Source organism: Stenella coeruleoalba, assembly GCF_951394435.1.
Source record: "Stenella coeruleoalba genome assembly, chromosome: 2".
Lineage (NCBI taxonomy): Eukaryota > Metazoa > Chordata > Mammalia > Artiodactyla > Delphinidae > Stenella > Stenella coeruleoalba.
This window is the reverse complement of record NC_137147.1, coordinates 127,589,887-127,659,592: the sequence shown is the minus strand read 5'-3', so window position 1 is coordinate 127,659,592 and position 69,706 is coordinate 127,589,887. Positions and strand designations below refer to the sequence as shown.

General features: G+C 54.9%; 2 long non-coding RNA genes across 3 annotated transcripts; both read left to right on the top strand.

Annotated features, from left to right (window-relative positions):
* The first annotated feature begins 27,164 nt into the window (after positions 1-27,164).
* On the top strand, positions 27,165-28,642 carry LOC307182753. Its single transcript, XR_013827249.1, has 3 exons — positions 27,165-27,273; positions 28,192-28,333; positions 28,511-28,642. It is a non-coding gene; the product is annotated as an uncharacterized lncRNA (long non-coding RNA).
* Positions 28,643-29,218: 576 nt separating this feature from the next.
* LOC307180100 lies at positions 29,219-52,463 on the top strand. Of its 2 annotated transcripts, XR_013825680.1 has the most exons (5): positions 29,219-29,302; positions 30,520-30,980; positions 39,000-39,137; positions 49,045-49,198; positions 51,612-52,463. It is a non-coding gene; the product is annotated as an uncharacterized lncRNA (long non-coding RNA). The 2 variants fall into 2 exon arrangements; XR_013825681.1 differs by lacking the exons at positions 39,000-39,137; positions 49,045-49,198; positions 51,612-52,463 and having other exon boundaries at positions 30,520-30,610; positions 30,700-33,003.
* The last annotated feature ends 17,243 nt before the right edge of the window (positions 52,464-69,706 follow it).

Here is a 69,706-nt window from a genome sequence, read left to right as displayed (position 1 = left end):
ACATGCATGCAAACACCACTCAGGGCTCCAGACTTGGAGGGGCTCCTCTCTGAGGGTCGACTGTGGCTGCCTCTAAGCTGCGTCGTCTGTGAATATCAGGTCACTGCTGAAAGACCGTTGAGGGACTGTGAGGGGGCATGCTCTCCTGCTGGTCTTCAGAGGCGGAGTGTGTGGTGGTGTAGGCCCAGTGAGCTTGCAGCTTGGAAAGGTGTGCTTTGGCTGGGATCACGCTTTGTGCATGAGGCTTTGGGGCTTAGCTCTGGAAGCCAAAATGAGCAAGCTTCCCTGGTTGGGGCCTGGAGCATCAGGTCAGGACTGTGGCCCTCTCTGAAGTTTGGTTTGGCTCTTTGAAGTTCTTGAGTGCCCGGTGTGGCTGGAGTAGTGAGTGGGTATGGACTGGGGTTGGGCTTTGGCTGAAGGGGCTGATGGATTAGGCCTAGGTAGGGCCCATGTCAGCTCCTGTATTGCAGCTCCTGGCACAGGTATTGGCACAAAGTGGGCCATCGTGGAGTGGGGTTAGCACCGAGTGGTGCATTTAAGCCTGCGTGGTGGCTGTTTCGTGGAGAGGAAGGTAAGGCATCATGAGGACATGTCCTGTGTTATGTCGTGGGATGAGCTGTCATTATTGGGGTGCAGGCGCCGGCCACGGCTTCCCAAGGATGTGTCCTGTCCGTGGTGGGTTGGCATCAGCTGCCTATGAAGGGGATGGGTTTGGCAGTTCAAGAGGATGGGGTGAGGTAGGTAACCTGTGTAGAGTTGTGATCCCATTGCTGGAGGAATGACGCCCAAAGGGTGTCTTGCAGGACATAGAGAAGATAGACATGCTGAGGCGTCTGTGCCGCTCTCCTTGAGGATAGGTGAGTTATGCAAATATGCCCTTTGGCCACATTGTTCCCTTGTTAGTGAATATGCAAAGAGAAAAGTTTTTCTCCCACAGGGCATGATGCGGCCGGCCCGTGAGGCACGCAGAACTTTCGAAGAGCCAGAGATTTATCTGGAACAGTGTGTTGGCGGAATAGCGACACGGGCACTGTTGCGATGCCGCGTGCGCTGCTGCAGACCGGCACTGTGCCCTTTGAAGCTTCCAGGTCCCCTTGGGTGGCAGAGGTCTTCCATTGACAATCTGTCTGTGGTTCTCGGGGACAGTGCCTTTGATCTGTGTGAGGTTCTCGGTAGTGTCGCTGTGGCAGTGGAGAAGTGCCAGGATCTGTGGGGTAGGGTCAGTGTCATCAAAGCAGACATGCTTGCGGTCTGTCATCCCTGGTGTACAGGGTCCCCCTCTTTGCATGATGTCTGTGGCTTCCAATAGGTTCGAGTTGCCCCGTGGGCAGGAGGAGGCCATGGAGGACGAGGCTGGCAAGAATTTGTGCGTTTCCTCGGGGTTCAGGGCAGCCAACACTGCTGGCTGGGTGCTGGCGAAACATGGCAGGGATGGTAGCCTAGTTTCGGCTGTGGGGTCTGAACTTGGGTCATGGTTGCTGAAGCCCACCACTTCCTGTGGTGGGCATTCCTATGGGTCCACAGAAAGTGATTTGGCCTAGTTGGCGAGAATTGCCACATAGGCCGAATTTCATTAGCCTCTTGAGTGGTGCCGGGCGGCATGTTGCCTGTAGCCTGCCGCAGGTCAGGGTCGGCCCGACCAGCGGAGGTTGTCTTGCCTCCGGGAGTGCTCAAAGAGGCCCAAAGGGCACATCAGACGTGCTACTAGCTGGCAGGATCTCCGGGTCCACGTATGTTACACCCACGGCCGGGAGGCAAGTCTGGTTAGGTCTTTGTGCTTTGGTCAGAAGGCTTGGCTGTGGGAGAGCGGGAATCCGTGGCCTATTTCAACAGCCCCTGGGTTTCAGAGTTTGCATTCGGCCTCTTGAAGCTTGAAGGGGTCTTTCTCCATTTAGGGAGGGCGGTGTCCAGTGCCAGTGCACTGCGTATCAACTGTGGCTTTTACGGTTCGGTGTCTCTGTGGAGGTCCTCAGGGACCCTCGGAGACCAAGATGCGGATTCAGAGGAACACAAAGAGCCCAGAAGCTCGTCCTCGTGAGCTGTTACAGTCACATACACGCATAGGTGTGAACACACACATAGACCCTCTGAAATATCGGCCAACGTACGTGCCTAACTTTCTGCAGTCGTGTTGTCAGACAAACATTGAGTTCTCAGTAAGGATAGAGGTCCTTGGGAAGCAGGGTCCTGGCTCAAGCCCAGGTAAACATTCGCACGAATCACACTCTCTGTGGGCCCCAGTCCAATTCTGAAGCCTGCGTGATTTATGTCCACTTCTCAGGTGCGGTTTCTGGGCAAGGGTGGCCGACAGTAAAGGCAAGAAGACTTTCGCATTGTCTGATGACTGGAGGTGCTAAGGAGAACTGGAAAAGTGAGGTGGGGACAGGTTTCTAAGCGTGGTCCCGGATGACTCAGGAAGGTAGGCGTTCACTCAGCCTAAGATGTGCCATTGGATATTAGGTTTTCCTCAGACGGGCCCAGTGGCTTCAAGAGTAGTTTTTCTGTTGCTCTTGCAGAGTGGCCTGAGGGCTGCAGATTCCCCAGGGTTTTGGAGTACTACGAGGTCATGGCTCCTCTGCAGACCCGCATGGCATGCCTGGTTGTGTTCTGCAGCGTCCCAGCACGTGCTTGGATCGATGATGACAACCTTGTATGCATTCCTTGGAAAATCTGAACAAAATGAGTGAGAACCCTCTACCGTCTCCTCATCGAGTCTCATGTCCAGCAAGTTTCCTCTCTCGGGCGTAGGGGACAGTGAGGAGCGAGGTATGTAAATTGGGTAGAGTTGTGATCCCATTGCCAGTGGAATAACGCCCAAAGGGTGTGTGGCAGGACTTAGAGAAGATAGACATGCTTAGGCCCCGCGTCCCCTGCTGACATGCATGCAAACACCACTCAGGGCTCCAGACTTGGAGGGGCTCCTCTCTGAGGGTCGACTGTGTCTGCCCATGAGCTGGGTCGTCTATGAATATCAGGTCAGTGGTGAAAGACCGTTGAAGGAATGCGAGGGGGCAGGCTCTCCTGCTGGTCTTAAGAGTCGGAGTGTGTGGTGGTGTAGGCCCAGTGAGCTTGCAGCTTGGAATGGTGTGTTTTGGCCGGGATCACGCTTTGTGCACGCCGCTTCGGGGTTTAGCTCTGGAAGCCAAAACGAGCAAGCTTCCCCGGTTGGGGCCTGGAGCATGAGGCCAGGCCTGTGGCCCTCACTGTCGTTTGCTTTGGCGCTTTGACGTTCTTGAGTTCCCGGTGTGGCTGGATCAGTGAGTGGATCTGGACTGGGGTTGGGCCTTGGTGGAAGGGGACTGATGGATTAGGCCTAGTTAGGGCCCATGTCAGCTCCTGTACTACAGCTCCCGGCACAGGTGTTGGCACAAAGCGGGCCATCGTGGAGTGGGGTTAGTACCGAGTGCTGCATTTAAGCCTGCGTGGTGGCTGTTTCCTGGAGAGGAAGGTAAGGCATCATGAGGACATGTCCTGTGTTATGTCGTGGGATGGGCTGTCATTATTGGGGTGCAGGCGCTGGCCACGGCTTCCCAAGATTGTGTCCTGTCCGTGATGGGTTGGCATCAGTTGCCTATGAAGGGGATGGGTTTGGCAGTTCAAGAGGATGGGGTGAGGTAGGTAACCTGCGTAGAGTTGTGATCCCATTGCTGGAGGAATGATGCCCAGAGGGTGTCTTGCAGGACGTAGAGCAGATAGACATGCTGAGGCGTCTGTGCCGCTCTCCTTGAGGATAGGTGAGTTGTGTGAACATGCCATTTGGCCAGTATGTTGCCTTGTTTGGGAATGTGCAAAGCGAAAAGATTTTCTCCCACAGGGCATGATGCGTCCGGCCCGTGAGGCACGCGGGACTTTCGAAGAGCCAGAGATTTATCTGGAACAGTGTGTTGGCGGAATAGCGACACGGGCACTGTTGCGATGCCGCGTGCGCTGCTGCAGACCGGCACTGTGCCCTTTGAAGCTTCCAGGTCCCCTTGGGTGGCAGAGGTCTTCCATTGACAATCTGTCTGTGGTTCTCGGGGACAGTGCCTTTGATCTGTGTGAGGTTCTCGGTAGTGTCGCTGTGGCAGTGGAGAAGTGCCAGGATCTGTGGGGTAGGGTCAGTGTCATCAAAGCAGACATGCTTGCGGTCTGTCATCCCTGGTGTACAGGGTCCCCCTCTTTGCATGATGTCTGTGGCTTCCAATAGGTTCGAGTTGCCCCGTGGGCAGGAGGAGGCCATGGAGGACGAGGCTGGCAAGAATTTGTGCGTTTCCTCGGGGTTCAGGGCAGCCAACACTGCTGGCTGGGTGCTGGCGAAACATGGCAGGGATGGTAGCCTAGTTTCGGCTGTGGGGTCTGAACTTGGGTCATGGTTGCTGAAGCCCACCACTTCCTGTGGTGGGCATTCCTATGGGTCCACAGAAAGTGATTTGGCCTAGTTGGCGAGAATTGCCACATAGGCCGAATTTCATTAGCCTCTTGAGTGGTGCCGGGCGGCATGTTGCCTGTAGCCTGCCGCAGGTCAGGGTCGGCCCGACCAGCGGAGGTTGTCTTGCCTCCGGGAGTGCTCAAAGAGGCCCAAAGGGCACATCAGACGTGCTACTAGCTGGCAGGATCTCCGGGTCCACGTATGTTATACCCACGGCCGGGAGGCAAGTCTGGTTAGGTCTTTGTGCTTTGGTCAGAAGGCTTGGCTGTGGGAGAGCGGGAATCCGTGGCCTATTTCAACAGCCCCTGGGTTTCAGAGTTTGCATTCGGCCTCTTGAAGCTTGAAGGGGTCTTTCTCCATTTAGGGAGGGCGGTGTCCAGTGCCAGTGCACTGCGTATCAACTGTGGCTTTTACGGTTCGGTGTCTCTGTGGAGGTCCTCAGGGACCCTCGGAGACCAAGATGCGGATTCAGAGGAACACAAAGAGCCCAGAAGCTCGTCCTCGTGAGCTGTTACAGTCACATACACGCATAGGTGTGAACACACACATAGACCCTCTGAAATACCGGCCAACGTACGTGCCTAACTTTCTGCAGTCGTGTTGTCAGACAAACATTGAGTTCTCAGTAAGGATAGAGGTCCTTGGGAAGCAGGGTCCTGGCTCAAGCCCAGGTAAACATTCGCACGAATCACACTCTCTGTGGGCCCCAGTCCAATTCTGAAGCCTGCGTGATTTATGTCCACTTCTCAGGTGCGGTTTCTGGGCAAGGGTGGCCGACAGTAAAGGCAAGAAGACTTTCGCATTGTCTGATGACTGGAGGTGCTAAGGAGAACTGGAAAAGTGAGGTGGGGACAGGTTTCTAAGCGTGGTCCCGGATGACTCAGGAAGGTAGGCGTTCACTCAGCCTAAGATGTGCCATTGGATATTAGGTTTTCCTCAGACGGGCCCAGTGGCTTCAAGAGTAGTTTTTCTGTTGCTCTTGCAGAGTGGCCTGAGGGCTGCAGATTCCCCAGGGTTTTGGAGTACTACGAGGTCATGGCTCCTCTGCAGACCCGCATGGCATGCCTGGTTGTGTTCTGCAGCGTCCCAGCACGTGCTTGGATCGATGATGACAACCTTGTATGCATTCCTTGGAAAATCTGAACAAAATGAGTGAGAACCCTCTACCGTCTCCTCATCGAGTCTCATGTCCAGCAAGTTTCCTCTCTCGGGCGTAGGGGACAGTGAGGAGCGAGGTATGTAAATTGGGTAGAGTTGTGATCCCATTGCCAGTGGAATAACGCCCAAAGGGTGTGTGGCAGGACTTAGAGAAGATAGACATGCTTAGGCCCCGCGTCCCCTGCTGACATGCATGCAAACACCACTCAGGGCTCCAGACTTGGAGGGGCTCCTCTCTGAGGGTCGACTGTGTCTGCCCATGAGCTGGGTCGTCTATGAATATCAGGTCAGTGGTGAAAGACCGTTGAAGGAATGCGAGGGGGCAGGCTCTCCTGCTGGTCTTAAGAGTCGGAGTGTGTGGTGGTGTAGGCCCAGTGAGCTTGCAGCTTGGAATGGTGTGTTTTGGCCGGGATCACGCTTTGTGCACGCCGCTTCGGGGTTTAGCTCTGGAAGCCAAAACGAGCAAGCTTCCCCGGTTGGGGCCTGGAGCATGAGGCCAGGCCTGTGGCCCTCACTGTCGTTTGCTTTGGCGCTTTGACGTTCTTGAGTTCCCGGTGTGGCTGGATCAGTGAGTGGATCTGGACTGGGGTTGGGCCTTGGTGGAAGGGGACTGATGGATTAGGCCTAGTTAGGGCCCATGTCAGCTCCTGTACTACAGCTCCCGGCACAGGTGTTGGCACAAAGCGGGCCATCGTGGAGTGGGGTTAGTACCGAGTGCTGCATTTAAGCCTGCGTGGTGGCTGTTTCCTGGAGAGGAAGGTAAGGCATCATGAGGACATGTCCTGTGTTATGTCGTGGGATGGGCTGTCATTATTGGGGTGCAGGCGCTGGCCACGGCTTCCCAAGGATGTGTCCTGTCCGTGATGGGTTGGCATCAGTTGCCTATGAAGGGGATGGGTTTGGCAGTTCAAGAGGATGGGGTGAGGTAGGTAACCTGCGTAGAGTTGTGATCCCATTGCTGGAGGAATGATGCCCAGAGGGTGTCTTGCAGGACGTAGAGCAGATAGACATGCTGAGGCGTCTGTGCCGCTCTCCTTGAGGATAGGTGAGTTGTGTGAACATGCCATTTGGCCAGTATGTTGCCTTGTTTGGGAATGTGCAAAGCGAAAAGATTTTCTCCCACAGGGCATGATGCGTCCGGCCCGTGAGGCACGCGGGACTTTCGAAGAGCCAGAGATTTATCTGGAGCAGTGTGTTGGCGGAACAGCGACGCGGGCACTGTTGCGATGCCGGGTGCGCTGCCGCAGACAGGCACTGTGCCCTTTGAAGCTTCCAGGTCCCCTTGGGTGGCAGAGGTCTTCCGTTGGCAATCTGTCTGTGGTTCGTGGGGACAGTGCCTTTGATCTCTGTGAGGTTCTCAGTAGTGTCGCTGTGGCAGTGGAGAAGTGCTAGGATCCGTGAGGTAGGGTCAGTGTCATCAAAGCAGACATGCTTGCGATCTGTAATCCCTGGTGTACAGTGTACCCCTGTTTGCACCATGTCTGTGGCTTCCAGTAGGGTCGAGTTGCCCCGTGGGCCGGAGGAAGGCACGGAGGAAGAATCTGTCCAGGGTTTGTGCATTTCCTCGGGGTTCAGGGCCGCCAACACTACTGGCTGGGTGCTGGCGAAACATGGCAGGGATGGTAGCCTAGCTTCGGCTGTGGGGTCCGAACCGGGGTCATGGTTGCTGAAGCCCACCACTTCCTGGGGTGGGCATTCCCATGGGTCCACGGAAATTGATTTGGCCTAGTTGGCGAGAATTCGCACATTGGCCGAATTTCGTTAGTCCCTTGAGTGGTGCCGGCCCGCATCTTGCCAGTAGCGTGCTGCAGGTCAGGGTCGTCCCGACCAGCGGAGGTTCTCTTGCCTCCAGGAGTGCTCAAAGAGGCCCAAAGTGCACATCAGATGTGCTACTAGCTGGCAGGGACTCTGGGTCCACGTATATGTCATACCCACGGCCGGGAGGCAAGACTGGTTAGGTCTTTGTGCTTTGGTCAGAAGGCTTGGCTGTGGGAGAGCGGGAATCCGTGGCCTATTTCAAAAGCCCCTGGGATTCAGAGTTTGCATTCGGCCTCTTGAAGCTTGAAGGGGTCTTTCTCCATTTAGGGAGGGCGGTGTCCAGTGCCAGTGCGCTGTGTATCAACTGTGGCTTTTACGGTTCGGTGTCTCTGTGGAGGTCCTCAGGGACCCACGGAGACCAAGATGCGGATTCAGAGGAACACAAAGAAGCCCAGAAGCGCGTCCTCGTGAGCAGTTACAGTCATATACACGCACAGGTGTGAACACACACATAGACCCTCTGACATACCGGCCAACGTACATGCCTAACTTTCTGCAGTCGTGTTGTCAGACAAACATTGAGTTCTCAGTAAGGGTAGAGGTCCTTGGGAAGCAGGGTCCGGGCTCAAGCCCAGGTAAACATTCGCATGAATCACGTTCTCTGAGGACCCAGGTCCAATTCTGAAGCCTGTGTGATTTATGTCCACTTCTCAGGTGCGGTTTCTGGGCAAGGGTGGCCGACAGTAAAGCAAGAAGTCTTTCGCGTTGTGTGATGACTGGAGGTGCTAAGGAGAACTGGAAAAGTGAGGTGGGGACGGGTTTCTAAGCGTGGTCCCGGATGACTCAGGAAGGTAGGTGTTCACCCACCCTAAGATGTGCCACTGGATATTAGGTTTTCCTCAGACGGGCCCAGTGGCTTCAAGAGTAGATTGACTGTTGCTCTTGCAGAGTGGCCTGAGGGCTGTGGATTCCCCAGGGTTTTGGAGTACTACGAGGTCGTGGCTCCTCTGCAGACCCGCATGCATGCCCGGATGTGTTCTGCTGCGTCCCAGCACGTGCTTGGATCGATGATGACAACCTTGTATGCATTCCTTGGAAAATCTGAACAAAATGAGTGAGAACACTCTACCGTCTCCTCATCGAGTCTGAGGTCCAGCACGTTTCCTCTCTCGGGTGTACGGACAGTGAGGAGCGAGGTAGGTAACCTGCGTAGATTTGTGATCCCATTGCCGGAGGAATGACGCCCAAAGGGTGTCTTGCAGGACGTAGAGAAGATAGACATGCTGAGGCGTCTGTGCCGCTCTCCTTGAGGATAGGTGAGTTATGCGAACATGCCCTTTGGCCACTTTGTTCCCTTGTTTGGGAATGTGCAAAGCGAAAAGTTTTTCTCCCACAGGGCATGATGCGTCCGGTCCGTGAGGCACGCAGGACTTTCGAAGAGCCAGAGATTTATCTGGAGCGGTGTGTTGGCGGAACAGCGACGCGGGCACTGTTGCGATGCCGGGTGCGCTGCCGCAGACAGGCACTGTGCCCTTTGAAGCTTCCAGGTCCCCTTGGGTGGCAGAGGTCTTCCGTTGGCAATCTGTCTGTGGTTCTCGAGGGCAGTGCCTTTGATCTCTGTGAGGTTCTCGGTAGTGTCGCTGTGGCAGTGGAGAAGTGCCAGGATCCGTGGGGTAGGGTCAGTGTCATCAAAGCGGACATGCTTGCGATCTGTCATCGCAGGTGTACAGTGTCCCCCTGTTTGCACGATGTCTGTGGCTTCCAATAGGGTCGAGTTGCCCCGTGGGCAGGAGGAGGCCACGGAGGACGAGGCTGGCAAGGATTTGTGCGTTTCCTCAGGGTTCAGGGCCGCCAACGCTACTGGGTGGGTGCTTGTGAAACGTGGCAGGGATGGTAGCCTAGTTTCGGCTGTGGGGTCTGAACTTGGGTCATGGTTGCTGAAGCCCATCACTTCCTGTGGTGGGCATTCCTATGGGCCCACAGAAAGTGATTTGGCCTAGTTGGCGAGGATAGGCACATAGGCCAAATTTCGTTACCCCTCGAGTGGTGCCGGGCTGCACGTTGCCTGTAGCCTGCCGCAGGTCAGGGTCGGCCCGACCAGCGGAGGTTGTCTTGTCTCCGGGAGTGCTGGACGTGGCCCCAAGCGCACATCAGATGTGCTACTAGCTGGCAGGTTCTCCGGGTCCACGTATATGTCACACCCACGGCCGGGAGGCAAGTCTGGTTAGGTCTTTGTGCTTTGGTCAGAAGGCTTGGCTGTGGGAGAGCGGGAATCCGTGTCCTATTTCAACAGCCCCTGGGTTTCAGAGTTTGCATTCGGCCTCTTGAAGCTTGAAGGGGTCTTTCTCCATTTAGGGAGGGCGGTGTCCAGTGCCAGTGCACTCCGTATCAACTGCGGCTTTTACGATTCGGTGTCTCTGTGGAGGTCCTCAGGGACCCACGGAGACCAAGATGCGGATTCAGAGGAACACAAAGAGCCCAGAAGCTCGTCCTCGTGAGCTGTTACAGTCACCTACACGCATAGGTGTGAACAGACACATAGACCCTCTGAAATACCGGCCAACGTACGTGCCTAACTTTCTGCAGTCGTGTTGTCAGACAAACATTGAGTTCTCAGTAAGGATAGAGGTCCTTGGGAAGCAGGGTCCTGGCTCAAGCCCAGGTAAACATTCGCACGAATCACACTCTCTGTGGGCCCCAGTCCAATTCTGAAGCCTGCGTGATTTATGTCCACTTCTCAGGTGCGGTTTCTGGGCAAGGGTGGCCGACAGTAAAGGCAAGAAGACTTTCGCATTGTCTGATGACTGGAGGCGCTAAGGAGAACTGGAAAAGTGAGGTGGGGACAGGTTTCTAAGCATGGTCCCGGATGACTCAGGAAGGTAGGCATTCACTCAGCCTAAGATGTGCCATTGGATATTAGGTTTTCCTCAGACGGGTCCAGTGGCTTCAAGAGTAGTTTGTCTGTTGCTCTTGCAGAGTGGCCTGAGGGCTGCAGATTCCCCAGGGTTTTGGAGTACTACGAGGTCATGGCTCCTCTGCAGACCCGCATGGCATGCCTGGTTGTGTTCTGCTGCGTCCCAGCACGTGCTTGGATCGATGATGACACCCTTGTATGCATTCCTTGGAAAATCTGAACAAAATGAGTGAGAACCCTCTACCGTCTCCTCATCGAGTCTCATGTCCAGCAAGTTTCCTCTCTCGGGCGTAGGGGACAGTGAGGAGCGAGGTATGTAAATTGGGTAGAGTTGTGATCCCATTGCCAGTGGAATAACGCCCAAAGGGTGTGTGGCAGGACTTAGAGAAGATAGACATGCTTAGGCCCCGCGTCCCCTGCTGACATGCATGCAAACACCACTCAGGGCTCCAGACTTGGAGGGGCTCCTCTCTGAGGGTCGACTGTGTCTGCCCATGAGCTGGGTCGTCTATGAATATCAGGTCAGTGGTGAAAGACCGTTGAAGGAATGCGAGGGGGCAGGCTCTCCTGCTGGTCTTAAGAGTCGGAGTGTGTCCTGGTGTAGGCCCAGTGAGCTTGCAGCTTGGAATGGTGTGTTTTGGCCGGGATCACGCTTTGTGCACGCCGCTTCGGGGTTTAGCTCTGGAAGCCAAAACGAGCAAGCTTCCCCGGTTGGGGCCTGGAGCATGAGGCCAGGCCTGTGGCCCTCACTGTCGTTTGCTTTGGCGCTTTGACGTTCTTGAGTTCCCGGTGTGGCTGGATCAGTGAGTGGATCTGGACTGGGGTTGGGCCTTGGTGGAAGGGGACTGATGGATTAGGCCTAGTTAGGGCCCATGTCAGCTCCTGTACTACAGCTCCCGGCACAGGTGTTGGCACAAAGCGGGCCATCGTGGAGTGGGGTTAGTACCGAGTGCTGCATTTAAGCCTGCGTGGTGGCTGTTTCCTGGAGAGGAAGGTAAGGCATCATGAGGACATGTCCTGTGTTATGTCGTGGGATGGGCTGTCATTATTGGGGTGCAGGCGCTGGCCACGGCTTCCCAAGGATGTGTCCTGTCCGTGATGGGTTGGCATCAGTTGCCTATGAAGGGGATGGGTTTGGCAGTTCAAGAGGATGGGGTGAGGTAGGTAACCTGCGTAGAGTTGTGATCCCATTGCTGGAGGAATGATGCCCAGAGGGTGTCTTGCAGGACGTAGAGCAGATAGACATGCTGAGGCGTCTGTGCCGCTCTCCTTGAGGATAGGTGAGTTGTGTGAACATGCCATTTGGCCAGTATGTTGCCTTGTTTGGGAATGTGCAAAGCGAAAAGATTTTCTCCCACAGGGCATGATGCGTCCGGCCCGTGAGGCACGCGGGACTTTCGAAGAGCCAGAGATTTATCTGGAGCAGTGTGTTGGCGGAACAGCGACGCGGGCACTGTTGCGATGCCGGGTGCGCTGCCGCAGACAGGCACTGTGCCCTTTGAAGCTTCCAGGTCCCCTTGGGTGGCAGAGGTCTTCCGTTGGCAATCTGTCTGTGGTTCGTGGGGACAGTGCCTTTGATCTCTGTGAGGTTCTCAGTAGTGTCGCTGTGGCAGTGGAGAAGTGCTAGGATCCGTGAGGTAGGGTCAGTGTCATCAAAGCAGACATGCTTGCGATCTGTAATCCCTGGTGTACAGTGTACCCCTGTTTGCACCATGTCTGTGGCTTCCAGTAGGGTCGAGTTGCCCCGTGGGCCGGAGGAAGGCACGGAGGAAGAATCTGTCCAGGGTTTGTGCATTTCCTCGGGGTTCAGGGCCGCCAACACTACTGGCTGGGTGCTGGCGAAACATGGCAGGGATGGTAGCCTAGCTTCGGCTGTGGGGTCCGAACCGGGGTCATGGTTGCTGAAGCCCACCACTTCCTGGGGTGGGCATTCCCATGGGTCCACGGAAATTGATTTGGCCTAGTTGGCGAGAATTCGCACATTGGCCGAATTTCGTTAGTCCCTTGAGTGGTGCCGGCCCGCATCTTGCCAGTAGCGTGCTGCAGGTCAGGGTCGTCCCGACCAGCGGAGGTTCTCTTGCCTCCAGGAGTGCTCAAAGAGGCCCAAAGTGCACATCAGATGTGCTACTAGCTGGCAGGGACTCTGGGTCCACGTATATGTCATACCCACGGCCGGGAGGCAAGACTGGTTAGGTCTTTGTGCTTTGGTCAGAAGGCTTGGCTGTGGGAGAGCGGGAATCCGTGGCCTATTTCAAAAGCCCCTGGGATTCAGAGTTTGCATTCGGCCTCTTGAAGCTTGAAGGGGTCTTTCTCCATTTAGGGAGGGCGGTGTCCAGTGCCAGTGCGCTGTGTATCAACTGTGGCTTTTACGGTTCGGTGTCTCTGTGGAGGTCCTCAGGGACACACGGAGACCAAGATGTGGATTCAGAGGAACACAAAGAAGCCCAGAAGCTCGTCCTCGTGAGCTGTTACAGTCACATACACGCATAGGTGTGAACACACACTTAAACCCTCTGAAATACCGGCCAACGTACGTGCCTAACTTTCTGCAGTCGTGTTGTCAGACAAACATTGAGTTCTCAGTGAGGGTAGAGGTCCTTGGGAAGCAGGGTCCGGGCTCGAGCCCAGGTAAACATTCGCACGAATCACACTCTCTGTGGGCCCCAGTCCAATTCTGAAGCCTGCGTGATTTATGTCCACTTCTCAGGTGCGGTTTCTGGGCAAGGGTGGCCGACAGTAAATGCAAGAAGACTTTCGCATTGTCTGATGACTGGCGGTGCTAAGGAGAACTGGAAAAGTGAGGTGGGGACAGGTTTCTAAGCGTGGTCCCGGATGACTCAGGAAGGTAGGCGTTCACTCAGCCTAAGATGTGCCATTGGATATTAGGTTTTCCTCAGACGGGCCCAGTGGCTTCAAGAGTAGTTTGACTGTTGCTCTTGCAGAGTGGCCTGAGGGCTGCGGATTCCCCAGGGTTTTGGAGTACTACGAGGTCATGGCTCCTCTGCAGACCCGCATGGCATTCCTGGTTGTTTTCTGCAGCGTCCCAGCACGTGCTTGGATCGATGATGACACCATGTATGCATTCCTTGGAAAATCTGAACAAAATGAGTGAGAACAGTCTATCGTCTCCTCATCGAGTCTGATGTCCAGCACATTTCCTCTCTCGGGCGTAGGGGACAGTGAGGAGCGAGGTAGGTAACTTGGGTAGAGTTGTGATCCCATTGCCAGTGGAATAACGCCCAAAGGGTGTGTGGCAGGACTTAGAGAAGATAGACATGTTTAGGCCCCGCGTCCCCTGCTGAGATGCATGCAAACACCACTCAGGGCTCCAGACATGGAGGGGCTCCTCTCTGAGGGTCGACTGTGTCTGCCCATGAGCTGGGTCGTCTATGAATATCAGGTCAGTGCTGAAAGACCGTTGAGGGAATGCGAGGGGGCAGGCTCTCCTGCTGGTCTTAAGAGTCGGAGTGTGTGGTGGTTGTAGGCCCAGTGAGCTTGCAGCTTGGAAAGGTGTGCTTTGGCCAGGATCACGCTTTGTGCATGAGGCTTTGGGGTTTAGCTCTGGAAGCCAAAACGAGCAAGCTTCCCTGGTTGGGGCCTGGAGAATCAGGTCAGGCCTGTGGCCCTCTCTGTCATTTGGTTTGGGGCTTTGAAGTTCTTGAGTTCCGCGTGCGGCTGGAGTTGTGAGTGGGTGTGGACTGGGGTTGAGCTTTGGCGGAAGGGGACTGATGGATTAGGCCTAGGTAAGGCCCGTGTCAGCTCCTCTACTGCAGCTCCCAGCACAGGTGTTGGCACTAAGAGGGCCATCGCGGAGTGGGGTTAGCAACGAGTGCTGCATTTAAGCCAGCGTGGTGGCTGTTTCCTCGAGTGGAAGGTAAGGCATCGTGAGAACATGTCCTTTGTGATATCGTGGGATGGGCTTTCACTATTGGGTTTCATGAGCAGGCCACGGCTTCCCAAGGATGTGTCCTGTCCGTGATGGGTTGGCATCAGTTGCCTATGAAGGGGATGGGTTTGGCAGTTCAAGAGGATGGGGTGAGGTAGGTAACCTGCGTAGAGTTGTGATCCCATTGCTGGAGGAATGATGCCCAGAGGGTGTCATGCAGGACGTAGAGCAGATAGACATGCTGAGGCGTCTGTGCCGCTCTCCTTGAGGATAGGTGAGTTGTGTGAACATGCCATTTGGCCAGTATGTTGCCTTGTTTGGGAATGTGCAAAGCGAAAAGATTTTCTCCCACAGGGCATGATGCGTCCGGCCCGTGAGGCACGCGGGCCTTTCGAAGAGCCAGAGATTTATCTGGAGCAGTGTGTTGGCGTCACATCGACGCGGGCACTGTTGCGATGCCAGGTGCACTGCCGCAGACAGGCACTGTGCCCTTTGAAGCTTCCAGGTCCCCTTGGGTGGCAGAGGTCTTCCGTTGGCAATTTGTCTGTGGTTCGCGGGGACAGTGCCTTTGATCTCTGTGAGGTTCTCGGTAGTGTCACTGTGGCAGTGGAGAAGTGCTAGGATCCGTGAGGTAGGGTCAGTGTCATCAAAGCAGACATGCTTGCGGTCTGTAATCCCTGGTGTACAGTGTCCCCCTGTTTGCACGATGTCTGTGGCTTCCACTAGGGTCGAGTTGCCCCGTGGGCAGGAGGAGGGCACTGAGGAAGAATCTGTCCAGGGTTTGTGCGTTTCCTCGGGGTTCAGGGCAGCCAACACTGCTGGGTGGGTGCTGACGAAACATGGCAGGGATGGTAGCCTAGCTTCGGCTGTGGGGTCCGAACCGTGGTCATGGTTGCTGAAGCCCACCATTTCCTGTGGTGGGCAGTCCCATGGTCTCACGGAAAGTGATTTCGCCTAGTTGGCGAGAATTGGCACATAGGCCGAATTTCGTTAGTCCCTTGAGTGGTGCCGGCCTGCATCTTGCCAGTAGCGTGCTGCAGGTCAGGTACGGCCCGATCAGCGGAGGTTCTCTTGCCTCCGGGAGTGCTGGAAGTGGCCCGAAGCGCACATCAGATGTGCTACTAGCTGGCAGGTTCTCCGGGTCCACGTATATGTCACACCCACGGCCGGGAGGCAAGTCTGGTTAGGTCTTTGTGCTTTGGTCAGAAGGCTTGGCTGTGGGAGAGCAGGAATCCATGGCCTATTTCAAAAGCTCCTGGGTTTCAGAATTTGCCTTCCCCCTCTTGAAGCTTGAAGGGGTCTTTCTCCGTTCAGGGAGTGCGGTGTCCAAAGCCAGTGTGCTGTGTATCAACTGTGGCTTTTACGGTTCGTTGTCTCTGTAGAGGGCCTCAGGGCCACACGGACACCAAGATGCAGATTCAGAGGAACACAAAGAAGCCCAGAAGTGCGTCCTCATGAGCAGTTACAGTCACACACATGCACACGCGTGAACACACACATAGACCCTCTCATATACCGGCCAACGTACGTGCGTAACTTTCTGCAGTCGTGCTGTCAGACAAACATTGAGTTCTCGGTAAGGGTAGAGGTCCTTGGGAAGCAGGGTCCAGGCTCAGGCCCAGATAATCATTCACATGTATCACGTTCTCTGTTGTCCCTGGTCCAATTCTGAAGCCTGCGTGATTTATGTCCACTTCTGAGGTGCAGTTGCTGGGCAAGGGTGGCCGTATGGAAAGGCAAGAAGGCTTCCGCGTTGTGTGATGACGGGAGGTGCTGAGAACTGGAAAAGTGAGGTGGGGGCGGGTTGCTAAGCATGGTCCCGGATGACTCAGGAAGGTAGGCGTTCACCCACCCTAAGATATGCCACTGGATATTAGATTTTCCTCAGACGGGCCCAGTGGCTTCATGAGTAGATTGACTGTTGCTCTTGCAGAGTGGCCTGAGGGCTGTGGATTCCCCAGGGTTCTGGAGTACTACGAAGTTATGACTCCTGTGCAGACTTGCATGGCATTCCTGGTTGTGTTCTGCATCGTCTCAGCAGTGCTTGGATCGATGATGACACCCTTGTATGCATTCCTTGGAAAATCTGAACAAAATGAGTGAGACACTCTACCTTCTCCTCATCGAATCTGAGGTCCACAACATTTCCTCTCTCAGGTGTATGGGACAGTGAGGAGAGAAGTAGGTAACCTGTGTAGAGTTGTGATCCCATTGCCAGAGGAATGACCGCCAAAGGGTGTCTTGCAGGATGTAGAGAACATAGACATGCTGAGGGCCAGCGTCCCCTGTTGACATGCATGCAAACACCACTCAGGGCTCCAGACTTGGAGGGGCTCCTCTCTGAGGGTCGACTGTGGCTGCCTCTAAGCTGCGTCGTCTGTGAATATCAGGTCACTGCTGAAAGACCGTTGAGGGACTGTGAGGGGGCATGCTCTCCTGCTGGTCTTCAGAGGCGGAGTGTGTGGTGGTGTAGGCCCAGTGAGCTTGCAGCTTGGAAAGGTGTGCTTTGGCTGGGATCACGCTTTGTGCATGAGGCTTTGGGGCTTAGCTCTGGAAGCCAAAATGAGCAAGCTTCCCTGGTTGGGGCCTGGAGCATCAGGTCAGGACTGTGGCCCTCTCTGAAGTTTGGTTTGGCTCTTTGAAGTTCTTGAGTGCCCGGTGTGGCTGGAGTAGTGAGTGGGTATGGACTGGGGTTGGGCTTTGGCTGAAGGGGCTGATGGATTAGGCCTAGGTAGGGCCCATGTCAGCTCCTGTATTGCAGCTCCTGGCACAGGTATTGGCACAAAGTGGGCCATCGTGGAGTGGGGTTAGCACCGAGTGGTGCATTTAAGCCTGCGTGGTGGCTGTTTCGTGGAGAGGAAGGTAAGGCATCATGAGGACATGTCCTGTGTTATGTCGTGGGATGAGCTGTCATTATTGGGGTGCAGGCGCCGGCCACGGCTTCCCAAGGATGTGTCCTGTCCGTGGTGGGTTGGCATCAGCTGCCTATGAAGGGGATGGGTTTGGCAGTTCAAGAGGATGGGGTGAGGTAGGTAACCTGTGTAGAGTTGTGATCCCATTGCTGGAGGAATGACGCCCAAAGGGTGTCTTGCAGGACATAGAGAAGATAGACATGCTGAGGCGTCTGTGCCGCTCTCCTTGAGGATAGGTGAGTTATGCAAATATGCCCTTTGGCCACATTGTTCCCTTGTTAGTGAATATGCAAAGAGAAAAGTTTTTCTCCCACAGGGCATGATGCGGCCGGCCCGTGAGGCACGCAGAACTTTCGAAGAGCCAGAGATTTATCTGGAGCAGTGTGTTGGCGGAATAGCGACACGGGCACTGTTGCGATGCCGCGTGCGCTGCTGCAGACAGGCACTGTGCCCTTTGAAGCTTCCAGGTCCCCTTGGGTGGCAGAGGTCTTCCATTGACAATCTGTCTGTGGTTCTCGGGGACAGTGCCTTTGATCTGTGTGAGGTTCTCGGTAGTGTCGCTGTGGCAGTGGAGAAGTGCCAGGATCTGTGGGGTAGGGTCAGTGTCATCAAAGCAGACATGCTTGCGGTCTGTCATCCCTGGTGTACAGGGTCCCCCTCTTTGCATGATGTCTGTGGCTTCCAATAGGTTCGAGTTGCCCCGTGGGCAGGAGGAGGCCACGGAGGACGAGGCTGGCAAGAATTTGTGCGTTTCCTCGGGGTTCAGGGCAGCCAACACTGCTGGCTGGGTGCTGGCGAAACATGGCAGGGATGGTAGCCTAGTTTCGGCTGTGGGGTCTGAACTTGGGTCATGGTTGCTGAAGCCCACCACTTCCTGTGGTGGGCATTCCTATGGGTCCACAGAAAGTGATTTGGCCTAGTTGGCGAGAATTGCCACATAGGCCGAATTTCATTAGCCTCTTGAGTGGTGCCGGGCGGCATGTTGCCTGTAGCCTGCCGCAGGTCAGGGTCGGCCCGACCAGCGGAGGTTGTCTTGCCTCCGGGAGTGCTCAAAGAGGCCCAAAGGGCACATCAGACGTGCTACTAGCTGGCAGGATCTCCGGGTCCACGTATGTTACACCCACGGCCGGGAGGCAAGTCTGGTTAGGTCTTTGTGCTTTGGTCAGAAGGCTTGGCTGTGGGAGAGCGGGAATCCGTGGCCTATTTCAACAGCCCCTGGGTTTCAGAGTTTGCATTCGGCCTCTTGAAGCTTGAAGGGGTCTTTCTCCATTTAGGGAGGGCGGTGTCCAGTGCCAGTGCACTGCGTATCAACTGTGGCTTTTACGGTTCGGTGTCTCTGTGGAGGTCCTCAGGGACCCTCGGAGACCAAGATGCGGATTCAGAGGAACACAAAGAGCCCAGAAGCTCGTCCTCGTGAGCTGTTACAGTCACATACACGCATAGGTGTGAACACACACATAGACCCTCTGAAATACCGGCCAACGTACGTGCCTAACTTTCTGCAGTCGTGTTGTCAGACAAACATTGAGTTCTCAGTAAGGATAGAGGTCCTTGGGAAGCAGGGTCCTGGCTCAAGCCCAGGTAAACATTCGCACGAATCACACTCTCTGTGGGCCCCAGTCCAATTCTGAAGCCTGCGTGATTTATGTCCACTTCTCAGGTGCGGTTTCTGGGCAAGGGTGGCCGACAGTAAAGGCAAGAAGACTTTCGCATTGTCTGATGACTGGAGGTGCTAAGGAGAACTGGAAAAGTGAGGTGGGGACAGGTTTCTAAGCGTGGTCCCGGATGACTCAGGAAGGTAGGCGTTCACTCAGCCTAAGATGTGCCATTGGATATTAGGTTTTCCTCAGACGGGCCCAGTGGCTTCAAGAGTAGTTTTTCTGTTGCTCTTGCAGAGTGGCCTGAGGGCTGCAGATTCCCCAGGGTTTTGGAGTACTACGAGGTCATGGCTCCTCTGCAGACCCGCATGGCATGCCTGGTTGTGTTCTGCAGCGTCCCAGCACGTGCTTGGATCGATGATGACAACCTTGTATGCATTCCTTGGAAAATCTGAACAAAATGAGTGAGAACCCTCTACCGTCTCCTCATCGAGTCTCATGTCCAGCAAGTTTCCTCTCTCGGGCGTAGGGGACAGTGAGGAGCGAGGTATGTAAATTGGGTAGAGTTGTGATCCCATTGCCAGTGGAATAACGCCCAAAGGGTGTGTGGCAGGACTTAGAGAAGATAGACATGCTTAGGCCCCGCGTCCCCTGCTGACATGCATGCAAACACCACTCAGGGCTCCAGACTTGGAGGGGCTCCTCTCTGAGGGTCGACTGTGTCTGCCCATGAGCTGGGTCGTCTATGAATATCAGGTCAGTGGTGAAAGACCGTTGAAGGAATGCGAGGGGGCAGGCTCTCCTGCTGGTCTTAAGAGTCGGAGTGTGTCCTGGTGTAGGCCCAGTGAGCTTGCAGCTTGGAATGGTGTGTTTTGGCCGGGATCACGCTTTGTGCACGCCGCTTCGGGGTTTAGCTCTGGAAGCCAAAACGAGCAAGCTTCCCCGGTTGGGGCCTGGAGCATGAGGCCAGGCCTGTGGCCCTCACTGTCGTTTGCTTTGGCGCTTTGACGTTCTTGAGTTCCCGGTGTGGCTGGATCAGTGAGTGGATCTGGACTGGGGTTGGGCCTTGGTGGAAGGGGACTGATGGATTAGGCCTAGTTAGGGCCCATGTCAGCTCCTGTACTACAGCTCCCGGCACAGGTGTTGGCACAAAGCGGGCCATCGTGGAGTGGGGTTAGTACCGAGTGCTGCATTTAAGCCTGCGTGGTGGCTGTTTCCTGGAGAGGAAGGTAAGGCATCATGAGGACATGTCCTGTGTTATGTCGTGGGATGGGCTGTCATTATTGGGGTGCAGGCGCTGGCCACGGCTTCCCAAGGATGTGTCCTGTCCGTGATGGGTTGGCATCAGTTGCCTATGAAGGGGATGGGTTTGGCAGTTCAAGAGGATGGGGTGAGGTAGGTAACCTGCATAGAGTTGTGATCCCATTGCTGGAGGAATGATGCCCAGAGGGTGTCTTGCAGGACGTAGAGCAGATAGACATGCTGAGGCGTCTGTGCCGCTCTCCTTGAGGATAGGTGAGTTGTGTGAACATGCCATTTGGCCAGTATGTTGCCTTGTTTGGGAATGTGCAAAGCGAAAAGATTTTCTCCCACAGGGCATGATGCGTCCGGCCCGTGAGGCACGCGGGACTTTCGAAGAGCCAGAGATTTATCTGGAGCAGTGTGTTGGCGGAACAGCGACGCGGGCACTGTTGCGATGCCGGGTGCGCTGCCGCAGACAGGCACTGTGCCCTTTGAAGCTTCCAGGTCCCCTTGGGTGGCAGAGGTCTTCCGTTGGCAATCTGTCTGTGGTTCGTGGGGACAGTGCCTTTGATCTCTGTGAGGTTCTCGGTAGTGTCGCTGTGGCAGTGGAGAAGTGCTAGGATCCGTGAGGTAGGGTCAGTGTCATCAAAGCAGACATGCTTGCGATCTGTAATCCCTGGTGTACAGTGTACCCCTGTTTGCACCATGTCTGTGGCTTCCAGTAGGGTCGAGTTGCCCCGTGGGCCGGAGGAAGGCACGGAGGAAGAATCTGTCCAGGGTTTGTGCGTTTCCTCGGGGTTCAGGGCCGCCAACACTACTGGCTGGGTGCTGGCGAAACATGGCAGGGATGGTAGCCTAGCTTCGGCTGTGGGGTCCGAACCGGGGTCATGGTTGCTGAAGCCCACCACTTCCTGGGGTGGGCATTCCCATGGGTCCACGGAAATTGATTTGGCCTAGTTGGCGAGAATTCTCACATTGGCCGAATTTCGTTAGTCCCTTGAGTGGTGCCGGCCCGCATCTTGCCAGTAGCGTGCTGCAGGTCAGGGTCGTCCCGACCAGCGGAGGTTCTCTTGCCTCCGGGAGTGCTCAAAGAGGCCCAAAGTGCACATCAGATGTGCTACTAGCTGGCAGGGACTCTGGGTCCACGTATATGTCATACCCACGGCCGGGAGGCAAGACTGGTTAGGTCTTTGTGCTTTGGTCAGAAGGCTTGGCTGTGGGAGAGCGGGAATCCGTGGCCTATTTCAAAAGCCCCTGGGATTCAGAGTTTGCATTCGGCCTCTTGAAGCTTGAAGGGGTCTTTCTCCATTTAGGGAGGGCGGTGTCCAGTGCCAGTGCGCTGTGTATCAACTGTGGCTTTTACGGTTCGGTGTCTCTGTGGAGGTCCTCAGGGACACACGGAGACCAAGATGCGGATTCAGAGGAACACAAAGAAGCCCAGAAGCGCGTCCTCGTGAGCAGTTACAGTCATATACACGCACAGGTGTGAACACACACATAGACCCTCTGACATACCGGCCAACGTACATGCCTAACTTTCTGCAGTCGTGTTGTCAGACAAACATTGAGTTCTCAGTGAGGGTAGAGGTCCTTGGGAAGCAGGGTCCGGGCTCAAGCCCAGGTAAACATTCGCATGAATCACGTTCTCTGAGGACCCAGGTCCAATTCTGAAGCCTGTGTGATTTATGTCCACTTCTCAGGTGCGGTTTCTGGGCAAGGGTGGCCGACAGTAAAGCAAGAAGTCTTTCGCGTTGTGTGATGACTGGAGGTGCTAAGGAGAACTGGAAAAGTGAGGTGGGGACGGGTTTCTAAGCGTGGTCCCGGATGACTCAGGAAGGTAGGCGTTCACCCACCCTAAGATGTGCCACTGGATATTAGGTTTTCCTCAGACGGGCCCAGTGGCTTCAAGAGTAGATTGACTGTTGCTCTTGCAGAGTGGCCTGAGGGCTGTGGATTCCCCAGGGTTTTGGAGTACTACGAGGTCGTGGCTCCTCTGCAGACCCGCATGCATGCCCGGATGTGTTCTGCTGCGTCCCAGCACGTGCTTGGATCGATGATGACAACCTTGTATGCATTCCTTGGAAAATCTGAACAAAATGAGTGAGAACACTCTACCGTCTCCTCATCGAGTCTGAGGTCCAGCACGTTTCCTCTCTCGGGTGTACGGACAGTGAGGAGCGAGGTAGGTAACCTGCGTAGATTTGTGATCCCATTGCCGGAGGAATGACGCCCAAAGGGTGTCTTGCAGGACGTAGAGAAGATAGACATGCTGAGGCGTCTGTGCCGCTCTCCTTGAGGATAGGTGAGTTATGCGAACATGCCCTTTGGCCACTTTGTTCCCTTGTTTGGGAATGTGCAAAGCGAAAAGTTTTTCTCCCACAGGGCATGATGCGTCCGGTCCGTGAGGCACGCAGGACTTTCGAAGAGCCAGAGATTTATCTGGAGCGGTGTGTTGGCGGAACAGCGACGCGGGCACTGTTGCGATGCCGGGTGCGCTGCCGCAGACAGGCACTGTGCCCTTTGAAGCTTCCAGGTCCCCTTGGGTGGCAGAGGTCTTCCGTTGGCAATCTGTCTGTGGTTCTCGAGGGCAGTGCCTTTGATCTCTGTGAGGTTCTCGGTAGTGTCGCTGTGGCAGTGGAGAAGTGCCAGGATCCGTGGGGTAGGGTCAGTGTCATCTAAGCGGACATGCTTGCGATCTGTCATCGCAGGTGTACAGTGTCCCCCTGTTTGCACGATGTCTGTGGCTTCCAATAGGGTTGAGTTGCCCCGTGGGCAGGAGGAGGCCACGGAGGACGAGGCTGGCAAGGATTTGTGCGTTTCCTCAGGGTTCAGGGCCGCCAACGCTACTGGGTGGGTGCTTGTGAAACGTGGCAGGGATGGTAGCCTAGTTTCGGCTGTGGGGTCTGAACTTGGGTCATGGTTGATGAAGCCCATCACTTCCTGTGGTGGGCATTCCTATGGGCCCACAGAAAGTGATTTGGCCTAGTTGGCGAGGATAGGCACATAGGCCAAATTTCGTTACCCCTCGAGTGGTGCCGGGCTGCACGTTGCCTGTAGCCTGCCGCAGGTCAGGGTCGGCCCGACCAGCGGAGGTTGTCTTGTCTCCGGGAGTGCTGGACGTGGCCCCAAGCGCACATCAGATGTGCTACTAGCTGGCAGGTTCTCCGGGTCCACGTATATGTCACACCCACGGCCGGGAGGCAAGTCTGGTTAGGTCTTTGTGCTTTGGTCAGAAGGCTTGGCTGTGGGAGAGCGGGAATCCGTGTCCTATTTCAACAGCCCCTGGGTTTCAGAGTTTGCATTCGGCCTCTTGAAGCTTGAAGGGGTCTTTCTCCATTTAGGGAGGGCGGTGTCCAGTGCCAGTGCACTCCGTATCAACTGCGGCTTTTACGATTCGGTGTCTCTGTGGAGGTCCTCAGGGACCCACGGAGACCAAGATGCGGATTCAGAGGAACACAAAGAGCCCAGAAGCTCGTCCTCGTGAGCTGTTACAGTCACCTACACGCATAGGTGTGAACAGACACATAGACCCTCTGAAATACTGGCCAACGTACGTGCCTAACTTTCTGCAGTCGTGTTGTCAGACAAACATTGAGTTCTCAGTAAGGATAGAGGTCCTTGGGAAGCAGGGTCCTGGCTCAAGCCCAGGTAAACATTCGCACGAATCACACTCTCTGTGGGCCCCAGTCCAATTCTGAAGCCTGCGTGATTTATGTCCACTTCTCAGGTGCGGTTTCTGGGCAAGGGTGGCCGACAGTAAAGGCAAGAAGACTTTCGCATTGTCTGATGACTGGAGGTGCTAAGGAGAACTGGAAAAGTGAGGTGGGGACAGGTTTCTAAGCGTGGTCCCGGATGACTCAGGAAGGTAGGCATTCACTCAGCCTAAGATGTGCCATTGGATATTAGGTTTTCCTCAGACGGGCCCAGTGGCTTCAAGAGTAGTTTGTCTGTTGCTCTTGCAGAGTGGCCTGAGGGCTGTGGATTCCCCAGGGTTTTGGAGTACTACGAGGTCATGGCTCCTCTGCAGACCCGCATGGCATGCCTGGTTGTGTTCTGCAGCGTCCCAGCACGTGCTTGGATCGATGATGACACCCTTGTATGCATTCCTTGGAAAATCTGAACAAAATGAGTGAGAACCCTCTACCGTCTCCTCATCGAGTCTCATGTCCAGCAAGTTTCCTCTCTCGGGCGTAGGGGACAGTGAGGAGCGAGGTATGTAAATTGGGTAGAGTTGTGATCCCATTGCCAGTGGAATAACGCCCAAAGGGTGTGTGGCAGGACTTAGAGAAGATAGACATGCTTAGGCCCCGCGTCCCCTGCTGACATGCATGCAAACACCACTCAGGGCTCCAGACTTGGAGGGGCTCCTCTCTGAGGGTCGACTGTGTCTGCCCATGAGCTGGGTCGTCTATGAATATCAGGTCAGTGGTGAAAGACCGTTGAAGGAATGCGAGGGGGCAGGCTCTCCTGCTGGTCTTAAGAGTCGGAGTGTGTCCTGGTGTAGGCCCAGTGAGCTTGCAGCTTGGAATGGTGTGTTTTGGCCGGGATCTCGCTTTGTGCACGCCGCTTCGGGGTTTAGCTCTGGAAGCCAAAACGAGCAAGCTTCCCCGGTTGGGGCCTGGAGCATGAGGCCAGGCCTGTGGCCCTCACTGTCGTTTGCTTTGGCGCTTTGACGTTCTTGAGTTCCCGGTGTGGCTGGATCAGTGAGTGGATCTGGACTGGGGTTGGGCCTTGGTGGAAGGGGACTGATGGATTAGGCCTAGTTAGGGCCCATGTCAGCTCCTGTACTACAGCTCCCGGCACAGGTGTTGGCACAAAGCGGGCCATCGTGGAGTGGGGTTAGTACCGAGTGCTGCATTTAAGCCTGCGTGGTGGCTGTTTCCTGGAGAGGAAGGTAAGGCATCATGAGGACATGTCCTGTGTTATGTCGTGGGATGGGCTGTCATTATTGGGGTGCAGGCGCTGGCCACGGCTTCCCAAGGATGTGTCCTGTCCGTGATGGGTTGGCATCAGTTGCCTATGAAGGGGATGGGTTTGGCAGTTCAAGAGGATGGGGTGAGGTAGGTAACCTGCGTAGAGTTGTGATCCCATTGCTGGAGGAATGATGCCCAGAGGGTGTCTTGCAGGACGTAGAGCAGATAGACATGCTGAGGCGTCTGTGCCACTCTCCTTGAGGACAGGTGAGTTGTGTGAACATGCCATTTGGCCAGTATGTTGCCTTGTTTGGGAATGTGCAAAGCGAAAAGATTTTCTCCCACAGGGCATGATGCGTCCGGCCCGTGAGGCACGCGGGACTTTCGAAGAGCCAGAGATTTATCAGGAGCAGTGTGTTGGCGGAACAGCGACGCGGGCACTGTTGCGATGCCGGGTGCGCTGCCGCAGACAGGCACTGTGCCCTTTGAAGCTTCCAGGTCCCCTTGGGTGGCAGAGGTCTTCCGTTGGCAATCTGTCTGTGGTTCACGGGGACAGTGCCTTTGATCTCTGTGAGGTTCTCAGTAGTGTCGCTGTGGCAGTGGAGAAGTGCTAGGATCCGTGGGGTAGGGTCAGTGTCATCAAAGCAGACATGCTTGCGATCTGTAATCCCTGGTGTACAGTGTACCCCTGTTTGCACCATGTCTGTGGCTTCCAGTAGGGTCGAGTTGCCCCGTGGGCCGGAGGAAGGCACGGAGGAAGAATCTGTCCAGGGTTTGTGCGTTTCCTCGGGGTTCAGGGCCGCCAACACTACTGGCTGGGTGCTGGCGAAACATGGCAGGGATGGTAGCCTAGCTTCGGCTGTGGGGTCCGAACCGGGGTCATGGTTGCTGAAGCCCACCACTTCCTGGGGTGGGCATTCCCATGGGTCCACGGAAATTGATTTGGCCTAGTAGGCGAGAATTCGCACATTGGCCGAATTTTGTTAGTCCCTTGAGTGGTGCCAGCCCGCATCTTGCCAGTAGCGTGCTGCAGGTCAGGGTCGTCCCGACCAGCGGAGGTTCTCTTGCCTCCAGGAGTGCTCAAAGAGGCCCAAAGTGCACATCAGATGTGCTACTAGCTGGCAGGGTCTCTGGGTCCACGTATATGTCATACCCACGGCCGGGAGGCAAGACTGGTTAGGTCTTTGTGCTTTGGTCAGAAGGCTTGGCTGTGGGAGAGCGGGAATCCGTGGCCTATTTCAAAAGCCCCTGGGATTCAGAGTTTGCATTCGGCCTCTTGAAGCTTGAAGGGGTCTTTCTCCATTTAGGGAGGGCGGTGTCCAGTGCCAGTGCGCTGTGTATCAACTGTGGCTTTTACGGTTCGGTGTCCCTGTGGAGGACCTCAGGGACACACGGAGACCAAGATGCGGATTCAGAGGAACACAAAGAAGCCCAGAAGCGCGTCCTCGTGAGCAGTTACAGTCATATACACGCACAGGTGTGAACACACACATAGACCCTCTGACATACCGGCCAACGTACATGCCTAACTTTCTGCAGTCGTGTTGTCAGACAAACATTGAGTTCTCAGTAAGGGTAGAGGTCCTTGGGAAGCAGGGTCCGGGCTCAAGCCCAGGTAAACATTCGCATGAATCACGTTCTCTGAGGACCCAGGTCCAATTCTGAAGCCTGTGTGATTTATGTCCACTTCTCAGGTGCGGTTTCTGGGCAAGGGTGGCCGACAGTAAAGCAAGAAGTCTTTCGCGTTGTGTGATGACTGGAGGTGCTAAGGAGAACTGGAAAAGTGAGGTGGGGACGGGTTTCTAAGCGTGGTCCCGGATGACTCAGGAAGGTAGGCGTTCACCCACCCTAACATGTGCCACTGGATATTAGGTTTTCCTCAGACGGGCCCAGTGGCTTCAAGAGTAGATTGACTGTTGCTCTTGCAGAGTGGCCTGAGGGCTGTGGATTCCCCAGGGTTTTGGAGTACTACGAGGTCATGGCTCCTCTGCAGACCCGCATGCATGCCCGGATGTGTTCTGCAGCGTCCCAGCACGTGCTTGGATCGATGATGACACCCTTGTATGCATTCCTTGGAAAATCTGAACAAAATGAGTGAGAACACTCTACCGTCTCCTCATCGAGTCTGAGGTCCAGCACGTTTCCTCTCTTGGGTGTACGGACAGTGAGGAGCGAGGTAGGTAACCTGCGTAGATTTGTGATCCCATTGCCGGAGGAATGACACCCAAATGGTGTCTTGCAGGACGTAGAGAAGATAGACATGCTGAGGCGTCTGTGCCGCTCTCCTTGAGGATAGGTGAGTTATGAGAACATGCCCTTTCGCCACTTTGTTCCCTTGTTTGGGAATGTGCAAAGTGAAAAGTTTTTCTCCCACAGGGCATGATGCATCCGGTCCGTGAGGCACGCAGGACTTTCGAAGAGCCAGAGATTTATCTGGAGCGGTGTGTTGGCGGAATAGCGACGCGGGCACTGTTGCGATGCCCGGTGCGCTGCCGCAGACAGGCACTGTGCCCTTTGAAGCTTCCAGGTCCCCTTGGGTGGCATAGGTCTTCTGTTGGCAGTGTGTCTGTGGTTTTCGAGGGCAGTGCCTTTGATCTCTGTGAGGTTCTCGGTAGTGTCGCTGTGGCAGTGGAGAAGTGCCAGGATCCGTGGGGTAGGGTCAGTGTCATCAAAGCGGACATGCTTGCGATCTGTCATCACAGGTGTACAGTGTCTCCCTGTTTGCACGATGTCTGTGGCTTCCAGGTGGGCCGAGTTGCCCCGTGGGCAGGAGGAGGCCACGGAGGACGAGGCTGGCAAGGATTTGTGCGTTTCCTCAGGGTTCAGGGCCGCCAACGCTACTGGGTGGGTGCTTGTGAAACGTGGCAGGGATGGTAGCCTAGTTTCGGCTGTGGGGTCTGAACTTGGGTCATGGTTGCTGAAGCCCATCACTTCCTGTGGTGGGCATTCCTATGGGCCCACAGAAAGTGATTTGGCCTAGTTGGCGAGAATAGGCACATAGGCCAAATTTCGTTACCTCTTGAGTGGTTCCGGGCTGCATCTTGCCTGTAGCCTGCCGCAGGTCAGGGTCGGCCCGACCAGCAGAGGTTGTCTTGCCTCCGCGAGTGCTGGAAGTGGCCCCAAGCGCACATCAGATGTGCTACTAGCTGGCAGGTTCTCCGGGTCCACGTATATATCACACGCACGGCCGGGAGGCAAGTCTGGTTAGCTCATTGTGCTTTGGTCAGAAGGCTTGGTTGTGGGAGAGCGGGAATCCGTGGCCTCCTTCAACAGCCTCCGCGTTTCAGAGTTCACATTCAGCCTCTTGAAGCTTGAAGGGGTCTTTCTCCATTCGGGGGGGCGGTGTCCAAAGGCAGCGTGCTGTGTATTAACTGTGTCTTTAACGATTCGGTGTCTCTGCAGAGGGCCTCAGGGACCCACGGAGACCAAGATGCAGATTCAGAGGAACACAAAGAAGCCCAGAAGCGCGTCCTCGTGCGCAGTTACGGTCACACACGCGCTCACGTGTGAACACACACGTAGACCCTCTCACATACCGGCCAACGTACGTGCCTAACTTTCTGCAGTCGTGCTGTCAGACAAACATTGAGTCCTCAGTAAGGGTAGAGGTCCTTGGGAAGCAGGGTCCGGGCTCAAGCCCAGGCAAACATTCGCATGAAACCCGTTCTCTGAGGACCCCGGTCCAATGCTGAAGCCTGCGTGATTTATGTCCACTTCTCAGGTGCAGTTGCTGGGCAGGGGTGGCCGTCAGGAAAGGCAAGAAGACTTTCGCATTGTGTGATGACTGGAGGTGCTCAGGAGAACTGGAAAAGTGAGGTGGGGGCATGTTGGTCAGCATGGTCCCGGATGACTCAGGAAGGTAGGCGTTCACCCACCCTAAGATGTGCCACTGGATATTAGGTTTTCCTCAGACGGGCCCAGTGGCTTCAAGAGTAGATTCACTGTTGCCCTTGCAGAGTGGCCTGAGGGCTGTGGATTCCCCAGGGTTTTGGAGTACTACGAGGTCATGGCTCCTCTGCAGACCCGCATGCATGCCCGGATGTGTTCTGCTGCGTCCCAGCACGTGCTTGGATCGATGATGACACCCTTGTATGCATTCCTTGGAAAATCTGAACAAAATGAGTGAGAACACTCTACCGTCTCCTCATCGAGTCTGAGGTCCAGCACGTTTCCTCTCTCGGGCGTACAGACAGTGAGGAGCGAGGTAGGTAACCTGCGTAGATTTGTGATCCCATTGCCGGAGGAATGACGCCCAAAGGGTGTCTTGCAGGACGTAGAGAAGATAGACATGCTGAGGCGTCTGTGCCGCTCTCCTTGAGGATAGGTGAGTTATGAGAACATGCCCTTTGGCCACTTTGTTCCCTTGTTTGGGAATGTGCAAAGCGAAAAGTTTTTCTCCCACAGGGCATGATGCGTCCGGCCCGTGAGGCACGCAGGGACTTTCGAAGAGCCAGAGATTTACCTGGAGCGGTGTGTTGGCGGAACAGCGACGCGGGCACTGTTGCGATGCCGGGTGCGCTGCCGCAGACAGGCACTGTGCCCTTTGAAGCTTCCAGGTCCCCTTGGGTGGCAGAGGTCTTCCGTTGGCAATCTGTCTGTGTTTCTCGGGGACAGTGCCTTTGATCTGTGTGAGGTTCTCGGTAGTGTCGCTGTGGCAGTGGAGAAGTGCCAGGATCCGTGGGGTGGGATCGGCGTCATTAAAGCAGACATGTATGCACTCTGTGTTCCTTGGAGTACAATGACCCCCTGTTCACAAGGTGTCTGCGACTTCATGTAAGGGCGAGTCACTCTGCGCGCAGGAGTAGGTCACTTAGGACAAGGCTGTCAAGCATTCTATCGTTTCCTCTGGGTTCAGGGCCGTGAAACCTGCCGGATGGGCGCTGGCAAGACGTGCTCGGGAAGATGACCTAGGTTCCCCCGTGGGGTTCCAACCTGGGTCCTGGTTGGTACAATACACCATTTCCCGTGATGGACATTCCCACGGGTCCTCAGAACGTGATTTGGTCTAGTTGGCGAGAATTGGCATTTGGACTGTGTTTCGTTAGCCCTTTGAGTGATGCTAAGCTGCCCTTGCCTGTAGCCAGCTGCAGGTCGGTGTTTACCTGCCCATCGGAGACTCCCTTGCTTCTGGAAGCACTGGTTGTGGCCCCAAGTCCACATTAGGTGTGGACTATTAGCTGGCAGGATCTCCATGTCCACATACATGTGACATCCACTGCCAGGAGGCAGGTCTTTTCCAGTCTTTGTGCTTTGGTCAGAAGCGTGGCTATGGGAGAGCAGGAGTCTGTGGCCTATTGCAACAGCTCCTGTCGGTCAAAGTTCGCATGCGGCCTCCTGCAGCTGACAGGGGTCTTTCTCATTTCTGTTGGGGATCCAACCAGGGTGTTGTGTATAAACTCTGGTGTTTACTGTTGGAAGCCTCTGCAGAGGGCCACAGGGACACACAGAGAGCAAGATGCGTATTCAGGGGCACACACAGTAACCCACAAGCGCGTCCTCATGCGCAGACGGCGTCACGAATACACACATACAGCGTCTCACACACAGGTCAGTGTACGTGTCTAACTTCCTGCAGACATGCTGTGAGACACAAATCAATACTCGGTAAGGGATAGAGGTCCTTGGGAAGCAGGTTCAGAGCTGAAGCCCAAGTAAATATTCACATGGATCATGTTCTCTGAGGACCCTGGTCCACTTCTGAAGCCTCGGTGATTTGTGTCCACTCCTCAGGTGCAGTTGCTCGGCAAGGCTGGCTGGCGGCAAAAACAAGAAGACTTTCATATGGTCTGATGACTGGATGTGCCAAGGACAACTGGAAAAAGTGAGGCGGGCGCATGTTACCGAGCGTGGTTCTGGATAACTCAGGATGGTAGGCATTCACTCACACTAAGATGTGCCATTGGACATTAGGTTTTCCTCAGATGGGCCCAATGGCTGCAGGAGTGGATTGATTTTTGCTTTTGCTGAGTGGCCTGAAGACTGTGGATTCCCCAGGCTGTTGCAGTACTCCAGGGTCATGGCTCCTCTGCAGAGTACTGCGGCCTGTCCAGTTACATTCTGCAGCTTCCCAGCATGTGTTTGGATCGATGATGACACCCTTGTATGTATTCCTTGGAAAATCTGAACAAAATGAGTGAGAACACTCTACCATCTCATCGAAACTGAGGTCCAGCACGTTTCCTCTCTCGGCGGTAAGGCACAGATAATCTGAACAAATTGGAAGATCTGAACAAAATGAGTGAGAACACTCTACCGTCTCTTCATAGAATCTGAGGTCCAATACATTTCCTGTCTCGGGGGTAGGGCACCATTAGGAGTGAGGGCCATCGTCCCCTCGTGACACGCATGCAAACACCATCCAGGGCTCCAGCATTGGAGGAGCTCCTGTTTGAGGGTGGACCATGTCTGCACATAAGCTGGGTCATCTGTGAATCCCATGTCCCTGCTGAAAGGCCGTTGAAGGAATGCGAGGTGGCAGTCTCACCTGCTGGTCTTCAGAGTCAAACTGTATGCTGGTGTAGGCCCAGTGAGCTTGCAGCTTGGGAGGTGTGTTTTGGACAGGATCACGCTTTGTGCATGACGCTTCAGAGGATGCTTCTGGAATCCAAAATGAGTAAACTTCCCTTGTTGGAGCCTGGAGCCTCCAGCCAGGCCTGTGGTTCTCCCTGTTGTTGTGTTTCACACAGTGAAGTTCTTGAGTGCCTGGTGGGCCTGGAGCAGTGGGTTGGTTTGGGCTGGTGATTGGCGTCGGCGGAAGGGGCCTGATGGATTAGGCCTCGGTGTTGCCATTGTCAGCTCCTCTACTCCAATTCCCGACACAGTGTTGACGTCAAGTTGGTCATCATGGTGTGGAGTGAGGACCGAGTGCTGTATATAAGCCTGCGTGGTGGCTGATGGACAGGACATAACAGTAAGGCATGATGAGGAGAGGTCCTGTGTGCTGTTGTGGCATGGGCTGTCATCACTGGGTTGCGGGCACTGGCCTCGGCTTACCAAGGATGTGTCATGTTCATGATGGGCTGGCATCAGCTGTGTATGGAGAGGATGGCTTTGCCCGCTCATGTGGATGCCGTCAGGTCAGTAATCTGCAGGAGTTGTGATCTCGTTGCTGGAGGAATGACGATGAAAGGGTGTCCTGTGGGATGTAGAGAAGATAGACATGCTGAGGCATCAGTGCCGGTCTCCTTGGAGGAAGGTGTGTTATGCGAACATGCCCTTTGGCCACTTTGTTCCCTCGTATGAGAATGTGCAAAGCGAAAGTATTTCTCCCAGAGGGCATGATGCGGCCGGTCCATGTGGCCTGCAAGCCTTTCAAAGAGACGGAGGTATTTCTGGAGCAGTTCATTGGTGGGGCAGAGATGGGGGCACAGGTGCTATGTCAGGTGCGCTGCCGCAGACAGGCACTGTGCCCTTTGAACCTTCCAGGTCCCCTCGCATGGCAGAGGTCTTCCGTTGGAAGTCTGTCTGTGGTTCTCGGGGACAGTGCCTTTGATCTCTGTGAGGTTCTCGGTAGTGTCGCTGTGGCAGTGGAGAAGTGCCAGGATCCGTGGGGTAGGGTCAGTGTCATCAAAGCAGACATGCTTGCGTTCTGTAATCCCTGGTGTAGAGTGTCCCCGTGTTTGCATGATGTCTGTGGCTTCCAGTAGTTTCGGGTTGCCCTGTGGGCAGGAAGAGGTCACATAGGACGTGGCTGTCAAGCATTTGAGTAATTCCTCTGGGTTCATGGACGCGAAACCTGCCGGCTGGGTGCTGGCAAGTCATGGCCGGGAAGGGGGTCTAGTTTCCGCTGTGCTCTTTGAACGTGGATTATGGTTGCTGAAGCCCACCACTTCCTGTGGTGGGTATTCCCAGGGGTCCACGAAAAGTGATTTGTGCCAGTTGGTGAGAATTGGCAGTTGGACCGAGTTTCGTTTGCCCCTTGAGAAGTGCCAGGCTGCTTTTGACCTGCAGCCAGCTGTAGATCGGTGTCCACCCGACCATAGGAGGTTCCTTTGCTTCCGGAATTTCTGGGAGGGACCCCAAGTGCACATCAGATGTGCTACTAGCTGGCAGGTTCTTCAGGTCCACGTACATGTGGCACCCACGGCCGGGAGGCAAGTCTGGTTAGGTCTTTGTGCTTTGACCAGAATGCTTGGCTGTGGGAGAGCGGTAGTCCATGGCCTATTTCAACAGCCCCTGTGGCTCAAAGTTTGAATTCAGCCTCTTGGAGCTGATAGGCGTCTTTCTTCATTCAGTGGGGGGGGGGGGGGGGGGGGGGTTCAAAGCCAAGGCACTGTGTATAAACTTTGGCTTTTAGTGTTCAAAGTCTCTGCAGAGGACCACAGGGACACACGGAGACCAAAATGTGGATTCAGAGGCACAAAAAATAGTCTACAAGTGCGTCCTCGTGCGCAGTGCCAGTCACACATGTGCCCATGCGTGAACACACACATACACCCTCTCACCCACCAGCCAACATACCTGCCTAACTTGCTGCAGTCGTACTGTCAGACACGCATTGAGATCTCGGTAAGGGTAGAGGTCCTTGGGAAGCAGGGTCGAGGCTCCAGCCCAGGTAAAATTTCGCATGAATCATGGTCTCTGAGGACCCGGTCCAATTCTGAAGCCTGCGTGATTTATGTGCACTTCTAAGGTGCAGTTGCTGGGCAGGGGTGGCCGTCAGGAAAGGCAAGAAGACTTTCGCATTGCCTGATGACTGAATATGCTAAGGAGAACTGTAAATATTAGGCAGGCACATGTTGCTAAATGAGTCCGTGTATAACTCAGGTAGGTAGGCATTCACCCACCCAAGATATGCCTTTGGATATTAGGTTTTCCTTATTCGGGCCCAGTGGCTGCAAGAGTGGATTGACTTTTGCTCTTTCTGATTGGCCTCAGGGCTGTAGATTCGCCTGGGTTTGGAGTACTACGAGGTCATGGCTCCTCTGCAGACCCGCATGGCATGACTGGTTGTGTTCTGCAGCATCCCAGCATGTGCTTGGATCGATGATGACACCCTTGTATGCATTCCTTGGAAAATCTGAACAAAATGAGTGAGAACACTACCATCTCCTCATCGAATCTGAGGTCCAGCACATTTCCTCTCTCAGGGGTAGGGGACAGTGAGGAGTGAGCGCCAGCATCACCTGCTGACATGCATGCAAACACCACCCAGGGCTTTAGCATTGGAGGGGCTCCTGTCTGAGGGTCGAACGTGTCTGTACATAAGCTGGGTCATCTTATCAATCCCAGGTCCCTGCTGAAAGGCCATTGAGTGAATGCAAAGGGACAGTCTCTCCTGCTGGTCTTCAGAGTCAGAGTGTGTGCTGGTGTACGCCCAGTGAGCTTGTAGTTTGGATAGGTGCGTTTTGGCCAAGATCACACTTTGTGCATGCCACATCAGGGGTTGATTCTGGAATCCAAAATGAGCAAGCTTCCCTGGTTGGAGCCTGGAGCCTCAGGCCAGGCCTGTGGGCTTCCCTGTTGTTGCGTTTGCACGGTGCAGTTCTTGAGTGCCTGGTGGGGCTGGAGCAGTGAGCAGGGATGGGCTGGAGTTGGGCGTTGGTGGAAGGGGGCTGATGGAGTAGGCCTCTGAGCTACCCATTTCAGCTCCTCTGCTGAAGCTGCCGGCACACTTTTTGCGCTAAGTGGATCATTGTGGAGTAGGGTAAGGATCAAGTACTGCATTTAAGCCTGCGTAGTGGCTGATGGCCTGGACAGGAAGGTAAGGGATGATGAGGACATGTCCTCTGTGATGTCGTGGGATGGGCTGTCATTATTGGGTTGCACACGCTGGCCACGGCTTCCCAAGGATGTGTCCTGTCCATGATGGGTTGGCATCAGCTGCCTATGAAGGGGATGGCTTTGGCAGTTCATGTGGATGCGTTGAGGTAGGTAACCTGTGTACAGTTGTGATCCTGTTGCCAGAGGAATGACGCCCTCAGGGTGTCCTGTGGGACGTCGACAAGACCGACATGCTGAGGCTTCTGTGCCAGCCTCCTTGGGGGTAGGCGAGTTATGCGAACATGCCATTTGGCCGCTTTGTTCACTCGTTTGGGAATGTGCAAAGCGAAACTGTTTCTCCCGGAGAGCATAATGCAGCCAGCTCGTGTGGCATGCAGGCCTTTCGAAGAGCCAGAGGTTTATCCGGAGCAGTCCATTAGCGGGGCAGCGATGGGGGCACTGTTGTGATGCCAGGTGCACTGCGGTGGACAGCCACTCTGCCCTTTGAAGCTTCCAGGTCCCCTCTTGTCGCAGAGGTCTTCTTTTGAAAATCTGTCTGTCCTCCTCAGCGACAGTGCCTTTGATCACTGTTAGTTCCTCGGTAGTGTCGCTGTGGCAGTGGAGAAGTGCCAGGATGCATGGGGTGGAGTGGACATCATCAAAGCAAACATGCTTGTGGTCTGTCTTCCCTGGTGTTCAGTATCCCCGTGTTCGAATGATGTCTGTGACTTCCAGTATGGTCGAGTCGCCCTGCAGGCAGGAGGAGGGCACTTAGGCCGAGGCTGTCAAGGGTTTGAGCGTTTCCTCAGGAGTCCGGGCCTCAAACCCTGCTGGCTGGGAGCTGGCCGAAACGTGGCCGGGAATGTGGCCTAGTTTCTGCCTTGGGGTTCCAACTTGGGTCATGGTTGCTGAAGCTCACCAATTCCCGTGGTGGGTATTCCCACAGGGTCACGGAAAGTGATTTGGCCTAATTGGCGAGAAGTGGCACTTGTTCCGATGTTCATTAGCCCCGTGAGAGCTACCAGGTTGCATCTTGCCTGTAGGCAGCTGCAGGTCAGTGTTGGCCTTTCCATGAGAGGTTTCCTTGCTTCTGGAAGCGCTGGGAGTGACCCCAATTGCACATCAGATCTTCTCGTAGCTGGCAGGGTCTCCAGGTCCACATATATGTAACACCCATGGCCGGGAGGCAGGTCTCGTCCAGTCTTTGTGCTTTGTTCAGAAGGCGTGGCTGTGGGAATGTGGGAGTCCGTGGCCTATTTCAATAGCCCCTGGGGGTCAAAATTCCCATGCGGCCTCTTGAAGGTGATAGAGGTTTTTCTCCATTCAGTTGTAGGGTCCAAAGCTAGTGTTCCTCATATAAACTTTGGCCTATTACTGTTCACAGTCCCTGCAGAGGGCCACAGGGACAGACAGAGACCAAGACGCGGATTCAGAGGCTCTCACCAAAACCCACCAGCCCGTCCTTATGCGCAGTCACAGAAAGACACATGCACATGCGTGAACACACACAAACACCGTCTCACACACAGGCCAACATACGTGCCTGAGTTCCTGCAATTGTGCTGTCAGACATGCATTCTGTTCTCAGTAAGGGATAGAGGTCCTTGGGAAGCAGGTTCAGGCATCACACCCAGGTTAATATTCATACATATCATGTTTTCTGAGCACCCCGGTCCAATTCTGAAGCCTTTGTGGTTTCTGTCCACTTCTCTGGTGAAGTTGCTGGGCAAGGCTGGCCGTTGGCATAGAGAAGAGGACCTTTGCATGGTCTGATGACTGGATGTGCTAAGGAGAAATGGAAAAAGTGAGGCAGGGGCATGTTGCTGACCGTGGCTGTGGATAACTCAGGACAGTAGGGAATCAACCACCCCAAGATGTGCCAATGGATATTAGGGTTTCCTGAGATGGGCCCAGTGGCTGCAATAGTGGATTGCCTGTTACTCTTGCTGAGTGCCCTGAGGGCTGTGGATTCCCCAGGCTTTTCGAATACTCCGGGGTCATGGCTCCTTTGCAGAGCCAAGTGGCCTGCCCTGTTGTGTTGAGCACTGTCCCAGTATGTGCTTGGATTGAAGATGACACCCTTGTATGCATTCCTTGGAAAATCTGAATTAAATGAGTGAGAACGCTCCACCGTCTCCTCATCGAAACTGAGGTCCAGCACATTTCCTCCCTTGGGGGTAGGGTACAGTTGGGAGTGGAGGCCAGCGTCCCCTTTTTGACATGCATGCAAACACCACCCATGGTGCCAGCATTTGAGGGGCTCCTGTCTGAAGGTCGACCGTGTCTGCACCTTACCTGAATCGTCTATGAATCCCAGGTCCTTGGTGAAAGGCCAATGACGGATTACAAGGCGGCACGCTGTCTTGCTGGTTTTAGGTGTCATACCGTGTACAGGTCCAGGCCCAGTGAGCCTGCGGCTTGGAGAGTTGTGTTTTGGCCATGTTTCCTCTTTGGTCGTGGCACTTTGTGGGGTGTTTGGAAGCCAAAATGAGCCACCTTCTCTTGTTGTGGCCTGGAGCCCCAGGCCAGGCATATGGCCCTCCCTGTTGTTGCCTTTGCCGCGATGAGTTTCTTGAGTGCCCAGTGGGGCTGGAGCAGTGGGCAGGGGTGGGCTGGCGCTGGGTGTCGGAGGAAGGGGGCTGACGGATTAGGCCTCGGTGTTGCCCTTGTCAGCTCGTGTACTGCAACTCTCAGCACAGTGTTGGTGCCAAGTGGGTCATCGTGTAGTTGAGTGAGGACCGAGTGCCGCATTTAAGCCTGCATGGTGGCTGATGACCTGGACAGGAAGGTAAGGCATGATGAGGACAGGTCCTGTGTGATGTCATGGGATGGGCTGTCATCATTGGGTTGCAGGTGGTCGCCTCAGCTTCCCTGGTATGTCCCTGAACCGTGAGGGTTGCCATCAGCTGCCTAGGGAGGAGAGGGCTTTTGCGGTCCAAGTGAATGTGTTGTGATTGGTGACCTGTGTCGACCGGGGACCCCTTGCCTGAGGAATGACACCCAAATGGTTTATTGCGGTGGGTAGAAGAGATCCACTTGCTGAGGAGTTGGGGCTGGCCTCCCTAGGGGGAAGTGAGTTATGCAAACATGCCCTTTGGCCCCTTTGTTCCCTAGTTATGGAATGTGCAAGGCGAAAGTGTTTCTCCCAAAGGGCATGACACGGCCTGCCCAGGTAGCACGCAAGCCTTTCACAGGGCCAGAGGTTTATCTGTGGAAAACCGTGGGTGTGGCAGAGATGGGGGCGATATTGCGATGCCATGCACGCTGCCATGGATAGCCAGTTGTGCTCTTTCAGGGTTTCAGTTCCCCTCCCGTGGCAGAGGTCCTCCATTTGAAGTCTTTCTGTGATCCTCGTGGATGACACCTTGGATCTCTGTGAGGTCCTTGTTGGTGTTGGTGTGATGCTGACGAGATTACAGAATGTATGGCGTGGGTTCGACCTCATCAAAGCCAACATGCTTGCTGTCTGTCTTCCGTGGTGCTCAGTGTCTCCCATGTTAGCATGGTGTCTGTGGCTTCTTGTTGTGTCCAATCGCCCTGTGGGCAGGAGGAGGGCACGTGGGACAAGGATATCCAGCATCTGAGCATTTCCTCAGGGACCAGAGCCACAAATTCTGCCAGTTGTTTAGCTGGCCAGAACCTGGCCAGGAAGGTGGCCTAGTTTCCTTGTGCAGTTCGACCCTGCATAATGGTGGCTGAAGACCAACACTTCCCATGATAGGCATGCCTGCAGGTCCATGGAAAGTGATTTGGCATAGTTGGCCTTAAGTGGAACCTAGTCTTAAGTCCTTTGGCCCCTTGAGAGGAAGAGGGGCTGCATCTTGCCTGTAGCCAGCTGCAAGGCAGTGTTGGCCTGCCCGTGGGAGGTTCCCTTTTTCGCAGAGGTGCTGGGAGTGGCCAGCAAGTGCACATCAGATGTGCTAGGGTAGCTGGCAGGGTCTCCAGGCTTATGTAGATGTCACACCCACAGCCAGGAGGCCAGGCTGGTCTCATCAAGTCTGTGTGCTTTGGTCAGAAGACGGTGCTGTTGGAGAGCAGGAGTCCATTGCTTATTTCAACATCTCTGGGGTCAAAGTTCGCATGCGGTCTCTTGAAGGTAGCAGGGGTCTTTCAACGTTCTGTGACAGGGCCTGAGGCCATGGCTCTGTGTATAAGTTGTTGCTTTTCCTGTTTGAGGCCTTTACAGAGGGATACAGGGACACACAGGGGTCCCGACATGGGTACAGAGGCACACACAGAAACCCGCAAGTGAGTCCTCGTGCGCAGTCACAGTCACACACACGTGCAGGTGTGTGCGTGTACACATATACCCTCACACTCGCGGGCCCACCTACATGCCTACATTCCTTCAGTCGTGCTGTCAGACACGCATTCACTCCTCCATAAGGGATTGAGGTACTTGGGAAGCAGGTGCAGGGCTTATCCCCAGGTAAATGTTGGCATGAATAGTGTTCTCTGAGTATGCTGGTCCAATTCTGAAGCCTGTGTGATTTCTGTCCACTTCTTAGGTGCAGTTGCTGGGCAAGGCTGGCCATCGGCTAAGACAAGAAGACCTTCACGTGGTCTGATGACTGGAGGTGCAAGGGAGACCTAGAAGAAATGGGGCAGCCCAGGGTGCCGAGCATGGCTGTGGGTCACTGAGGACAGTAGGTATTCTCCCACTCCAAGATGTGCCATTCGATATTAGGGTTTCCTTGGGTAGTCCCAGTGGTTGCAAGCATGGATTGACTGATCTTAATGCTGAGAGGCCTGGGTAGTGGGGATTCCCCAGGCTGTGGAGCTCTCCGAGGTCACTGGGTTCTCTACAGACCCATACAGATTCACTGATCTTAATGCTGAGAGGCCTGCCCTTTGGGTTCTGCAGCATCCCAGCACATGCTCGGAACAATGATGTCTTCCTCATATGCATTCCTTGGAAGATCTACAGGAAATGATTGTGAACACCCTACCGTCTCCTTAGTGAAACTGAGGTCCACTCCGTGGCTTCCAGAGGGAATGTAAGGAGAGTGTCATGTTGCAATTGCTGCCTTGGATATCCGCAGTCACATTGTGTGAGTTTAGTTGGCGGGATTCTTGTGGGGAGAAGAACCATTGGGAAAGAGCCTGAGATGCACATCCATGGAGGAAGGCTAGGGAGAGCATGTCATCTCTGGGCACCCAAGTTTAATCAAGCTTCTGTGGTGAGGGTTGGCTCTGGAACCTTGCCGTGAGATGTTTTTATCTGGGGAGAAAGAGAAAGGCAAGGCAAGCGGGAAATAAACGTGACATGGTTGGCTAAGCCCAACCATGGGTGGACTGGTGGGCGGATAGATTGACAATGGGCATAGGGTTCCTGGAACTCCTTTGGGATGCCTTCAGGTGCATTTGAAGGCATGTATAGGGAAGGATTATGGGTGCACGTTCATGAACCATCCCGCCCTTGGCCTCTCCTTTGTCGATTTGCATCATGGCGGGTCCCTGTGCCAGGTAGTATTTGCCTTTGTGGCACAGTATGGTGTCTTCGCAAGAGGGCCAATTTGGAGGCCATGGGGTTTTTTGACCCTGTCTGGCCACGTTCACCCTATGTTGAAAATGTGAAGGTGTTCCTCAGGACTCCCCAGCGTCATTTCTGTACCCAGCCCACACACTGTTCCCTGAGGATTAGAGCTCTTCCCGGAGGTCTTTGGGTGCAACCCAGAAACAAGGGATTCGGCTTTCAAGGAGAGCCTGCAGGTTTAAGGGCAGAAGAGTTTTGTGGCACTGGGATCATTTTGTCCTGTCACCCACTGGTGGGCGGACCTGTGGTCTCCGGTGTGCCTGGCCTCAGGCCAGAGAAGTCATGCCGTTTCAAGAGTCCGGGCTGCTGGCTGCATTTTCTTATTGCATGGCTCTGGCTGACACATTTGTTCTGGAGGACCTGGATCTCAAGCTTTCTCCGAAGTTGTGGCACTGATGGGCCCAGCATGCGAAAATGCAAGGCGCCAAGTGAAGTAAGCCAGTTGCAGCAAGGGTCTTGTCCCGCAACTTTGGGCATCGAAATGGCTCTGATGCCATTCGCTTTCCATATGGTCCAAGTAAAGGGGCTCTGGCTTGGCGAGAGGCCAGGAAGAATGCCAGTTGGTGAGTCCCATTGGTCAGTCCAGGAGTGCCTCGGGTGCCCTTTGTTGTGGGGCCCAGCGAGCCGCTTTTGAAGGAGGTCATCACTTTTGGCCAAGGGCCATTCCCTTCTGGAAAGTAACTGGGACCGCATTTCCCCTTGATTGTGAGTCCATTGTGAGGAAGCGTATGTGCCAAGAGTGGGTGTGTTTCCCTGGAGGGCAGTGGGTCTTAGGCTGAGGGGACCCAGTTCCCCTGAGGGTGTCTCAGGGGTTTAGGATGACATCATTATGCTTTGTCGGTGGGGAGGGCACCCAGGATGGGAATTACAAGGCTCGAGACCAGGGGGTTGATGGACTACAGCGCACATTGTCCTGATGGACGCCTGCTCTGAAGGCATCCATGCCCCGATGCTTTCATGTTTGGCTGCTGACACACAGACAAAATGGGCAGCAAATTAAACATAGAGGCGACATAGAGCTTACATGTCTGGGTGGTATCACCCTGTCCCTCCGTGCGCCTGTGCACCCATGTACCATCCTCAAGCATCCGTGTTTTCTATCACTCCGAACCAGGTGGAGTGCCAGGGAAGAAAGGCTAGTGGCAGCGTGTGACCCTCTGCATATTCTGTAATACCCAGCAAGTCAAGGAAGACATGGCAAGGCGAGGCGAGGTGAGGCGAGGGGGTCTCAGATGCATGTTGGCATGCAGTCCGTGAGGTTACTGGTGGAACACTCATTGTGGTAAACTGCACTTCTTTACAAAACATAGATGTTTGCCCACGGTACTTTTGCATCGGGGCTGCACCATAATCTTCTGGGGTTTTCTCAGGGAGCACAAGCTCCGATGCTCTGAGACTTGGCTGCAATTCCTGCCCCACGTCTCAGTTCTGGGCACTCCTGAAGGCTGACAAGATTGAGTTCGCTGGCCATCCTGCGGTAGAAGCTGCGACTTTGCACATCCAGCCTTTGAGCAGGTGCTTGGATTGATGATTACTCCCACAAATGCATTCCTTGGAAATCTGAACAAAATGAGTGAGCAATCCCTACCGTCTCCTCATCAGAACCGAGGTCCAGCACTTGCCTCCCAAAGGGAAAGTAAGGAGAAGTTCGTGTTTCATTTGCTGCATTGGGCATCCACAGACACCTTGCTCATGCTGAGGGTGGCGGCATTCTCGTGGGGAGAAGAGCTATTGGGAAAGGTGCCTGGGATACACATCCAAGTGGGAAGGCTAGGGACAGCGTCCTGTCTTGGTGTGCTTGAGTCTAGCCAGGATTGTTGTCCCCTGCCTCAGTTGAGCATGCAGGTGCCAGAGGAAGTGTGAGCTTGTGGCGGGCCTTGGGCCTGCCATTGAGTTCTACAGGCCTTCCCCGCCCCCCAGTCATTGCTTTGTTCCCTCAAGGAAACAGGTGTCTCTACACTCAGGGTCAGAGCAGGAGTCCTAGCCTAGGCCAGGCTTCTTTGTCATGGTCTGCTTGGGATATGTGATGCAGGGTAGGTGTCTCCTGTTGATCAGGGGAAATCAAATGGACCACTGTCCCCGGAAGTTGGGCCCAAGCTGATGGCTTCTCCTCGGGTTGTGTCCTCCTTATGTGTTAGTGGGCTGGGGGGCTGGAAAATGCCTTAGGCAATTCCCTGGGAAATCAAGCTTCTGTGGTGAGAGGTTGTTATTGCACCTTGCCGTGAGATGTTTTTATGCAGGCAGAGAGAGGAGGGCAAGGTGAGCGGAAAATACCCATGAGTTTCTTGGCTAATCCCTCAGGTAGACTGGTGGGTGAATAGATCACAGTGGGCATAGGGTTCCCAGAAGGCCTTTGTGATGCATTCAGGAGCGTTTGGAGGCATGTGCAAGGAAGGAATATGGGTGCACGTTCGAGGACCATCTCACTGTTTTCTTCTCCTTTGTTGATTTGCTTCATGGATTGTCCCTGTGCCGACAAATGGTTGCCTTCTTGGCACAGTATGGTGTCTTCTCATAGGGGCCGATTTGGAGGCAGTGGGGTGTTTTGTCCCTGTCTGGCCACGTTCCCCCTGTGTTGAAGATATGAAGGTGTTCCTCAGGACAACCCAGCATCGTTTCTATACCCGGCCCACGTAGCGTTCCCTGAGGATTTGAGCTCTTCCTGGAGGTCATTGGGCACAACCATGCAGAAACAAGGGAGTCGGCTGCCAAGGAAAGGCTACAGCTTTAAGGGCAGGAGAGGATGTGTGGTGCGGGGACCATTTGGTCCCACCACCAGCTGGTGCAGCGAGCCTGTGGTCTCTGGCATGCCTGGCCTCAGGCCACAGATGTCATGCCAGTTCAAGTGTCCATGCTGTTGGCTGGGTTCTCTTGTTTCACGACTGTGGGTACATTTTGTGCTGGAGGACCTGGGTCTCATGGGTCCTCCGAGGTCATTTCACTGACGGGCCGAGACTGCAAAATTGCAAAAACCCACGGCAAGTTACCCAGTTGCTGCAAGGGTTTGCGCCACAACTTTGGGCATTGGAATGGCTCTGATGCCTTTAGCTTTGCGTGTGGTCAAAGGGAAGGTCCTCTGCCTTGGCAGGAGGCCAGGAAGTATGCCTGCTGGTGAGTCACCCTTGGTCAGTCCAGGGATTCCTCAGGTGCCCTTTGTCACGGGTCCCTACGAGCCGCATTTGATGGAGGTCATCACATTCGGCAAAGGGCCATTCGCTTGTGGAAGATCTCAGGGACCACATTTCTCCTTGAGGGTGAGTCCATTGTGAGGAAGTATATATGCCAAGAGTGGGTGTGTCCACCTGGACGACAGTGGCTCTTAGGCTGAGGGGACCCACTTCCCCTGAGGGTGTCTCAGGGGTTCAGGATGACATCCTTATGCTGTGTTGGCATGGAGGTCGCTCAGGGGGGTAATTGCAGCGCCCGTATCAGGGGGTTGATGGACAGCAGCGCTCTTTGTGCTGATGGCTGCATACTCTGAAGGCATCTACATCACAATGCATTCACATTTGGCTGCAAACACACAGACAAGATGGGCAGCAAATGAAATTTTGAGGCTAGATAGAGCACACATCTCTGGGTGGTATCACCCATTCCCTCTGTGCACCCGTGCACCATCCTCAAACGTGCATGTGTTCTCTCACCCTGAACCAGGTGCACTGCCAGAGAATGAATGCCACCAGCAGCATTGGGCCCTCCGTATAGTCTGTGATACATGGTGAATAGTGGACTTCGTGGCAAGGAGAGGCGAGGCAAAGGAGTCTCAGTGGGGTGTTGGCGTGAAGTCCTTGAGGTTCCTGGTGGAAACCTTGTGGCAGTAAGTGGAACATCTTTGCAGAAACCTAGATGTTTGTCCATAGGATATTGTGCACCAAGAGTACACCATTACTTTCTGGGCTCTTCCTGGGGCACCCAAGCTCCAATGCCCTGAGACTTGGCTGCACTTCCTGCCCCATGGTTTGATTCTGGCCAACCCTGACTGCTGACATGATTGAGCTTACTGGCTGTCCCATGGTGGAGGCTGTGAGTTTGCATGTCCAGGCTTTGAGCACGTGCTTGGATCGATGATGACTCCCAAAAATGAATTCCTTGGAAATACGAACAAAATGAATGAGAAATCCCTACCATCTCCTCATCAGAACTGATGTCCAGCACATAGCTCCCAAAAGAAGAGTAGAGAGAGGTCACATTGCATTTAGCTATTGTGGGGATCCACAGCCACATTGTTCAAGTGGAGAGTGGCAGCCTTCTCTGGGAAAAGGGCCGTTTGGAGAGGAGCCTGTTATGCCCATTCACCTGGGAAGGCTTAGGACAAATTAGTCGTCTATGGGCAACTAAGTCTATCAAGGTTTTCTGTCTCCTGCCACAGTTTAGCGTGCATTCAGAAGAGGAAGCATTAGCCTTTGGTGGGGCTCTGGCCTGCCAGTGAGTTCTAACATTCTCCCCCGCCCCCTATTCATGGCCTTGTGCCCTCAAGGAAACAGAAGTCTCTGTGCTCAGGGTCAGAGCAGGAGTCCTGGCCTAGATCAGTCTTCCTTGTCATGTTCTGCCTTGGGAGACAGGTTTCAGATTAGGTTTCTCATGATGAGGGGTGAAATCAAATGGGCCACTGTCCCTGGGAGTTGGGCCAAGCTGATGGTTCCTCCTCGGTTGTGATCTGCTTGTGTATTGTGTGCAGGTGGACTTGAATATGTCTTAGTCAATTCTCAGGAAAATAAAACTTCTTTGATGAGGGGTGGCTCTGGCACCTTGCCTTCAGACATTTCGATCCTGGTTGAAGGAGAAAGGAAAGGCGAGCAGGAAATACACGTGAGATGGCTGGCAAAGCCCCCAGGTTTACTGGTGTGTGCATAGATCGATGGTGGCCGTAGGGTTCCCGGAACACATTTGGGATCCCCTCAGGAGCATTTGGAGGCACGTGTAGGGAGGGAACACGGGAGCACATTTGTGGACTGTCCCGCCTTTTTCCTCTCCTTGGTCAATTTGCTTCATGGCAGGTTCCTGTGCCAGCGAATGGTTGCCTTCCAGGCACGGTATAGTGTCTTTTCATGGGGACAGATTTGGTGGCCGTGGGGTGTTTTGTCCATGTCTGGCCATGTTTGCCCTGTGTTGAAGATGTGAAGGTGGTCCTCAGTACAGCCCATCATCGTTACTACACCCAGCCCACATAGTGTTCCCTGAGGATTGCAGATCTTCCCAGAGGTCATTGGGCACAACCATGTGGAAACAAAGGAGTCAGCTGCCAAGGAAAGGCTGCAGGTTGAAGGGCAGGAGAGGATTTGTGGTGCAGGGGTCATTTTTCCTGCCACCCGCTGCTGCGTCGAGACTGTGGTATCTGGCGTCCCTGGCCACAGGCCAGACAAGTTATACCGGTTCAAGTGTCTAGGCTGTTGGCTAGGTTCTCTCGTTGCACGGCAGTGGGTAACATGTTTCTAGAGGATCTGGGCCTCACGGTTTCTCCGAGGTCACGTCACTGACAGGCCAGAGTGCAAAAGTGCCAGGCACCACTGCAAGTGACCCAATTGCTACAGTGGTTTGCCCCCCACTTTGGGCATCGGAATGGCTCCCATGACATTAGGCTGCAAGGGTTTTCCTCACCATGGTGGGCATCAGAATGCTTCCCATGGCATTAGCTTTGTGTCTGGGTCAAGAGTAGGTCGTCTCTCTTGGCAACAGGCCAGGAAGTAGGCCTGCTGGTGATTCTCCCTTGGGCAGTCCAGGTGTTCCTCGGATGTCCTTTTTCACGGGTCCCAACGAGCCGCTTTTTTTTTTTTTGCTGTATGCAAGGCTCTCACTGTTGTGGCCTCTCCCGTTGTAGAGCACAGGCTCCGGGCACACAGGCTCAGTGGCCATGGCTCACGGGCCTAGCCATTCCACGGCACGTGGGATCTTCCTGCACCAGGGCACAAACCTGTGTCCCCTGCATGGGCAGGCGGACTATAAACCACTGCACCACCAGGGAGGCCCCCTACGAGCTGCTTTTGATGGAGGCCCTCATATTCGACCAAGGGCCATTCCCTTGTGGAAGATCTCTTCCACTTCAGGGCGCGTCCATTGTTTGGAAGCATATGTCCTAAGGGCATGTGTTTTCCCCTAGAGGGCACTGGCTCTTATGCTGAGGGGGCACAGTTGCCCTGTGGGTGTCTTAGGGGTTCAGGAAGCCATCCTTCTGCTGTGATGGATGAGAGAGTGCTCAGGAGAGGAATTGCAGGGCCTGAGACCATGGGGTTGTTGGACAGCGGGGCTCTTTGTCCTGATGGGCACAGGCTCTGAAGGCATCCGCGCTACGTTGCTTTCACATTTCCCTGCGGACAACATGCAAAATGGGCAGCAAATGAAATGTTGAGGGGAGATAGAGCTCACATCGTTGCGTGGTATTGCCCCTAACATCGGTGCACCCATGCACCCTCCTAAAGTACGCGTGTGTTCCCTCACCCCGAACAAGGGGGAATGCCAGGGAAGGAATGACAACAGCAGAGCAGCCTGGGGCCATCCGTATAATCCGTGATACCCAGTGAAGTGATGACGGTGAGGCAAGGCGAGGCCAGGTGAAGGAGACTCGGAGGGGTTTTGGCGTGCATTCCATGAGGATCCTGGTTTAACCCTTGTTGTGCTAAGTGGCACTTCTTTGGTGAAACCTAGAGGTTTGGCCACTGGAACTTGGGCACCGGGGCTACACTCTCACCTTCTCGTGTTTTCTCGGGAAACGGGATCTTCGTTGCCCTGAAAACTGGCTGCATTTCCTGCCCCATGGCTGGGTTCTGGCCACTTCCATATGCTGACATGATTCAGCTCGCTGACCATCCTGTGGTGGAATCTGCAACTCTGCATTTCCAGCGTTTGAGCATTTGCTTGGATCGACGATGACTCCCCAAAAATGTATTCCTTAGATATTTGAAAAAAATGAGTGAGAAATCCCTACCGTCTCCTCATCGGAACTGAGGTCCAGCACGTGGCTCTCAAAAGGAAGGTAGGGAGAGGTTCACGTTGCATTTGGTGGCGTGCTTGTCCACAGCCACGTTGCTCAAGTTTAGGATTCTGGCCGTCTCATGGGGAGAAGAACCATTGGGAAAGGAGCCTGGGATGCCAATCCAGGTGGGAAGGCTAGGGACAGCGTGCCATCTCTGGGTTCATTGGTCTAGCCAAGACTGCTGTCCCCTGCCACGGTTCAGCATGAGGGTAGCACAGGAAACATGAGCCATTGGTGGTCCTGTGGCCTGCACTTGCATTCTACAGGCTGCCCCCGTGGGGGTGTCGTTGCCTTGTGCCCTCAAAGAAACAAGTCTGTATGCTCGGGGTCAGAGCAGGATTCCTGGCCTAGGGCAGGGTTCTTTGTCACGTTCTGCTTGGGAGACCAGATGCAGTTTAGGTTTCTCCTGATGAGGGGAGGAATCAAATGGGGCACATTCGCCGGGAGTTTAGAAAAGCTGATGGCTCCTCCTTGGGTTCCGTCCTGCTTGTGTGTGCTATCTAAATGGGCTAGAAAATGCCTTAGTCAAGCTTAGTCATGTAAGCTTCTTTGGTGAGGGGTGGCTCTGGCATCTTGTGGAGACACATTGGGATCCCAGTGTAGAGAGAAAGACAAGGCAAGTTAAAAAGGCACTTGAGATGGCTGGCTAAGCCCTCCGATTTACAGGTGGGTGGATAGATCGACGGTGGCCATAGGGTTCCCGGAACACATTTCGGATTCCCTCAGGAGCGATTGCAGGCACGTGTAGGGAGGGAACTCGAGAGCACATTTGTGGACGGTCCCACCTTTTTCCTCTCCTAGATCGATTTGATTCATGGTGGGTCCCTGTGCCAGCGAGTGGTTGCCTTCGTGGCACAGTATGGTTTCTTCTCATGGGGGAGGATTTGAAGGCCGTGGGGTGTTTTGGCCCTGGCGGTCGACGTTCCCCCTGTGTTGAAGATTGAAGGTGCTCCTATGTACAGCCCAGGATCGTTTCTATACCTGGCCCAAATAGCGTTCCCTGTGGATTGCAACTCTTCCCAGAGGTCACTGGGCACAACCAGGCAGAAAAAAAGGTAGTTGGCTGCCAAGGAAAGGCTACAACTTTAAGGGCAAGAGTGTATGTGTGGTGCGAGGGTCATTTTTCCTGCTACCCGCTGGTGTGTCGAGACTGTGGTATTCGACCCGCTTGGCCACACACCACACAAGTCATACAGATTCGTGTCTAAGCTGTTAGCTAGGTTCTCTTGTTGCACGGCTGTAGATAACATATTGCTTCTAGAGGACCTGGGCCTCACGGTTTCTCCGACGTCCCGTCACTGACGGGCGCAGAGTGCGAAAGTGCCAGGCAGCAACTGCAAGTGACCCAATTACTGCAACGAATTGCCCCGCCGCTTTGGATATTGGAATGGCTCCAATGCCATTAGGCTGCAAGGGTTTTCCCTGCCACGTTGCGCATCGGAATTGTTCCCATGCCATGAACTTTGTGTGTGGGCCAAGGGTAGGTCGTCTGTCTTGGCAGCAGGCCTGGAAGTATACCTGCTGCTGAGTCTCCCTTGATCAGTCCAGGTGTTCCTCACGTACGCTTTGTCACGGGTCCCTACGAGCCGCTTTTGATGGAGGCCGTCATATTCAGCCAAGGGCCTTTCCCTTGTGGAAGATGTCTTCCCCTTAAGGGCGCGTCCATTGAGTGGAAGCATACGTGCCAAGGGCAGATGTGTTCACCTGGAGGTCACTGGCTCTAAGTCTGAGGGGGCACAGTTGCCCTGAGGGGGTCTCAGGGGTTCAGGAAGACATCCATTTCCTGTGCTGGAGGGGAGAGTGCTCAGGAGAGGAGTTGCAGGGTCCGAGACCAGGCGGTTGTTGGACAGCGGGGCTCTTTTTCCTGATGGCCACACGCTCTGAAAGCGTCTGCGCTACGTGGCATTCATGTTTCCCTGCGGACACCCAGGCAAGATGGGCAGCAAATGAAATGCTGAGGGGAAATAAGGCACGCATCGCTGGGTCGTATTGCTCTTTCCCTCGGTGCGCCTGTGCACCCTCCTCAATTACGCTTGTGTTCTCTCAGCCCGAATCAGGTGGAATGCCAGGGAAGGAATACCAGCAGCAGAGCAGCCTGGGGCCATCCGTATAATTCGTGATAACCGTTGAAGTGAGGAGAAGGAGTCTCACAGGGGTGTTGGCGCACATTCCATGAGGATCCTGGTTTAAACTTTGTTGCGGTAAGTGGCACTTCTTTGCTAAAACCTAGAGGTTTGGCCACGGGCACTGAAAACCGGTGCTACAGCCTCATCTTCTGTCTTTTTCTTGGGGAACATGAGCTTCGATGACCTGAGAACTGGCTGCATTTCCTGCCCCATGGCTCAGATCTGGCCGCTTCTGTATGCTGACATGATTCAGCTCACTGGCCGTCCCTTGGTGGAATCTGCAACTTTGCATGTCCGGCGTTTGAGCATGTGCTTGGATCGATGATGACCCCCACAAATGCATTCCTTGGAAATCTGAACAAAATGAGTGAGAAAACCCTACCGTCTCCTCATCGGAACTGAGGTCCAGCACGTGGCTCCCAAAAGGAAAGTAGGGAGAGGTTGAGGTTGCGTTTGCTGCCGTGTGTGTTTACAGCCACGTTGTTCGAGTGGAGGGTTGTGGCCGTCTCATGGGGAGAAGAGCCATTGGGAAAGGAGCCTGGGATGCCAATCCAGGTGGGAAGGCTAGGGACAGCGTGCCGTCTCTGGGTTCCTTGGTCGAGCCAGGACTTCTGTCCCCTGCCACGGACGAGCACGCAGCTAGGAAAGGAAGCGTGAACCGTTGGTGGTCCTATCGACTGCATTTGAGTTCTACAGGTCACCGCCACCGGCTACTCGTTGCCTTGTGCCCTCACGGAAAGAGAAGTCTATGCTCAGGGTCAGAGCAGGATTCCTGGCCTAGGGCTGGCTCTTTGTCATGTTCTGCTTGGGAGACCAGATGCAGTTTAGGTTTCTCATGATGAGGGGAGAAATCCAATGGGCCATTGTCCCCGGGCGGTTGGCCAAGCTGATGGCTCCTCCTCGGGTTGTTTCCGGCTTGTGTGTGCTGTGTGAACAGGCTAGAAAATGCCTTAGTCAAGATAAGTCACAGCAAGCTTCTTTGGTGAGGGGTGGCTCTGGCATCTTTCCATGACACGTTGGGATCCCGGTGGAGAGGGAAGGGCAAGGCTACCTATAAAGACACATGAAATGGCTGGCTAAGCCCACATGTCTACTTGTGAGGGGACAGATTGACAGAGGCCATAGGCTTCCAGGAACACTTTTGATGTCCCCTCAGGAGCATTTGGAGGCACGTGTAGAGAGGGAACACGGGAGAACTTCTGTGGACTGTCCCGCCTTTCTCCCCTCCTTGGTCGATTTACTTCATGGCGGGTCCCTATGCTAGTGAATGGTTGCCTTTGTGGCACAGTATGGTGTCTTCTCATGGGGGCTGATTTGGAGGTCGTGGGGTGTTTTGTCCCTGTCTGTCCATGTTCCCCCTGTGTTGAAGGTGTGAGGGTGTTCCTGAGTCCAGCCCAACATCTTTACTAAACCTGGCCCACATAGCGTTCCCTGAGGTTTGCAGCTCTTCCCGGAGGTCACTGGGCACAACCATGCGGAAAAAAGGGAGTCGGCTGCCAAGGAAAGGCTATAGATTTAAAGGCGGGTGAGGGTGTGTGGTGCGGGGGTCATTTTTACTGCCACGGGCTGGTGCATCCAGACTGTGGTATCCGGTGTGCCTGGCCACAGGCCAGATGAGTCACAGCGGTTCAGGTGTCTAGGCTGTTGGCTGGGTTCTCTTAATTGCATGGCTGTGGGTCACACATTGCTTCTAGAAGACCCGGGCCTCACTGTTTCTCCGAGGTCACGTCACTGACGGGCCCGGAGTGTGAATGTGCCAGGTACCACTGCAGTTGACCCCATTGGTGCAATGGTGTTCTCCGCCACAATGGGCATTGGAATGGCTCCCATGCCATTTGGTTGCAAGGGTTTCCCCACCACGTTGGGCTTCAGAATGTTTCCCATGTCATTACCTCTGTGTGTGAACCAAGGGTAGGTCATCTGTCTTGGCAGCAGCTCAGGAAGTGTGCCTACTGGTGAGTCTCCCTTGATCAGTCCAGGTGTTCCTCACGTGCCCTTTGTCACGGTTCCCTTCGAGCTGCTTTTGATGAAGGCCGTCATATTCGGCCAAGGCCCCTTCCCTTGTGGAAGATCTCTTCCCCGTAAGAGCGTGGCACTTGTGTGGAAGAATATGTGCCAAGGGCGGGCGTGTTCCCCTAGATGGCACCGGCTCTTAGTCTGAGGGGCCACAGTTGCCCAGAGGGTGTCTCAGGGGTTTAGGAAGACATCCTTCTGCTGTGGTGGTTGGGAGAGCACTCAGGAGTGGAATTGCAGTGCCCGAGACCAGGGGGATTTTGGACAGCGGTGCTCTATGTCCTGATGGCCGCACCCTCTGAAGGCGTCAGCTCTATGTTGCTTTCACGTTTCCCTGCGGACCCACAGGCAAGATCTGCAGCAAATTACATGTCGAGGGGAGACAGAGCACGCATCACTGAGGGACATCGCCCTTTCGCTCGGTGCACCCGTGCACCCTCCTATAGGACGCATGTGTTCTCTCACCCCGAGCCAGGTGGAATGCCAAGAAAGGAATTCCAGCAGCAGATCAACCTGGGACCATCTGTATAATCCCTGACACCCGGTGAAGTGAGGAGGAGGAGTCTCACAGGGGTGTTGGCCCGCATTCCATGAGGATCCTGGTTTAACCCTTGTTGCGGTAAGTAGCACCTCTTTCCTAAAACCTAGAGGTTTGACCAAGGGAACATGTGCAACGGGGCTACACCCTCACCTTCTGGCCTTTTCCATGGGAACCCGAGCTTCGATGCCCTGAGAACTGGCTGCATTTCCTTCCCCAATGGCTTTGCTTTGTTCACTGCCGTATGCTGACGTGATTCAGCTCGCTGTCCGTACCGTGGTGGAATCTGCAAGTTTGCATGTCCAGCGTTTGAGCATGTGCTTGGCTCGACGATGACTTCCACAAATGCATTCCTTGGAAATCTGAACAAAATGAGTGAGAAATCCCTGCCGTCTCCTCCTTGGAACTGAGGTCCAACACGTGGCTCCCAAAAGGAAAGTAGGGAGAGGTTCGCGTTGCATTTGCTCCCGTGGGTGTCCACAGCCACGCTGTTTAAGTTGAGGCTTGTGGCCGTCTGATGGGGAGAAGAGGCATTGGGAAAGGAGCCTGGGATGCCAATCCAGGAGGGAAGGCTAGGGAGAGCGTGCCGTCTGTGGGTTCCTTGGTCTAGCCGGGACTGCTGTCCCCTGCCACGGTTCAGCATTCGGGTAGGAGAGGAAGCGTGAGCCCTTGGTGGTCCGGTCGCCTGCCCTTGAGTTCTACAGGCCTCCGCCACCGGCTACTCGTTGCCTTGTGCCCGCAAAGAAACGGAAGTCTGTAGGCTCAGGGTCAGAGCAGGATTCCTGGCCTAGGGCAGGCTTCTTTGCCATGTTCTTCTTGGGAGACCAGATGCAGTTTAGGTTTCTCCTGATAAGGGGAGAAATCCAATGGGCCATTGCCACCGGGAGGTTGGCCAAGCTAAGGGCTCCTCCTCGGGTTGTGTCTGGCTTGTGTGTGCTGTGTGAAAGGGCTAGAAAATGCCTTAGTGAAGATAAGTCACAGCAAGCTTCTTTGGTGAGGGGTGGCTCTGGCATCTTTCCCTGACACGTTGGGATCCCGGTGGAGAGAGGAGGGCAAGGCGAATGAAGAAGACACGAGAGATGGCTGGCTAATCCCACAGGTTTACTGGTGGGTGGATAGATCGATGGTGGTCATAGGCTTCCGGGAACACTTTTGGTATTCCCTCAGGGACATTTGGAGGCAAGTGTAGAGAGGGAACACGGGAGCACATCTGTGGCGTGTCTCGCTTGTTTCCCCTCCTTGGTCAATTTACTTCATGGCGGGTCCCTGTGCCAGGGAATGGTTGCCTTCGTGGCACAGTATGGTGTCTTCTCATGGGGGCTGATTTGGAGGCCGTGGGGTGTTTTGTCCCTGTCTGTCCACGTTCTCCCTGTGTTGAAGATGTGAAGGTGTTCCTCAGTACAGCCCTGCATCGGTACTACACCCAGCCCACCTAGCAGTCCCTGAGGATTGCAGACCTTCCCCGGAGGTCATTGGGCAAAACCACGCGGAAAGGGAGTCGGCTGCCAAGGAAAGGCTACAGGTTTCCGGGCCCGAGAGGATGTGTGGTGCGGGGATCTTTTCTCCTGCCACCCGCTGGTGCTTTGAGACTGTGGTGTACGGCGTGCCTGGCCACAGTCCAGAGAAGTCATACCGGTTCAGGTGTCTAGGCTGTTGGCCGGGTTCTCTTGTTGCGCGGCTGTAGGTAACACGTTGCTTCTAGAGGACCTGGGCCTCACGGTTTCACCGAGGTCACGTCACTGACGGACCCAGAGTGTGAAAGTGCCAGGCAGCACTGCAAGAGACCCAATTGCTGCAACAGTTTGCCCCGCCACGTTGGGCATCGTAATGGTTCCCATGCCATTACCTTTGTGTGTACGACAAGGGTAGGTCGTCTGTCGTAACAGCAGGCCAGGAAGTATGCCTGCTGGTGAGTCTGCCTTGATTAGTCCAGGTGTTCCTCACGTGCCCTTTGTCGTGGGTCCCTATGAGCCGCTTTTGGTGGAGGCCGTCATATTCGGCCGTGTGCCCTTCCCTTGTGGAAGATCTCTTGATCTTCCGGGCGCGTCCACTGTGTGGAGCCATGTGTGCTTAGAGTTGGTGTGTTCCCCAAAGGTCACTGGCTCTTAGTCTGAGGAGGCACAGTTGCCCTGAGCGTGTCTCAGGGTTTCCGGAAGACATCCTTTAGCTGTGATGGAGGGGAGAGTGCTCAGGAGAGGAATTGCAGGGCCCGAGGCCAGGGTGTTGTTGGACAGCGGGGCTCTTTGTCCTGATGGCGGCACGCCGTGAAGGCGTCTACGCCACATTGCTTTCACATTTACGTGCGGACACCCAGGCACGATGGGCAGCAAATGAAATGTTGAGGGGATATAGAGCACGCATCACTAGATGGTATCGCCCTTTCCCTCGGTGCGCCCGTGCACCATCCTCAGGCACGCGTGTGTTCTCTCAGCCCGAGCCAGGTGGACTGCCAGGGCCGGAATCCCAGCAGCAGAGCAGCCTGGGGCCATCCGTATCATCCATAATACCTGGTGAAGGGAGGAGGAGGAGTCTCGCAGGGGTGTTGGTGCACATTCCATGAGGATCCTGGTTTAAACCTTGTTGCGGTAAGTGGCACTTCTTTGCTAAAACCTAGAGGTTTGGCCACGGGAACTGAAAACCGGTGCTACAGCCTCATCTTCTGTCTTTTTCCTGGGGAACATGAGCTTCGATGACCTGAGAACTGGCTGCATTTCCTGCCCCATGGCTCAGATCTGGCCGCTTCTGTATGCTGACATGATTCAGCTCACTGGCCGTCCCTTGGTGGAATCTGCAACTTTGCATGTCCGGCGTTTGAGCATGTGCTTGGATCGATGATGACCCCCACAAATGCATTCCTTGGAAATCTGAACAAAATGAGTGAGAAAACCCTACCGTCTCCTCATCGGAACTGAGGTCCAGCACGTGGCTCCCAAAAGGAAAGTAGGGAGAGGTTGAGGTTGCGTTTGCTGCCGTGTGTGTGTACAGCCACGTTGTTCGAGTGGAGGGTTGTGGCCGTCTCATGGGGAGAAGAGCCATTGGGAAAGGAGCCTGGGATGCCAATCCAGGTGGGAAGGCTAGGGACAGCGTGCCGTCTCTGGGTTCCTTGGTCGAGCCAGGACTTCTGTCCCCTGCCACGGACGAGCACGCGGCTAGGAAAGGAAGCGTGAACCGTTGGTGGTCCTATCGACTGCATTTGAGTTCTACAGGCCGCCGCCACCGGCTACTTGTTGCCTTGTGCCCTCACGGAAAGAGAAGTCTATGCTCAGGGTCAGAGCAGGATCCCTGGCCTAGGGCTGGCTCTTTGTCGTGTTCTGCTTGGGAGACCAGATGCAGTTTAGGTTTCTCATGATGAGGGGAGAAATCCAATGGGCCATTGTCCCCGGGCGGTTGGCCAAGCTGATGGCTCCTCCTCGGGTTGTTTCCGGCTTGTGTGTGCTGTGTGAACAGGCTAGAAAATGCCTTAGTCAAGATAAGTCACAGCAAGCTTCTTTGGTGAGGGGTGGCTCTGGCATCTTTCCATGACACGTTGGGATCCCGGTGGAGAGGGAAGGGCAAGGCTACCTATAAAGACACATGAAATGGCTGGCTAAGCCCACATGTCTACTTGTGGGTGGACAGATTGACAGAGGCCATAGGCTTCCAGGAACACTTTTGATGTCCCCTCAGGAGCATTTGGAGGCACGTGTAGAGAGGGAACACGGGAGAACTTCTGTGGACTGTCCCGCCTTTCTCCCCTCCTTGGTCGATTTACTTCATGGCGGGTCCCTATGCTAGTGAATGGTTGCCTTTGTGGCACAGTATGGTGTCTTCTCATGGGGGCTGATTTGGAGGTCGTGGGGTGTTTTGTCCCTGTCTGTCCACGTTCCCCCTGTGTTGAAGGTGTGAGGGTGTTCCTGAGTCCAGCCCAACATCTTTACTAAACCTGGCCCACGTAGCGTTCCCTGAGGTTTGCAGCTCCTCCCGGAGGTCACTGGGCACAACCATGCGGAAAAAAGGGAGTCGGCTGCCACGGAAAGGCTATAGGTTTAAAGGCGGGTGAGGGTGTGTGGTGCGGGGGTCATTTTCACTGCCACGCGCTGGTGCATCCAGACTGTGGTATCCGGTGTGCCTGGCCACAGGCCAGACGAGTCATAGCGGTTCAGGTGTCTAGGCTGTTGGCTGGGTTCTCTTAATTGCATGGCTGTGGGTCACACATTGCTTCTAGAAGACCCGGGCCTCACTGTTTCTCCGAGGTCACGTCACTGACGGGCCCGGAGTGTGAATGTGCCAGGTACCACTGCAGTTGACCCCATTGGTGCAATGGTGTTCTCCGCCACAATGGGCATTGGAATGGCTCCCATGCCATTTGGTTGCAAGGGTTTCCCCACCACGTTGGGCTTCAGAATGTTTCCCATGTCATTACCTCTGTGTGTGAACCAAGGGTAGGTCATCTGTCTTGGCAGCAGCTCAGGAAGTGTGCCTACTGGTGAGTCTCCCTTGATCAGTCCAGGTGTTCCTCACGTGCCCTTTGTCACGGTTCCCTTCGAGCTGCTTTTGATGAAGGCCGTCATATTCGGCCAAGGCCCCTTCCCTTGTGGAAGATCTCTTCCCCGTAAGAGCGTGGCACTTGTGTGGAAGAATATGTGCCAAGGGCGGGCGTGTTCCCCTAGATGGCACCGGCTCTTAGTCTGAGGGGCCACAGTTGCCCAGAGGGTGTCTCAGGGGTTTAGGAAGACATCCTTCTGCTGTGGTGGATGGGAGAGCACTCAGGAGTGGAATTGCAGTGCCCGAGACCAGGGGGATTTTGGACAGCGGTGCTCTATGTCCTGATGGCCGCACCCTCTGAAGGCGTCAGCTCTATGTTGCTTTCACGTTTCCCTGCGGACCCACAGGCAAGATCTGCAGCAAATTACATGTCGAGGGGAGACAGAGCACGCATCACTGAGGGACATCGCCCTTTCGCTCGGTGCACCCGTGCACCCTCCTATAGGACGCATGTGTTCTCTCACCCCGAGCCAGGTGGAATGCCAGGAAAGGAATTCCAGCAGCAGATCAACCTGGGACCATCTGTATAATCCCTGACACCCAGTGAAGTGAGGAGGAGGAGTCTCACAGGGGTGTTGGCCCGCATTCCATGAGGATCCTGGTTTAACCCTTGTTGCGGTAAGTAGCACCTCTTTCCTAAAACCTAGAGGTTTGACCAAGGGAACATGTGCAACGGGGCTACACCCTCACCTTCTGGCCTTTTCCATGGGAACCCGAGCTTCGATGCCCTGAGAACTGGCTGCATTTCCTTCCCCAATGGCTTTGCTTTGTTCACTGCCGTATGCTGACGTGATTCAGCTCGCTGTCCGTACCGTGGTGGAATCTGCAAGTTTGCATGTCCAGCGTTTGAGCATGTGCTTGGCTCGACGATGACTTCCACAAATGCATTCCTTGGAAATCTGAACAAAATGAGTGAGAAATCCCTGCCGTCTCCTCCTTGGAACTGAGGTCCAACACGTGGCTCCCAAAAGGAAAGTAGGGAGAGGTTCGCGTTGCATTTGCTCCCGTGGGTGTCCACAGCCACGCTGTTTAAGTTGAGGCTTGTGGCCGTCTGATGGGGAGAAGAGGCATTGGGAAAGGAGCCTGGGATGCCAATCCAGGAGGGAAGGCTAGGGAGAGCGTGCCGTCTGTGGGTTCCTTGGTCTAGCCGGGACTGCTGTCCCCTGCCACGGTTCAGCATTCGGGTAGGAGAGGAAGCGTGAGCCCTTGGTGGTCCGGTCGCCTGCCCTTGAGTTCTACAGGCCTCCGCCACCGGCTACTCGTTGCCTTGTGCCCGCAAAGAAACGGAAGTCTGTAGGCTCAGGGTCAGAGCAGGATTCCTGGCCTAGGGCAGGCTTCTTTGCCGTGTTCTACTTGGGAGACCAGATGCAGTTTAGGTTTCTCCTGATAAGGGGAGAAATCCAATGGGCCATTGCCACCGGGAGGTTGGCCAAGCTAAGGGCTCCTCCTCGGGTTGTGTCTGGCTTGTGTGTGCTGTGTGAAAGGGCTAGAAAATGCCTTAGTGAAGATAAGTCACAGCAAGCCTCTTTGGTGAGGGGTGGCTCTGGCATCTTTCCCTGACACGTTGGGATCCCGGTGGAGAGAGGAGGGCAAGGCGAATGAAGAAGACACGAGAGATGGCTGGCTAATCCCACAGGTTTACTGGTGGGTGGATAGATCGATGGTGGTCATAGGCTTCCGGGAACACTTTTGGTATTCCCTCAGGGACATTTGGAGGCAAGTGTAGAGAGGGAACACGGGAGCACATCTGTGGCGTGTCTCGCTTGTTTCCCCTCCTTGGTCAATTTACTTCATGGCGGGTCCCTGTGCCAGGGAATGGTTGCCTTCGTGGCACAGTATGGTGTCTTCTCATGGGGGCTGATTTGGAGGCCGTGGGGTGTTTTGTCCCTGTCTGTCCACGTTCTCCCTGTGTTGACGATGTGAAGGTGTTCCTCAGTACAGCCCTGCATCGGTACTACACCCAGCCCACCTAGCAGTCCCTGAGGATTGCAGACCTTCCCCGGAGGTCATTGGGCAAAACCACGCGGAAAGGGAGTCGGCTGCCAAGGAAAGGCTACAGGTTTCCGGGCCCGAGAGGATGTGTGGTGCGGGGATCTTTTCTCCTGCCACCCGCTGGTGCTTTGAGACTGTGGTGTACGGCGTGCCTGGCCACAGTCCAGAGAAGTCATACCGGTTCAGGTGTCTAGGCTGTTGGCCGGGTTCTCTTGTTGCGCGGCTGTAGGTAACACGTTGCTTCTAGAGGACCTGGGCCTCACGGTTTCACCGAGGTCACGTCACTGACGGACCCAGAGTGTGAAAGTGCCAGGCAGCACTGCAAGAGACCCAATTGCTGCAACAGTTTGCCCCGCCACGTTGGGCATCGTAATGGTTCCCATGCCATTACCTTTGTGTGTACGACAAGGGTAGGTCGTCTGTCGTAACAGCAGGCCAGGAAGTATGCCTGCTGGTGAGTCTGCCTTGATTAGTCCAGGTGTTCCTCACGTGCCCTTTGTCGTGGGTCCCTATGAGCCGCTTTTGGTGGAGGCCGTCATATTCGGCCGTGTGCCCTTCCCTTGTGGAAGATCTCTTGATCTTCCGGGCGCGTCCACTGTGTGGAGCCATGTGTGCTTAGAGTTGGTGTGTTCCCCAAAGGTCACTGGCTCTTAGTCTGAGGAGGCACAGTTGCCCTGAGCGTGTCTCAGGGTTTCCGGAAGACATCCTTTAGCTGTGATGGAGGGGAGAGTGCTCAGGAGAGGAATTGCAGGGCCCGAGGCCAGGGTGTTGTTGGACAGCGGGGCTCTTTGTCCTGATGGCGGCACGCCGTGAAGGCGTCTACGCCACATTGCTTTCACATTTACGTGCGGACACCCAGGCACGATGGGCAGCAAATGAAATGTTGAGGGGATATAGAGCACGCATCACTAGATGGTATCGCCCTTTCCCTCGGTGCGCCCGTGCACCATCCTCAGGCACGCGTGTGTTCTCTCAGCCCGAGCCAGGTGGACTGCCAGGGCCGGAATCCCAGCAGCAGAGCAGCCTGGGGCCATCCGTATCATCCATAATACCTGGTGAAGGGAGGAGGAGGAGTCTCGCAGGGGTGTTGGCGCACATTCCATGAGGATCCTGGTTTAAACCTTGTTGCGGTAAGTGGCACTTCTTTGCTAAAACCTAGAGGTTTGGCCACGGGAACTGAAAACCGGTGCTACAGCCTCATCTTCTGTCTTTTTCCTGGGGAACATGAGCTTCGATGACCTGAGAACTGGCTGCATTTCCTGCCCCATGGCTCAGATCTGGCCGCTTCTGTATGCTGACATGATTCAGCTCACTGGCCGTCCCTTGGTGGAATCTGCAACTTTGCATGTCCGGCGTTTGAGCATGTGCTTGGATCGATGATGACCCCCACAAATGCATTCCTTGGAAATCTGAACAAAATGAGTGAGAAAACCCTACCGTCTCCTCATCGGAACTGAGGTCCAGCACGTGGCTCCCAAAAGGAAAGTAGGGAGAGGTTGAGGTTGCGTTTGCTGCCGTGTGTGTGTACAGCCACGTTGTTCGAGTGGAGGGTTGTGGCCGTCTCATGGGGAGAAGAGCCATTGGGAAAGGAGCCTGGGATGCCAATCCAGGTGGGAAGGCTAGGGACAGCGTGCCGTCTCTGGGTTCCTTGGTCGAGCCAGGACTTCTGTCCCCTGCCACGGACGAGCACGCGGCTAGGAAAGGAAGCGTGAACCGTTGGTGGTCCTATCGACTGCATTTGAGTTCTACAGGCCGCCGCCACCGGCTACTCGTTGCCTTGTGCCCTCACGGAAAGAGAAGTCTATGCTCAGGGTCAGAGCAGGATCCCTGGCCTAGGGCTGGCTCTTTGTCGTGTTCTGCTTGGGAGACCAGATGCAGTTTAGGTTTCTCATGATGAGGGGAGAAATCCAATGGGCCATTGTCCCCGGGCGGTTGGCCAAGCTGATGGCTCCTCCTCGGGTTGTTTCCGGCTTGTGTGTGCTGTGTGAACAGGCTAGAAAATGCCTTAGTCAAGATAAGTCACAGCAAGCTTCTTTGGTGAGGGGTGGCTCTGGCATCTTTCCATGACACGTTGGGATCCCGGTGGAGAGGGAAGGGCAAGGCTACCTATAAAGACACATGAAATGGCTGGCTAAGCCCACATGTCTACTTGTGGGTGGACAGATTGACAGAGGCCATAGGCTTCCAGGAACACTTTTGATGTCCCCTCAGGAGCATTTGGAGGCACGTGTAGAGAGGGAACACGGGAGAACTTCTGTGGACTGTCCCGCCTTTCTCCCCTCCTTGGTCGATTTACTTCATGGCGGGTCCCTATGCTAGTGAATGGTTGCCTTTGTGGCACAGTATGGTGTCTTCTCATGGGGGCTGATTTGGAGGTCGTGGGGTGTTTTGTCCCTGTCTGTCCACGTTCCCCCTGTGTTGAAGGTGTGAGGGTGTTCCTGAGTCCAGCCCAACATCTTTACTAAACCTGGCCCACGTAGCGTTCCCTGAGGTTTGCAGCTCCTCCCGGAGGTCACTGGGCACAACCATGCGGAAAAAAGGGAGTCGGCTGCCACGGAAAGGCTATAGGTTTAAAGGCGGGTGAGGGTGTGTGGTGCGGGGGTCATTTTCACTGCCACGCGCTGGTGCATCCAGACTGTGGTATCCGGTGTGCCTGGCCACAGGCCAGATGAGTCATAGCGGTTCAGGTGTCTAGGCTGTTGGCTGGGTTCTCTTAATTGCATGGCTGTGGGTCACACATTGCTTCTAGAAGACCCGGGCCTCACTGTTTCTCCGAGGTCACGTCACTGACGGGCCCGGAGTGTGAATGTGCCAGGTACCACTGCAGTTGACCCCATTGGTGCAATGGTGTTCTCCGCCACAATGGGCATTGGAATGGCTCCCATGCCATTTGGTTGCAAGGGTTTCCCCACCACGTTGGGCTTCAGAATGTTTCCCATGTCATTACCTCTGTGTGTGAACCAAGGGTAGGTCATCTGTCTTGGCAGCAGCTCAGGAAGTGTGCCTACTGGTGAGTCTCCCTTGATCAGTCCAGGTGTTCCTCACGTGCCCTTTGTCACGGTTCCCTTCGAGCTGCTTTTGATGAAGGCCGTCATATTCGGCCAAGGCCCCTTCCCTTGTGGAAGATCTCTTCCCCGTAAGAGCGTGGCACTTGTGTGGAAGAATATGTGCCAAGGGCGGGCGTGTTCCCCTAGATGGCACCGGCTCTTAGTCTGAGGGGCCACAGTTGCCCAGAGGGTGTCTCACGGGTTTAGGAAGACATCCTTCTGCTGTGGTGGATGGGAGAGCACTCAGGAGTGGAATTGCAGTGCCCGAGACCAGGGGGATTTTGGACAGCGGTGCTCTATGTCCTGATGGCCGCACCCTCTGAAGGCGTCAGCTCTATGTTGCTTTCACGTTTCCCTGCGGACCCACAGGCAAGATCTGCAGCAAATTACATGTCGAGGGGAGACAGAGCACGCATCACTGAGGGACATCGCCCTTTCGCTCGGTGCACCCGTGCACCCTCCTATAGGACGCATGTGTTCTCTCACCCGGAGCCAGGTGGAATGCCAAGAAAGGAATTCCAGCAGCAGATCAACCTGGGACCATCTGTATAATCCCTGACACCCAGTGAAGTGAGGAGGAGGAGTCTCACAGGGGTGTTGGCCCGCATTCCATGAGGATCCTGGTTTAACCCTTGTTGCGGTAAGTAGCACCTCTTTCCTAAAACCTAGAGGTTTGACCAAGGGAACGTGTGCAACGGGGCTACACCCTCACCTTCTGGCCTTTTCCATGGGAACCCGAGCTTCGATGCCCTGAGAACTGGCTGCATTTCCTTCCCCAATGGCTTTGCTTTGTTCACTGCCGTATGCTGACGTGATTCAGCTCGCTGTCCGTACCGTGGTGGAATCTGCAAGTTTGCATGTCCAGCGTTTGAGCATGTGCTTGGCTCGACGATGACTTCCACAAATGCATTCCTTGGAAATCTGAACAAAATGAGTGAGAAATCCCTGCCGTCTCCTCCTTGGAACTGAGGTCCAACACGTGGCTCCCAAAAGGAAAGTAGGGAGAGGTTCGCGTTGCATTTGCTCCCGTGGGTGTCCACAGCCACGCTGTTTAAGTTGAGGCTTGTGGCCGTCTGATGGGGAGAAGAGGCATTGGGAAAGGAGCCTGGGATGCCAATCCAGGAGGGAAGGCTAGGGAGAGCGTGCCGTCTGTGGGTTCCTTGGTCTAGCCGGGACTGCTGTCCCCTGCCACGGTTCAGCATTCGGGTAGGAGAGGAAGCGTGAGCCCTTGGTGGTCCGGTCGCCTGCCCTTGAGTTCTACAGGCCTCCGCCACCGGCTACTCGTTGCCTTGTGCCCGCAAAGAAACGGAAGTCTGTAGGCTCAGGGTCAGAGCAGGATTCCTGGCCTAGGGCAGGCTTCTTTGCCGTGTTCTACTTGGGAGACCAGATGCAGTTTAGGTTTCTCCTGATAAGGGGAGAAATCCAATGGGCCATTGCCACCGGGAGGTTGGCCAAGCTAAGGGCTCCTCCTCGGGTTGTGTCTGGCTTGTGTGTGCTGTGTGAAAGGGCTAGAAAATGCCTTAGTGAAGATAAGTCACAGCAAGCTTCTTTGGTGAGGGGTGGCTCTGGCATCTTTCCCTGACACGTTGGGATCCCGGTGGAGAGAGGAGGGCAAGGCGAATGAAGAAGACACGAGAGATGGCTGGCTAATCCCACAGGTTTACTGGTGGGTGGATAGATCGATGGTGGTCATAGGCTTCCGGGAACACTTTTGGTATTCCCTCAGGGACATTTGGAGGCAAGTGTAGAGAGGGAACACGGGAGCACATCTGTGGCGTGTCTCGCTTGTTTCCCCTCCTTGGTCAATTTACTTCATGGCGGGTCCCTGTGCCAGGGAATGGTTGCCTTCGTGTCACAGTATGGTGTCTTCTCATGGGGGCTGATTTGGAGGCCGTGGGGTGTTTTGTCCCTGTCTGTCCACGTTCTCCCTGTGTTGAAGATGTGAAGGTGTTCCTCAGTACAGCCCTGCATCGGTACTACACCCAGCCCACCTAGCAGTCCCTGAGGATTGCAGACCTTCCCCGGAGGTCATTGGGCAAAACCACGCGGAAAGGGAGTCGGCTGCCAAGGAAAGGCTACAGGTTTCCGGGCCCGAGAGGATGTGTGGTGCGGGGATCTTTTCTCCTGCCACCCGCTGGTGCTTTGAGACTGTGGTGTACGGCGTGCCTGGCCACAGTCCAGAGAAGTCATACCGGTTCAGGTGTCTAGGCTGTTGGCCGGGTTCTCTTGTTGCGCGGCTGTAGGTAACACGTTGCTTCTAGAGGACCTGGGCCTCACGGTTTCACCGAGGTCACGTCACTGACGGACCCAGAGTGTGAAAGTGCCAGGCAGCACTGCAAGAGACCCAATTGCTGCAACAGTTTGCCCCGCCACGTTGGGCATCGTAATGGTTCCCATGCCATTACCTTTGTGTGTACGACAAGGGTAGGTCGTCTGTCCTAACAGCAGGCCAGGAAGTATGCCTGCTGGTGAGTCTGCCTTGATTAGTCCAGGTGTTCCTCACGTGCCCTTTGTCGTGGGTCCCTATGAGCCGCTTTTGGTGGAGGCCGTCATATTCGGCCGTGTGCCCTTCCCTTGTGGAAGATCTCTTGATCTTCCGGGCGCGTCCACTGTGTGGAGCCATGTGTGCTTAGAGTTGGTGTGTTCCCCAAAGGTCACTGGCTCTTAGTCTGAGGAGGCACAGTTGCCCTGAGCGTGTCTCAGGGTTTCCGGAAGACATCCTTTAGCTGTGATGGAGGGGAGAGTGCTCAGGAGAGGAATTGCAGGGCCCGAGGCCAGGGTGTTGTTGGACAGCGGGGCTCTTTGTCCTGATGGCGGCACGCCGTGAAGGCGTCTACGCCACATTGCTTTCACATTTACGTGCGGACACCCAGGCACGATGGGCAGCAAATGAAATGTTGAGGGGATATAGAGCACGCATCACTAGATGGTATCGCCCTTTCCCTCGGTGCGCCCGTGCACCATCCTCAGGCACGCGTGTGTTCTCTCAGCCCGAGCCAGGTGGACTGCCAGGGCCGGAATCCCAGCAGCAGAGCAGCCTGGGGCCATCCGTATCATCCATAATACCTGGTGAAGGGAGGAGGAGGAGTCTCGCAGGGGTGTTGGCGCACATTCCATGAGGATCCTGGTTTAAACCTTGTTGCGGTAAGTGGCACTTCTTTGCTAAAACCTAGAGGTTTGGCCACGGGAACTGAAAACCGGTGCTACAGCCTCATCTTCTGTCTTTTTCCTGGGGAACATGAGCTTCGATGACCTGAGAACTGGCTGCATTTCCTGCCCCATGGCTCAGATCTGGCCGCTTCTGTATGCTGACATGATTCAGCTCACTGGCCGTCCCTTGGTGGAATCTGCAACTTTGCATGTCCGGCGTTTGAGCATGTGCTTGGATCGATGATGACCCCCACAAATGCATTCCTTGGAAATCTGAACAAAATGAGTGAGAAAACCCTACCGTCTCCTCATCGGAACTGAGGTCCAGCACGTGGCTCCCAAAAGGAAAGTAGGGAGAGGTTGAGGTTGCGTTTGCTGCCGTGTGTGTGTACAGCCACGTTGTTCGAGTGGAGGGTTGTGGCCGTCTCATGGGGAGAAGAGCCATTGGGAAAGGAGCCTGGGATGCCAATCCAGGTGGGAAGGCTAGGGACAGCGTGCCGTCTCTGGGTTCCTTGGTCGAGCCAGGACTTCTGTCCCCTGCCACGGACGAGCACGCGGCTAGGAAAGGAAGCGTGAACCGTTGGTGGTCCTATCGACTGCATTTGAGTTCTACAGGCCGCCGCCACCGGCTACTCGTTGCCTTGTGCCCTCACGGAAAGAGAAGTCTATGCTCAGGGTCAGAGCAGGATTCCTGGCCTAGGGCTGGCTCTTTGTCGTGTTCTGCTTGGGAGACCAGATGCAGTTTAGGTTTCTCATGATGAGGGGAGAAATCCAATGGGCCATTGTCCCCGGGCGGTTGGCCAAGCTGATGGCTCCTCCTCGGGTTGTTTCCGGCTTGTGTGTGCTGTGTGAACAGGCTAGAAAATGCCTTAGTCAAGATAAGTCACAGCAAGCTTCTTTGGTGAGGGGTGGCTCTGGCATCTTTCCATGACACGTTGGGATCCCGGTGGAGAGGGAAGGGCAAGGCTACCTATAAAGACACATGAAATGGCTGGCTAAGCCCACATGTCTACTTGTGGGTGGACAGATTGACAGAGGCCATAGGCTTCCAGGAACACTTTTGATGTCCCCTCAGGAGCATTTGGAGGCATGTGTAGAGAGGGAACACGGGAGAACTTCTGTGGACTGTCCCGCCTTTCTCCCCTCCTTGGTCGATTTACTTCATGGCGGGTCCCTATGCTAGTGAATGGTTGCCTTTGTGGCACAGTATGGTGTCTTCTCATGGGGGCTGATTTGGAGGTCGTGGGGTGTTTTGTCCCTGTCTGTCCACGTTCCCCCTGTGTTGAAGGTGTGAGGGTGTTCCTGAGTCCAGCCCAACATCTTTACTAAACCTGGCCCACGTAGCGTTCCCTGAGGTTTGCAGCTCCTCCCGGAGGTCACTGGGCACAACCATGCGGAAAAAAGGGAGTCGGCTGCCACGGAAAGGCTATAGGTTTAAAGGCGGGTGAGGGTGTGTGGTGCGGGGGTCATTTTCACTGCCACGCGCTGGTGCATCCAGACTGTGGTATCCGGTGTGCCTGGCCACAGGCCAGACGAGTCATAGCGGTTCAGGTGTCTAGGCTGTTGGCTGGGTTCTCTTAATTGCATGGCTGTGGGTCACACATTGCTTCTAGAAGACCCGGGCCTCACTGTTTCTCCGAGGTCACGTCACTGACGGGCCCGGAGTGTGAATGTGCCAGGTACCACTGCAGTTGACCCCATTGGTGCAATGGTGTTCTCCGCCACAATGGGCATTGGAATGGCTCCCATGCCATTTGGTTGCAAGGGTTTCCCCACCACGTTGGGCTTCAGAATGTTTCCCATGTCATTACCTCTGTGTGTGAACCAAGGGTAGGTCATCTGTCTTGGCAGCAGCTCAGGAAGTGTGCCTACTGGTGAGTCTCCCTTGATCAGTCCAGGTGTTCCTCACGTGCCCTTTGTCACGGTTCCCTTCGAGCTGCTTTTGATGAAGGCCGTCATATTCGGCCAAGGCCCCTTCCCTTGTGGAAGATCTCTTCCCCGTAAGAGCGTGGCACTTGTGTGGAAGAATATGTGCCAAGGGCGGGCGTGTTCCCCTAGATGGCACCGGCTCTTAGTCTGAGGGGCCACAGTTGCCCAGAGGGTGTCTCACGGGTTTAGGAAGACATCCTTCTGCTGTGGTGGATGGGAGAGCACTCAGGAGTGGAATTGCAGTGCCCGAGACCAGGGGGATTTTGGACAGCGGTGCTCTATGTCCTGATGGCCGCACCCTCTGAAGGCGTCAGCTCTATGTTGCTTTCACGTTTCCCTGCGGACCCACAGGCAAGATCTGCAGCAAATTACATGTCGAGGGGAGACAGAGCACGCATCACTGAGGGACATCGCCCTTTCGCTCGGTGCACCCGTGCACCCTCCTATAGGACGCATGTGTTCTCTCACCCCGAGCCAGGTGGAATGCCAGGAAAGGAATTCCAGCAGCAGATCAACCTGGGACCATCTGTATAATCCCTGACACCCAGTGAAGTGAGGAGGAGGAGTCTCACAGGGGTGTTGGCCCGCATTCCATGAGGATCCTGGTTTAACCCTTGTTGCGGTAAGTAGCACCTCTTTCCTAAAACCTAGAGGTTTGACCAAGGGAACATGTGCAACGGGGCTACACCCTCACCTTCTGGCCTTTTCCATGGGAACCCGAGCTTCGATGCCCTGAGAACTGGCTGCATTTCCTTCCCCAATGGCTTTGCTTTGTTCACTGCCGTATGCTGACGTGATTCAGCTCGCTGTCCGTACCGTGGTGGAATCTGCAAGTTTGCATGTCCAGCGTTTGAGCATGTGCTTGGCTCGACGATGACTTCCACAAATGCATTCCTTGGAAATCTGAACAAAATGAGTGAGAAATCCCTGCCGTCTCCTCCTTGGAACTGAGGTCCAACACGTGGCTCCCAAAAGGAAAGTAGGGAGAGGTTCGCGTTGCATTTGCTCCCGTGGGTGTCCACAGCCACGCTGTTTAAGTTGAGGCTTGTGGCCGTCTGATGGGGAGAAGAGGCATTGGGAAAGGAGCCTGGGATGCCAATCCAGGAGGGAAGGCTAGGGAGAGCGTGCCGTCTGTGGGTTCCTTGGTCTAGCCGGGACTGCTGTCCCCTGCCACGGTTCAGCATTCGGGTAGGAGAGGAAGCGTGAGCCCTTGGTGGTCCGGTCGCCTGCCCTTGAGTTCTACAGGCCTCCGCCACCGGCTACTCGTTGCCTTGTGCCCGCAAAGAAACGGAAGTCTGTAGGCTCAGGGTCAGAGCAGGATTCCAGGCCTAGGGCAGGCTTCTTTGCCGTGTTCTACTTGGGAGACCAGATGCAGTTTAGGTTTCTCCTGATAAGGGGAGAAATCCAATGGGCCATTGCCACCGGGAGGTTGGCCAAGCTAAGGGCTCCTCCTCGGGTTGTGTCTGGCTTGTGTGTGCTGTGTGAAAGGGCTAGAAAATGCCTTAGTGAAGATAAGTCACAGCAAGCTTCTTTGGTGAGGGGTGGCTCTGGCATCTTTCCCTGACACGTTGGGATCCCGGTGGAGAGAGGAGGGCAAGGCGAATGAAGAAGACACGAGAGATGGCTGGCTAATCCCACAGGTTTACTGGTGGGTGGATAGATCGATGGTGGTCATAGGCTTCCGGGAACACTTTTGGTATTCCCTCAGGGACATTTGGAGGCAAGTGTAGAGAGGGAACACGGGAGCACATCTGTGGCGTGTCTCGCTTGTTTCCCCTCCTTGGTCAATTTACTTCATGGCGGGTCCCTGTGCCAGGGAATGGTTGCCTTCGTGGCACAGTATGGTGTCTTCTCATGGGGGCTGATTTGGAGGCCGTGGGGTGTTTTGTCCCTGTCTGTCCACGTTCTCCCTGTGTTGAAGATGTGAAGGTGTTCCTCAGTACAGCCCTGCATCGGTACTACACCCAGCCCACCTAGCAGTCCCTGAGGATTGCAGACCTTCCCCGGAGGTCATTGGGCAAAACCACGCGGAAAGGGAGTCGGCTGCCAAGGAAAGGCTACAGGTTTCCGGGCCCGAGAGGATGTGTGGTGCGGGGATCTTTTCTCCTGCCACCCGCTGGTGCTTTGAGACTGTGGTGTACGGCGTGCCTGGCCACAGTCCAGAGAAGTCATACCGGTTCAGGTGTCTAGGCTGTTGGCCGGGTTCTCTTGTTGCGCGGCTGTAGGTAACACGTTGCTTCTAGAGGACCTGGGCCTCACGGTTTCACCGAGGTCACGTCACTGACGGACCCAGAGTGTGAAAGTGCCAGGCAGCACTGCAAGAGACCCAATTGCTGCAACAGTTTGCCCCGCCACGTTGGGCATCGTAATGGTTCCCATGCCATTACCTTTGTGTGTACGACAAGGGTAGGTCGTCTGTCCTAACAGCAGGCCAGGAAGTATGCCTGCTGGTGAGTCTGCCTTGATTAGTCCAGGTGTTCCTCACGTGCCCTTTGTCGTGGGTCCCTATGAGCCGCTTTTGGTGGAGGCCGTCATATTCGGCCGTGTGCCCTTCCCTTGTGGAAGATCTCTTGATCTTCCGGGCGCGTCCACTGTGTGGAGCCATGTGTGCTTAGAGTTGGTGTGTTCCCCAAAGGTCACTGGCTCTTAGTCTGAGGAGGCACAGTTGCCCTGAGCGTGTCTCAGGGTTTCCGGAAGACATCCTTTAGCTGTGATGGAGGGGAGAGTGCTCAGGAGAGGAATTGCAGGGCCCGAGGCCAGGGTGTTGTTGGACAGCGGGGCTCTTTGTCCTGATGGCGGCACGCCGTGAAGGCGTCTACGCCACATTGCTTTCACATTTACGTGCGGACACCCAGGCACGATGGGCAGCAAATGAAATGTTGAGGGGATATAGAGCACGCATCACTAGATGGTATCGCCCTTTCCCTCGGTGCGCCCGTGCACCATCCTCAGGCACGCGTGTGTTCTCTCAGCCCGAGCCAGGTGGACTGCCAGGGCCGGAATCCCAGCAGCAGAGCAGCCTGGGGCCATCCGTATCATCCATAATACCTGGTGAAGGGAGGAGGAGGAGTCTCGCAGGGGTGTTGGCGCACATTCCATGAGGATCCTGGTTTAAACCTTGTTGCGGTAAGTGGCACTTCTTTGCTAAAACCTAGAGGTTTGGCCACGGGAACTGAAAACCGGTGCTACAGCCTCATCTTCTGTCTTTTTCCTGGGGAACATGAGCTTCGATGACCTGAGAACTGGCTGCATTTCCTGCCCCATGGCTCAGATCTGGCCGCTTCTGTATGCTGACATGATTCAGCTCACTGGCCGTCCCTTGGTGGAATCTGCAACTTTGCATGTCCGGCGTTTGAGCATGTGCTTGGATCGATGATGACCCCCACAAAT